This window comes from Gymnoscopelus microlampas, assembly GCF_963454915.1.
Source record: "Gymnoscopelus microlampas genome assembly, chromosome: 12".
Lineage (NCBI taxonomy): Eukaryota > Metazoa > Chordata > Actinopteri > Myctophiformes > Myctophidae > Gymnoscopelus > Gymnoscopelus microlampas.
In genome coordinates this window covers 2,976,651-3,048,739 of record NC_139949.1, presented here as the reverse complement: position 1 = coordinate 3,048,739, position 72,089 = coordinate 2,976,651, and the positions used below count along the sequence as shown (strand labels likewise).

General features: G+C 43.6%; 1 protein-coding gene and 1 long non-coding RNA gene across 2 annotated transcripts; both read right to left on the bottom strand.

Moving 5' to 3' along the window:
- Positions 1-27,985: 27,985 nt before the first annotated feature.
- On the bottom strand, positions 27,986-31,726 carry LOC311056682. Its single transcript, XR_014601904.1, has 2 exons — positions 31,344-31,726; positions 27,986-29,370 (listed from the first exon to the last, which is right to left on the bottom strand). It is a non-coding gene; the product is annotated as an uncharacterized lncRNA (long non-coding RNA).
- Positions 31,727-32,377: 651 nt separating this feature from the next.
- On the bottom strand, positions 32,378-44,959 carry LOC311056781 (protein POF1B-like; the record flags this gene model as incomplete). The annotated part of the gene is made up of 11 exons (XM_084073587.1): positions 32,378-32,993; positions 34,898-35,012; positions 35,585-35,655; positions 36,431-36,565; positions 37,036-37,164; positions 38,032-38,184; positions 38,398-38,511; positions 40,238-40,330; positions 41,522-41,555; positions 43,076-43,326; positions 44,915-44,959. 11 exons carry the CDS (start codon positions 44,957-44,959, stop codon positions 32,973-32,975), a joined length of 1,161 nt encoding a protein of 386 aa, XP_083929713.1. The 3' UTR covers positions 32,378-32,972.
- Between the last annotated feature and the right edge of the window lie 27,130 nt (positions 44,960-72,089).

The following is a 72,089-nucleotide window of genomic DNA, read 5'->3' as shown; positions in this document are numbered from 1 at the left end:
ATTAGGAAGAGACGTAGACAGCTGTGTGAAGCTTGATTTTTGCTTCGCTGCATGACGGTGTTGTTGCGTATCGAAAATAGCAGACTGAAGAAGTACGCGCGACACCATCGTACGACACATAGGCTGATCTATCAGATAACTGCAGGGCATAGCAGTGCAGGCAGGGAATGAAACCACACTGACATTAAGTCTGTCAGATTTAAAGAATTTTCCCATTCGGCCACGTTGGCTGGTGATGTTTATAATTAACGGCCAATTAAACATTTTATCGGTCATTGGCCGGTATCAGCTAGCACAATATGATGCAACATGCACATAGTGGAATTAAAATATTAATAAAAGAACATACAACATGAACCTACTTTGTTTGCAGTGACACAAAACTCCTGCAGCACAACAATGCAAGGAGTGGAGGAGAATTGAAAATTAACTTGAAAATGTGCTCCTCGGAGCACAGGTCTCCGCCAGTACTGTTCCTCATTAATCCTGTCTTACCTCACTTCAAAATATATACATGTAAATGATCTTTTGAAGTGACACACCTATTTATAGGTCTCTATTTCATCATGCTTCTCGCTAGCCAATCAAAGCACACCCTTTCCACATATTGTCACGTGTCACGTGAAGCTTGACCAATGTTAGCTTGGTGGACACACGGAAGGACGAGAACGAAAACATAGTGTCCTGGCGGAGACCAAAAATAAAAAATATATTAAAATACAGAAGGAGACACATACAGCACATAGAATGTATACTGTTTTACCATCATCTCCAGGTCTCCAGCCACAGCAGTTTGGAGGTCATTCATTCATTAATTTGTAAACTGAAACATATAAATAAAACTCATTTGAATAAAATACAAATAAAGCAGTATTTAAAGCTTCCCTATGTAACTTTTTTTTCTCAGTGGGGTCCCTGCTAGGGGCTTGACTGTATTACTATGTATAGGCGAGACAATAAGGCTGACCCGGGTATTAGAGCTCTAGTGTTGGTAGGTAAGAACATCAAACAAGTAAGAGAGGATTGCCTATTTAGTTATTGTTTTGCCTGAGGACCGCCCGGCAATTACTTACTGTGTCACACACTGTTGTGTGCTGCGGGACTCCGCCTTCCTGATGTACATTCTTGTTTGGACAGTGGGCAAATTGGAGTTATTATAGTCTAATGGAAATGTCATGGACCCAGAAATGGTGTTTCCTATTAACCTTTATGATAGAAATGCCATCTATAGGTGGATGCAATTCAACTTGGTTACTAATAGTTGCATGTTGAGCAATTTGCCTTATTAGCATAAATACATACATTAAAAGAGGTTAAAATAAAAGAGACAATTTAGTGTTTAGATTTAGAGAGTCATGTATAGTGTTTAGAACATATAGTCCAGGGGCCAACATTGATATTTTCACAAATTGGTACCACCTAAGGTGACCGTAAAGTTTTTGTATTTTTGTCTTCCTACATGTCTCTAGTTTATATTTTGGTATGATAACCCTTCCAATCTTGTAGCTTAATGGCAGTTATCACTACCTACCGGCTAATGTATCCGGTAGGAGACTCAAAGTAGAATCTTTGTGTCTCCTACCGGAAATACACCCGGGCATCAAATTATTGCGACACAAAACAAAATATATCCATGTATTCAAGGCTTCATGGGTGTGCAATTGATAACTTCTCAGATTTTTGGTCTTTGCAAAAAGACTGCTTTCCATAAGCTTGTAAAAGTTGACCCTCCTTCGGTCTAGGGTGGTCATTGCTGATGGGTAGAGAGTCCCCCTGGGAAACTTAAAGGAGGAGTTCACCCAAAAAATGATTTATTTTCTATCAATTGCACACCCCATGAAGCCTTTAATACATGGATATATTTTGGTTTTTGTCGCAAAAATTTGATGCCCGGGTGTATTTCCGGTAGGAGACTAAAAGATTCTACTTTGTGTCTCCTACCGGATACATTAGCCGGTAGGTAGTGATAACTGCCATTAAGCTACAAGATTGGAAGGGTTATCATACCAAAATATAAACTAGAGACATGTAGGAAGACAAAAATACAAAAACTTTACGGTCACCTTAGGTGGTACCAAAATATGGCTTGGCCCCTGGACTAATACAAGAAAACGTTATCATGCCTTTATTATCATAATTCATTAATAACACCACCATATATAATGGGGGGGGGGGTGAAGATTCAAAATGGTCTAAAATTGGGTCAAGTTGGCTTACTTGAAAGGTGTTTTGTTTTGTTCTTTGTAACACGATTACAACAATTATCATAATTGATGGTATTAGATAATAAATGACTGAAGGAAAGCAGGAAAGCAATAAATCCACTTAAAGTTAACTCAGCCTCACACTCAGTGGCCTTCACCCTTTTCATCATCTCTCTCCTCATTCCCTTCAGTCTCCTCATCTCCTTTGTTTTCATCTCAATGTGGCACACATTGAGTGCCAAAAACGGTCCGGACCGTTTTTCATAATCCAAACGAGGTGTGCCAAAAAAACGGTTATGGCCGTTTTTGGAAAAATATGAAAAAAAAAAACACATTAGGTTACCAGCCCCAAAATCACAATCAGGGTTTCCGCTAGCCAATTTTTGACCGACAGCATTATATTTTTCCGGTCAAAGAATAATCGGCCATATTATAATTAACGTCACATGCGTGTTTGCAGATATGTGCACCCAACTGATAATTACACCTCGTTACGTTAGCACTGCGCGTCTTTCCATGTATAAACAAACTAATACATGCTTTGGACTTTACATCTCATTCAACCTTAATATGCTAAACCTACAGCTTATGTTTTGTTTTGTTAATGTTATGTCATGATGGCGCAAGGAAGGTTGACTACTTGCCTACAATGTGTCACCAACCTTTCGCCACTTTATCCATTGCAGACAGTCACTGTGCTTGCTTATCAACGACCCATAAGAGATCGGGTCCCTGTTTTATTATCGTCAATTGGGTCCGGCTTGGTTCAGATTCTATTACCTCGGGACCCTGGGTCTGTTTATCATGAGCGAACCAAGACCCGTACTCAGCGCTGATTAGGAAGAGACGTAGACAGCTGTGTGAAGCTTGATTTTTGCTTCGCTGCATGACGGTGTTGTTGCGTATCGAAAATAGCAGACTGAAGAAGTAGGACTGATATTTTCAACGCGCGACACCATCGTACGACACATAGGCTGATCTATCAGATAACTGCAGGGCATAGCAGTGCAGGCAGGGAATGAAACCACACTGACATAAAGTCTGTCAGATTTAAAGAATTTTCCCATTCGGCCACGTTGGCTGGTGATGTTTATAATTAACGGCCAATTAAACATTTTATCGGTCATTGGCCGGTATCAGCTAGCACAATATGATGCAACATGCACATAGTGGAATTAAAATATTAATAAAAGAACATACAACATGAACCTACTTTGTTTGCAGTGACACAAAACTCCTGCAGCACAACAATGCAAGGAGTGGAGGAGAATTGAAAATTAACTTGAAAATGTGCTCCTCGGAGCACAGGTCTCCGCCAGTACTGTTCCTCATTAATCCTGTCTTACCTCACTTCAAAATATATACATGTAAATGATCTTTTGAAGTGACACACCTATTTATAGGTCTCTATTTCATCATGCTTCTCGCTAGCCAATCAAAGCACACCCTTTCCACATATTGTCACGTGTCACGTGAAGCTTGACCAATGTTAGCTTGGTGGACACACGGAAGGACGAGAACGAAAACATAGTGTCCTGGCGGAGACCAAAAATAAAAAATATATTAAAATACAGAAGGAGACACATACAGCACATAGAATGTATACTGTTTTACCATCATCTCCAGGTCTCCAGCCACAGCAGTTTGGAGGTCATTCATTCATTAATTTGTAAACTGAAACATATAAATAAAACTCATTTGAATAAAATACAAATAAAGCAGTATTTAAAGCTTCCCTATGTAACTTTTTTTTCTCAGTGGGGTCCCTGCTAGGGGCTTGACTGTATTACTATGTATAGGCGAGACAATAAGGCTTACCCGGGTATTAGAGCTCTAGTGTTGGTAGGTAAGAACATCAAACAAGTAAGAGAGGATTGCCTATTTAGTTATTGTTTTGCCTGAGGACCGCCCGGCAATTACTTACTGTGTCACACACTGTTGTGTGCTGCGGGACTCCGCCTTCCTGATGTACATTCTTGTTTGGACAGTGGGCAAATTGGAGTTATTATAGTCTAATGGAAATGTCATGGACCCAGAAATGGTGTTTCCTATTAACCTTTATGATAGAAATGCCATCTATAGGTGGATGCAATTCAACTTGGTTACTAATAGTTGCATGTTGAGCAATTTGCCTTATTAGCATAAATACATACATTAAAAGAGGTTAAAATAAAAGAGACAATTTAGTGTTTAGATTTAGAGAGTCATGTATAGTGTTTAGAACATATAGTCCAGGGGCCAACATTGATATTTTCACAAATTGGTACCACCTAAGGTGACCGTAAAGTTTTTGTATTTTTGTCTTCCTACATGTCTCTAGTTTATATTTTGGTATGATAACCCTTCCAATCTTGTAGCTTAATGGCAGTTATCACTACCTACCGGCTAATGTATCCGGTAGGAGACTCAAAGTAGAATCTTTGTGTCTCCTACCGGAAATACACCCGGGCATCAAATTATTGCGACACAAAACAAAATATATCCATGTATTCAAGGCTTCATGGGTGTGCAATTGATAACTTCTCAGATTTTTGGTCTTTGCAAAAAGACTGCTTTCCATAAGCTTGTAAAAGTTGACCCTCCTTCGGTCTAGGGTGGTCATTGCTGATGGGTAGAGAGTCCCCCTGGGAAACTTAAAGGAGGAGTTCACCCAAAAAATGATTTATTTTCTATCAATTGCACACCCCATGAAGCCTTTAATACATGGATATATTTTGGTTTTTGTCGCAAAAATTTGATGCCCGGGTGTATTTCCGGTAGGAGACTAAAAGATTCTACTTTGTGTCTCCTACCGGATACATTAGCCGGTAGGTAGTGATAACTGCCATTAAGCTACAAGATTGGAAGGGTTATCATACCAAAATATAAACTAGAGACATGTAGGAAGACAAAAATACAAAAACTTTACGGTCACCTTAGGTGGTACCAAAATATGGCTTGGCCCCTGGACTAATACAAGAAAACGTTATCATGCCTTTATTATCATAATTCATTAATAACACCACCATATATAATGGGGGGGGGGGGTGAAGATTCAAAATGGTCTAAAATTGGGTCAAGTTGGCTTACTTGAAAGGTGTTTTGTTTTGTTCTTTGTAACACGATTACAACAATTATCATAATTGATGGTATTAGATAATAAATGACTGAAGGAAAGCAGGAAAGCAATAAATCCACTTAAAGTTAACTCAGCCTCACACTCAGTGGCCTTCACCCTTTTCATCATCTCTCTCCTCATTCCCTTCAGTCTCCTCATCTCCTTTGTTTTCATCTCAATGTGGCACACATTGAGTGCCAAAAACGGTCCGGACCGTTTTTCATAATCCAAACGAGGTGTGCCAAAAAAAACGGTTATGGCCGTTTTTGGAAAAATATGAAAAAAAAAAACTTTTTTTTTTTTTTCCTTCACAGCCCTAGGAGATATCATTTTACGAAGATTTAGACTCCAATCCACTTCCTGGTTAACTTATGACTTCAAAAGCCTGTATCTCGGCTCCTGTTTACTTTTTGTTTTTACTATATATTTTCGACTATTTTCAACTGGCTGCAACTATGGAACGGATTACCGAATGTTTTTTAATGCTTTTTCCCCCGATTGTACGAGACCTCTATGTGTGTAATGAGGGGATCACCGTGAGGACGGTGAGCACTGAAAATATTTTGTGACTACTTGAAAAAGGTTAAAAAATGGTTAAAATTCCAGGCACTCAACGTACATTTTTTGAAAACACCCCCTGGCACTCAATGTGTTAATGTATAATACTTTATTAATGCCACGGAGGAAAGTTTTCAGCTTCAACCAGCTTATTGCTGCTCAGGTGGTCAGATTGAGCGCAAGGGGTAGTTAGGGGTTAAAGGGATATTACACCCCCAAAATTACTTTTTTTCTATCGATTAGTCACCCCATGGAGACTTAACTCACTGAGTGCCATTAACGTGTTTCACGTGTTTTTCTAAACATGTTCTGTAGCGGTTTGCTGGGGTAACTGCCGGGGTGCCAGTCAGAGTCCCAGTCTGACAAAAAGGGTTAAATAATAATACCACCAACAACCGCACAAGGGATTGACAAAATATTATTTTGTCTGACCATATATTCATCAACCCCTGAAACAAACAATAAACACACAATACCTTAAAAAATCATGAAGAAAATACACACACACACACACACAGAGTACTTGATTTGCCAACAGTGTATTCACTTATTTCCCCACAAACCCCCAGTCAGTGTTCAACACAATATCACAGATCAACAAGGTAATAAATGTTGCGAACGTTCAATAGCGCAACCCTTCAAACGAGTCAAAACAAAACGATCCAAACAAACATTAAAAGTCCACCTCCGCAATAAAAGAAACAAGTCAGTTGTACGTCACGTCACTGTCAGTCACTCACGATCAGGGGAACGCTGTGAATCTCCTTACAGAGTGGTGATGTGGGTCGGTTTCCATATCATATAAACATCTCAGGGAGAATTCACTTTAGCGTTGACGGCGGTCCGTCATAAACCGGCGTTACCTCCCGTAACGAGGACTGGAGCAGAGGACACCACAGCAGCAGCGCTTCGACGGCAGACGATCACCATCCACGATCGCGTCGATCACAGCGCAGCGTGGGCTACAAACAAACGGACTGTATGTTTCACGGGCCAGAGGTAGGCTACTAGTGCGAGAGGATCTCAGGGAATGACACCCCCCGTGTTTGACAGGAGCCGGCTCATAGTGCTCGCGCTCTTTCCTTTGTTTCATTCATAATTTCCTGGAGAGGCGTGGGAACGGGTGACGTACGGAGCAGCGTTAAAGGCGCAGATCGCCACACCCCCCCCCCCCCTTGGAGAAAAGCTGCAAGCGATCCGAGGTTGATTCCCTCCTCTTCCGTCTTTGTCCTCGCTGTCCGAGCTTTCTACTTTGGAACGGATTTTCCCAGAGGCCGTTGGGCTGTTGGGGAAACCCAAAAAGTCCTCTTCATCACTTTCCTCATCAAAGATTGCCTGGACCCGCTCTCTCTCCAACTTATCCAACTCTACTGCCGTGGGATAACAGGGCTTCCGGCGTGCTACATGCACCACCTTCCTGTTCTCCCCCGTGTCCTCCAGGACGACGTCAAAGTTGACAGGGCCAACCTGGGTGACAACGCGGTAGGGCCCTAGCCACTTAGGAGCCAACTTTGCAGCAAAGGACTTCTCTGCTTTAGAAGGTGGATGGGAACGCAGCCATACCCTGTCTCTCTCCTGAAACTGTTGATCCCGGTGCTTTTTATCATAATTGCATTTCTGTCTGATTCTGCTTTTTGTGAGGTTTTCCTGTGCAAAGGTAGTGAGGTCCTGAAGCTTGCTTATGGTTTTGTAGGTTGAGGAGTCAGGGGTGGCATCCCTGGGTTGGAGTAGGGCCTCTGCTGGTCCTCGGAGAGCTCGTCCGAGGTTCAGTTCTGCAGGGGTGACTCCCTTGGCTTCATGTACCGCTGAATTGAGTGCAAACCGGAATTCGGGTAGATGTTTGTCCCAGAGCTTATGATTCTCTCCTACATAGGAGGCGATCATTGTTTTCAAGGTCCGATTTAGTCTCTCTGTCATGTTGGTTTGGGGATGGTAGGCTGAGGTTCGTTTGTGTTTCAGGCTCCATTGGTCACAGGTGGTTTTGAACAGTGAGGAGACGAACTGGCATCCCTGGTCCGAAAGAATGTAATTAGGGACCCCCTATCTGGTGAGGATTTCCTGGGTGAGTATTCGGGATACGGTCTCTGCGGTGGCTTTGCGAAGGGGAAATAACTCAACCCATCGGGTGTAGTAGTCCACAAATACCAACAGATAGACATTGCCCTTGGAACTCCTAGGGAAGGGTCCCATCAAATCCACCCCCAGCATCTCCCAAGGGTGGTTCACGACTGTCTGCTGCAGCTTTCCGGCGACCTTGCGGCTCTCGGGTTTGTACCGCTGACACACTTGACAATTTTGTACGTAGGTCTGGACATCCAAGCTCATTCGAGGCCAATAGACAAGAGCTTGCAACCTCTTGTAGGTTTTGTACCTGCCAAGGTGTCCAGCCAGCGGGTCCTCATGGATCATCTGCAACAGCTGCGGTCGGAGACTCTCAGGTATGAGGACTTGATAAGTGGTCTTATGAGTGGTGGTCTTGTAGCACTCGGTACACCTTGTCCTCCAAGATGGTGTACTTTGCGGTTTCTGATAGGGTGACTTCTCCCTCGTCCATCACTGCCTGATACAACCGCTGGCAGTCTGCATCCACCTGTTGAGCTTTCCATATTTGCTCATCGGAGATGGGCAGATCCTTTCCCCCCTCCGCTTTGAGTGACAGCAGGGTGGCACAAGCCGGTGGAAAGCAGGTGGTTGGGATGAAATCATATGGGGCTCTGGATAAGGCATCCGGTACAATGTTGTACTTGCCTTTCCGGTACTCCACTGTGAAAGTGAACTCCTGCAACCGGAGGGCCCACCGGGTAAGACGTGCATTGGACCTCTGGCTCTTCATCACCCACAGCAACGCTGCATGGTCTATGACCACCATGAAGAACCTTCCATCCAGGTAATACCGCCACCTTTCCAGAGCCCACACCACAGCCAAGCATTCCTTTTCCGTAGCTGAATAGTTGCGCTCTGCGCTGTTAAGGCTCCTGCTGCCGTATGCCAGGACCTCTTCTGTGCCAAGTTGAGCTTAATGTAATTCACACAAAACCTGATTTTCCCATCTTTTTTTGGAATGAGCACCACTGGAGACGCCCAAGCTGAAGAGGAGGGTTCAATGACGTCGGCTGCTAGCATTTCATCGACTAGCTCCTTCATCACCTTCATTTTTGCAGGGGAGACCCGGTAAGACTTCTGTTTGATGGGACATGCATGTCCTGGGTAAGGAAGATTTTGTGTTTGAGCACATTTGTTTGGCCCAGTGTAGAGGTGCACACATCCGCATTGCTCTGTAACACCTCCAACAACCGCTTCCTCCCATTACCATCCAGCTGAGCTTTCTCCACGGCATTCTCCCACAGCTCTGCGTCCCGAGAGGGAGGAGTGACCCGAATGGTACTGCGGGGATCAATAGCCGAGTACCAGGACAGCACGCTCTTCTTCTTGTTTTTTTCACCCGGCACTCGGAGATTGTCCTCTGTAACCGCCGTCTCCTCTGTAAAGCTGTACTTTTCCTCTGCTTTGTTCCTGAACCAGTATGAGCCCTGTCCTACATCCATTTGCAGGCCACTGATGCTCAGAAAGTCCAAACCAAGAACTGCAGGGAATGCCAGACTTTGCGATGAAAGCACTACCACTGGAAGAGCGCAGGTATGATTATGTAAATCCACTACCACATGCTGCCATCCCAAAGGCCATCTTTCTCCTCCATCAGCCAAATAAAGGGGCTTTCCATCCCAGGTTTCCTTGTCCTTCTCTTTAATGGCCCACCACAACTCTTCATTCAAAAGCGTATAGGTTGCACCAGAATCCACTATAGCCCTGACTCTCACAGCACCCAGGGTTATGGGGACTGCCAGTTGGCGAGGGAGAGGTGTGGAGTTGAATGGGAAATTTTCCTTCCCTGGCTGTTGATTTGACACTGCGGTCATTATCTGATGGCTGCTAGTGGATGGCTCAGATGGAGATGGAGATTGATAGTTGGATTTTTGATTTTTTCCTTTATTGGACACATAGTGTGGACAACTATGGGGGGAATGGGAACCTTTACATCGCCAGCAGTATGGTGGAGCCGATCTTTCCGCTGCCGGGGCGCCAGATGTTTGTGGGGTGGGATTAGTTGTCCCTGTAGTTTGAGGCCTGTTGTTGGCAGGGTTGTGTTTCCTGGCTGCCTCTTGGTGCCCCTGCTTCTCCCGGTCCTTCTCCAATTGCTGACCCAACCTTACCAGAGCATCCACTGTCTTGACTCCGCTGCTTCTCAACTGACTTGCCAGAGATGGGTGTATGTTTTTAAATATGAGCTGGATGACCTTTGCCTCCGTAAACTCTGATTTCCACCGACGGCAGAGTGCTCTGTACATATAAGTGAAGTCTCGGATGCCTTCACCCTCACCCTGCACTCTTGTCTGAATGCGTTCCTCCAGCTCATCCATGTAGTCCTCAGAGAGGAATGCTGAAAGGAAGCTGTGTTCAAATTCCCTCCATGTTGACGTCTCCAGCCTGACCACGTCCCACCAGTCTCGGGCTGTACCAAACAGGACGTTCCGTAAGGTGGCCAGCAGCTCCTCATCTGAAAGCGGATTCAAGGCCAGATAATCTCGACACTGTCCCAGGTAGGTCAGAGGGTCCGTCTTATCTCCCATCTTCCCAAAAGATGGAAATTGTAACTTTATTGTACTTTTTTTTACTCTTCCCCCTAAGGCCCCCTGGATAGGAGAGCCCATGTGAGATGGGAATGGCTCGGAACCATGAGCAGCGTGCATGGTGGATTGCAGTCGCATCCGGGCATCATTCTTTGGCCCTGCTGTAGGTAGGGAGGTGGGAGGGGGTAAAGAATGAATAGCGGTACTTTGCCCTGCTGGTGGTGGTATAGAGGGTTGTGGAGCTTGGAGGGTGTGTTCCTTAATGGTGGTAACTTCCTCAATCATACTGTTCAATAAAACATGACATGTTGTTATGTCTTGCTGCAGGTGAGTGACAATGTTAGCCATCAGAGTCATGACCTTGCTGATGTCCTTGAGCATCTCTGTATGATGCTGGTGAAGCCTCCACTTGATGGTGTCCACAAACTGTGTCCTGAGATATTCCGCATATCTTTAATTTGCCTCTGCATTTGTTGCTCTCCTTGTTCCTGTCTCCCAATCAAATCCTCTTTTATAGCCGACAGGTTTTCCTTCATTTTCTGCATCGCTGCTTGTTGCTCATTTTTCACATCATGAAGGGTGTCCATGATTTTGTCTTGCCCCTTTTCCAGATTATTGAACATGTGTTTGAACTGATCACACTGATTTAGTGGTTGTATTGGGGCAGCGAGACGTTCCGTCTCAATTAGATCCATCGCTACATCAGACCAGTTTGTGCTCTCAGCCTGTGGAGACTGCTCGGTTGGTGTTGAATTATTCACCACTTCCTGCTCAACGCCACTAGCTCTCCATGATCTGAGTCCACCCTGTGCTCCTCAGTCTGTTCACTGAGATCCAGAGAACTGAGACATCTTTCCACCATTCCCTTCATCATTTTGAGTGAAATTGTGTCCCGTTTTTTGGGTTGAAATGAGTGTTTTTTTCCTGTGTATCCCAAAGCTTTCCTTTGTTTGTTTGTTTGTTTGTTTCAATCTGAGCCTGAAATACTCAGATTGAGAGCATGTAGAACCCTGAGGGACAGGCACAGTTTCTTTCTTGGATTTGTGAGGAGCTTCTCCTGCTCTCACAGAGGCCTGCACCTTTCTGGACCTTTCTTCTCCAGGCAGGCAGGTCCTGGGATAGGTGTTCCCAGTGTTTCGGGTCAATTTCAAAGCTCTTCAAGGAGGATTTCAGAGTGTCCTTGTAGTTCTTTCTGGGATGACCTTGTGCTTGTTTGTCACTTTTCAGTTCACCAAAGAGTACCAAGAGTACCAATATTGGGTCCAATATTGGGTCCAATAGAACTGAATAGAGCAGGCCATAAAGTTATGAGCAGGTGCACAAACGGTAGATGCACGCGTAGTAGCATTTTAAATGCGGAAGTATCGCATTCTCAGATTTGACCACCAGGCGACGGCCGCTTCACTGTTCTACCGTGGCTCTGGGAGCCTGCTCTATACTGGGAGGAACTAGACTTGTATAACTTCCTGATCATGTGACGGTCAGGTGCAGTGGGTGCACCATTCGCCTTGATTCCTACATTATAAGTCTTCCTCTCACACAATATCATGCAGAGATGGGATACTCTGTACTTAATGTTCTAAATAATAATCTAAATAATCTCTCTCTCTCTCTCTCTCTCTCTCTCTCTCTCTCTCTCTCTCCAGAGTCTGTGAGGTTGGTGAATGGGACTAGTTTGTGTTCAGGCAGAATGGAGGTGAAGGCTAATCAGTCGTGGGTCTCAGTGTATGAAGGTGACTTTGATCAGCAGGAGGCAGAGGTGGTCTGTAGAGAGCTTGGCTGTGGGGGATATTCAGTTATCCAGGGGACGCTCGATGGAGAAGTCAAGGCTCCAATGTGGAACGAAGAGTTCCTGTGTGAAGGTAATGAGTTGGTTCTCCTGGACTGTGGAACCTCAAACTCCACTAGAAACACCAGCTCACCTGACAAGACTGTTGTACTCACCTGCTCAGGTAAAATACAAACTATACTTTTGAATATATATTTAATTATAATAAAAATATTATTACTCTTTAAACATTTGTGAGCGGGTACAGTGCTTTAGGCATCAAGGGGTCATTTTTCATTTTATTACAGATTGTTGAAGTACAGAATATAAGCTTTCATATGATGTATCATTCATTGAAATTGGAACACATTTGAAGAAGATGTGACCATTTTAATCTTGTTATCTATAATAGTCCAAACTGAGATAATCCCTCCTAAAGAATTTCCACTTCTATAGTACCTCTCAGCTCCAGGTAATGGGGGTGAACAATGGGTAATTTATTCAACCTAGCCACTCCTCTAATCACTCCCCCATTGACACCTTTCAGTCAGCTGTCCACCATATAGAAATTTGATGCAACACAATTACATTTTTTTTAAGGTATTTTTACTTTACTGTAGTATTTCCAATACTTTAACTTCTACTCCACTACAGATCAGAGGGAGATATTGTACTTTTACTCCACTACAATCATTTTAAACTTGAGTTACTAGTTACTTTGCAGATATAAATTATTACATTATAAAACATACATTAACCACTTTAGCCCTATTTTATACATCTACAAGCTTACAATGCGCATTGCGACGCGTTGTGAGCTTGTAGATCAGCTATTTTCAAACATTTTAGTACTTATACTTTCGGTACTTTAAGTACATTTTGATACCAAGACTTTAGTACTTTTACTTTGATTGAACTCAAGTAACATTTTGAGCACTTTTACCTGTAACAGAGTATTTTTATATCGTAGTATTGCTACCACCGAGTTCTTCTTCCACCACTAAATTTGAGTGACCCACTGGTAGTCGACTACAGTCGAGGTTTACCTATTTAATAATGAAGACACGACCAGCTAGGTCCTGGATTAACTCCAACCTGGTGTTTGCACTCTCCATTTACAACCCGTACATCTACTGTACATAAACGTTCAGATTTCAAATATAAAGTGCTTACCTCATGGCCACGGATGTTAACATTAACTTCGGGTGGGTCTAAGTACCCGTATCTTCCATATTGTTCAATAAAAAGCATTTTAATCCGATCGGCGGCCATTTTCTCATAGAGTTATAACGTATCAGGAGTGCAATACACCCCAACCATTACGGCCGCGTAGTTGAAAAACAACGGAGACAATGGCCATCAATCGAATCAAAATGCTTTTTATTAAACAATACGGAAGATACGGGTACTTATGAGGGGCCGTACATAATTATAACACCCGTGGCCATGAGATAAGCACTTTATATTATAAATCTGAACGTTTATGTAGATGTACGAGTTGTAAATGGAGAAATGCAAACACCAAGTGTACGTTCAGCCATGACGCGTGACCGCGAGCTAACAATGCTAAGGCCTAGCTCGTTATTCCACCGTTGTTTTGTCCACAAACATCTTCGGTGAAATACTTCCATACGAACGTCGAGCGGCCTGTTGTTTAGCTGGGGCTGCCCTCACAGCTGCTGTGTTCGCTACAATGTTATATTGATTATACAACTAGATTCTGTCCCGAAAAAGACTAACGCAATACTGGCCGCTTCGGCGCTTCTTCCCACAGTGGTGACGTTAGTTTCAGCCTCAGGTTGAATATTCACCCAGTGGATATTACTCCAGTAAAGTAAAAATACCTCAACATTGTACTTAAGTACAATACTTGAGTAAATGTACTTAAGTTACGTTACACCACCACAGAGGAGCGATACTGATGGGCGGGGATTAGGCTTGTAACCGGAGAACAATGGGCCAACAACCAACCAAAACCACTCTCATGTTAATGTTGTCCCTGCAAGTTAAAGCCACTCTCCGCCCCCAAAAGACCGACAGAAACACTGCTGTTTTTGTAATGTAATTTAAACCACTTAATGATTCTAAAACGCCTATCTTTTGGACTATAAACCTTCTTCAACATTCAAACTGTGTTAATATAAAAAAAAAACGAAAATCACAAAAAAAAAAAAAAAGGTAGAAAAGCTATTTTCTACTGTTTGTCAATGGGCGACTTGATGCCCTAAACACCAGACCTGCTCACATTTACTCTCTTGACTATTTACAGTGGTTGATGATGTCAGGTTGATGGGAGGAACCAGTAACTGTACTGGTACACTGGAGATGAAACACCAGGGGGAGTGGAGGCCAGTGGATGGTGGGTTTCACTGGAACCTGCGGTCATCATCTGTAGTGTGTACACAGCTGGACTGTGGCTCTGCTGTTTCAACAGAAAGGAGTTATTGGTTTACGCATGAACCTGTGTGGAGGATTACACCTTACTGTGCTGGTTCTGAGTCTTCTCTGAGCGACTGTGTCGTAATGGAGACTTCTCATATCACACGGAAAGGTTTGATAACAGGCAGACCCACAGTGATCTGTTCAGGTAACTCAACAATGACTTAAACAACAACAATCTTTTCAGTCTAGTCCGTCCGTCCGTCCGTCGACAGACACACAGACAGACACACAGACAGACAGACAGACAGACAGACGTGTGTCTTCCTGTCCATCCGTCAATCTAGCAGTGTGCATGTGTTTTAGGGACTTGTGGAGACTTTTGCTCTGTTGTAAGCTCTTGAGGGAGATATGATGATGATGATGATGATGATAATGATTAGCATTGTTCTCAGTTGGTACTGTTGCTCTTTTCTATTTGATAAACTACCAATCTTTCGCTGTGTGTGTTTAGGGATTCAGTAAAACAACTTGAATCTGTGATCATTTTAGAATTCCAATTGCATCCATAATGCACTCATGTATCTCTCTCTCTCTCTCTCTCTCTCTCTCTCTCTCTCTCTCTCTCTCTCTCTCTCTCTCTCTCTCTCTCTCTCTCTCTCTCTCTCTCTTTCTTCAGAGTCTGTGAGGTTGGTGAATGGGACTAGTTTGTGTTCAGGCAGAGTGGAGGTGAAATCTAATCAGTCGTGGGTCTCAGTGTATGAAGGTGACTTTGATCAGCAGGATGCAGAGGTGGTCTGTAGGGAGCTTGGCTGTGGGGCTCCTTCAGTCCTCCAGGGGGCGCTCTATGGAGAAGTCAAGTGGACCGAACAGTTCCACTGTGCAGGTAATGAGGCTGCTCTCCTGGACTGTGAAACCTCAAACTCTACGAGAAACACCAGCTCACATGACAAGACTGTCGGACTCACCTGCTCAGGTAAAATATAAACTATACCTTTTGGTTTGAATAGTACATGTTTAAATTAAAGTAATGGTCTTTTTATGGTCCCTTACTTGTCCCTGTACAGAGTCTGGTGATGTCAGGTTGGTGGGAGGAAACAGTAACTGTAATGGTATATTGGAGATGAAGCATCAGGGAGACTGGAGACCAGTGGATGGTTGGTCTGACTGGAACCAGAACTCATCATCTGTAGTGTGTAGACAGCTGGACTGTGGCTCTGCTGTTTCAACAGAAAGAAGTTCTGGTTCTACACATAAACCGGCCTGGAGGATTACATCCTGTGTTGGGTCTGAGTCTTCACTGAAGGAGTGTGGAACAAAGATGTCAACTACTTCCTTCTACATACTAGAGGTGATCTGTTCAGGTAACAAATTACTTCAACTACAGTAATATTTACAGTGTCTTACAAAGCCTTGGGAAACACTTCTGCCTGATCGATGAAGCCATTGGAGTCCTGCCTATTATTATATATTTATTTCTTCTCTTACTCGATATATTATTATATCTAGGATTTTGCTAAATGTTTTTGCGCAACAAGTTCCAACAACATTTAGCTGCTTGCACTAGTACGAGTTAGTGAAAAATAGAACCTTGATTCTTTATTCTTGAATATTTTTTTTGTGTAAATAACACGTCTGGTTTATTATTAAGCAACATGATATGTTCTGATGGGGCGCTATGCCCTACTGTTATGTTTAATGTGTAACACATTGTAGCGTGCATCTTGAACAGAGTGCATGATGTCTCTGGTCTTCTTTTTTCCATTTAAATATGTGTTAAATATGTTTTTATGATCAGCCAGTGTCAGACAAGTCTCTCTCTCTCTCTGTCTCTCTCTCGCTCTCTCTCTCTCTCTCTCTCTCTCTCTCTCTCTCTCTCTCTCTCTCTCTCTCTCTCTCTCTCTCTCTCTCTCTCTCTCTCTCTCTCTCTCCCAGAGTCTGTGAGGTTGGTGAATGGTTCTAGTTTGTGTTCAGGCAGAGTGGAGGTGAAGTCTGATCAGTCGTGGGTCTCAGTGTATGAAGGTGACTTTGACCAGCAGGATGCAGATGTGGTCTGTAAGCAGCTTGGCTGTGGGGCTGTTTCAGTCCTTCTGGGAGCGCTCTATGGAGAAGTCAAGGCTCCAATGTGGACCGAACAGTTCCAATGTGCAGGTAATGAGTCTGCTCTTCTGGATTGTGAAACCTCAAACTCAACTAGAAACACCAGCTCAACTGACAAGACTGTTGGACTCACCTGCTCAGGTAAACTAAACTACACATTTCGGTTTGGATTGTTATTTCATACTGAAAGTTTTTATTTTGTACTGGTTATTCTCTTTTCTTTTTTTGTCTCTGTACAGAGTCTGAGGGTGTCAGGTTGGTTGGGGGAACCAGTAAGTGCATTGGTATACTGGAGATGAATCACAAGGGAGAGTGGAGACCAGTGGATGGTTGGTCTGACTGGAACTTGAAGTCTTCATCTGTAGTGTGTAGACAGTTGGACTGTGGCTCTGCTGTTTCAAGAGAAAGGACTTCAGGTTCTACACATGAACGTGTTTGGTGGATTTCATCTTCCTGTGTTGGATCTGAGTCTTCATTGAGTGAGTGTGGAACAAAGGAGTCTGGTAATTCTACTGCCAGACTGGAGGTGATATGTTCAGGTAAAGAAATACTTACATAATGACACATTTACATTCTCTTATCAATCTGTCTGTCCGTCCGTCCGTCTCTCCGTTGTGTTTATCGTTCTGCTATTTAAGCCAATCACCTCCGTCTTGTTACAGATATGCTGTTTAAGCCAATCATCACGTTCGTACCCTCCATAAATGAGGTTTCTGAGGGACAGCAGCAGGGGCTGCAGGTGATGAAAGGTTCCAGCTTTACCATCAGATGCTCCATTCAGCCACAGTACCCAGGAGGCGTCTTCCACCTCACCTTCACTGGATCCAACACAACACACACCTACACCCAGCCAGCTGTCAATCACTCTGACAAATTCCCGTTTCCTGCAGCAAACCTCACTGGATTCAACACAACACACAACCCCACTGGACCCAACACAACCTACAACCCCACTGGATCCAACACAACACACAACCTCACTGAATCCAACACAACACACAACCTCACTGAATCCAACACAACACACAACCCCACTGGATCCAACACAACACACAACCTCACTGAATCCAACACAACACACAACCCCAATGAATCCGAGTCAACACACAACCCCACTGAATCCAACTCAACACACAACCCCACTGAATCCAACACAACACACAACCCCATTGAATCCAACACAACACACAACCCCATTGAATCCAACACAACACACAACCCCATTGAATCCAACACAACACACAACCCCACTGAATCCAACACAACACACAACCTTACTGGATCCAACACAACACAAAACTACACCCAGACAGCTGTCAATCCCTCTGACACCGTCCTGTTTCCTGCAGAAGACCACACCCACCAAGGGAACTACAGCACATCCAACACAACACACAACCACACCCAGTCAGCTGTCAATCACTCTGACAACTTCCTGTTTGCCGACTTCCTGTTTCCTCCAGCAAACCACACCCACAAAGGAAACTACAGCTGTACTTATCACATCAATGTTTATAATCATAACTTCTCCTCTAAGAGCGAGGTCCTCTCTCTCACTGTCACAGGTATGAACTTTTCCAATCAAAATATGAAACTCAATCAATCACAATTCAATCAGAAATGTTGAGCAAATCACTTCAAATACCCATTTTTATTAGAGCTGTTTTTTACATGATTTTGATGTTCTAACATATTTCTCACACAGCTTCTCATCTGACACCCAACATCATCAAATGTACATTCACAGTGCTGGTCCTGTTGATACTGATAATTAGTGGCCTCTATCGTCTCTGGAAGGTAATAATTATACATTTTTATTCAACACAAGACTGGAATGTAAAATTAGTTACACCATTTGTATTTAAGAGAGATACATCTGATCGAGTAAATTAAAGTTGGGTACTGCTGTGTTTCGCTAGGTCACCAGAAGGCGTCGTGCAGGAGCGACGGTGGTTTATTATGATGTAAGACGGGGGAACGTTGAGATAGTTTATTATAACGTTGCTGGTTCTGATGCTGAAGCTGCTGGACCCAGTGAAGAGACAGAATACCACCAGTATGAGGAGGTGGGTGTACAAGGAGGTTCTGAAGCAGCTGGACCCAGTGAAGAGACAGAATACCACCAGTATGAGGACGTGGGTGTACAAGGAGGTTCTGAAGCAGCTGGACCCAGTGAAGAGACAGAATACCACCAGTATGAGGAGGTGGGTGTACAAGGAGGTTCTGAAGCAGCTGGACCCAGTGAAGAGACAGAATACCACCAGTATGAGGACGTGGGTGTACAAGGAGGTGCTGAAGCGGTTGGACCCAGTGAAGAGACAGAATACCACCAGTATGAGGACGTGGGTGTACAAGGAGGTGCTGAAGCGGCTGGACCCAGTGAATGAGGTGGATCTCTAAGGAGTTCATGTCACATCCATCACATAACTGTCCATCACCTCAGGCAAGGTTTGAACATTTACACTGAAAACAATGTACTCCGGTTTCCGGTTTCCAGTTATCCTCTCTTAGGCTGCATGTGGAGATGGGGAGGTGGAGTCACACACCACCTGAGCAGCGTATGTGTCAATGTCAGACTGGTACACAAAACGAACAACACATACTGCTGTGTCCCCTCACACAAGAGGCAGTGGCTCAGGAGGTAGAGCGGCCGCTTGGGAAAACGGTTTGATCCTGGGTTCCCCCAGAGTTAGTGCCGTAGTGTCCTTGAGCAAGACTCTGAACCCCTAACTGCTCCCAGTGAGCAGGTTTGGTGCCTTGTATGGTTTCCTCCGCCGTCTGTGTGGGTGAATGTAATGCACATTGTAAAGCGCACACTATGGGAGTGAAGTATGGACATGAGTTCATTCAGCTCACTCTTTGTGGGCACTAACAGAGGAACACTGACTATATTACAATATGTTACATGCTTGTCTGTCACTTTTGGAGCAACAGAAAGCTCCTATTGTATGAGTCAAGGGATGTTTTTTGTTGTGTATTGCATCTTGTAATGTATTGTACCTTTTTATGTTTTCATTCATGGGTTTGTGATTATTGTTTTCTGGATCAGGGCCCACTTTAAAATCTTGAAAGCGTTCGCGGCCCACCCATCTGACCACTGGGTGGGCCGCGTGCATTTTCAGGGCATGTTTATTTGAATGATCAATCAATCCATTGTGTTCCAGCTTGGCTCAATGGAACTCTTTGTTTCTATTTATCAGTGTCACAATGACATTTTCTTTTAAAGAAAAAATATGAATTTATTTACTGGGACTCCTGCTCCCCAGGCAGGCTCTCTAACCATTCAGCTACGCTGCCCTCAATTACAATGGTCCTGATTTTAAGCAGTTTCAATGTGACACAGAACAAGTATGAAAATAGTGCCTTTTTATAACGACCATTAGTAAGGACACATTACATGAAGTTCAGGTTGAAAGTCGTTGAAGTGCTCCTTTAATAATAATAAGATAGCATTATCATTTTATTGTCAATTACAGTCATAATATTGCCAGACTTTTTTGTTTGGTTCGTATTGTATTAAACAAGCTTGTTATGTGCATTAACCCTTATTGTACATAGTAATGGTATAGATGTGTTACTAGTTTTATATGATTTAATATCTATTTTAATAGTTTGTATTTTTGTCATTTCCATGTTATTACTTATCTCTGTTGTTGTATTAATGTATGTTGACTTTTGTTGATTTGAAGTTGAAGTGAACATTGGTATTGGTCCATTATGGATGACGGTGGAAACAAAAACGAGCACATCACTCAGTCTGTATAATGCAGTTTGCCAGGCGCACGGCTCACAAAGTTTCACAATAAGAAAATAACAGCCAGCACTCTGAAGTCCTTCGGGTACTTTTAATTCATTGATGCACAGACAGCATATATTTCAGCGTCAAGCCTTCCTCAGTGTGTATAAATGAATTGAAAGTACCAGAAGTGTTAGGGATGGTGAGTGTGACCCAAGTGCACAGCAAGGAGGAGGCAAAATGGAGGATTAAAGCCCACCCGGGCGAGTGTATTAACAATAAGCTGAACAACAACGGGGGGAAGAGGGGTGTAGGCTCCGATGGCTGCTCCAACTCAGCTCGGGATCCCGGGAAACTGGAGAGGAGAGGAGAAGCAGGGTCAGATACAAATTCACAATGAAAGTGTGCGCTGCCACTGTGTAAGGTGAACAGGCTAAGAGCTCTACTAAACTGGGAAACTAGTGAGCAAGCTATACTTTACCATACGAGTGGAATGGTTAGGATCTGACGCTGAGCTGCATGCCGGCCAGGCTCTTATAGCCTCTGGGGTGATTGCCAACGCAGGGCAGGTGAGGAGATTGGGGACTGGAGGCAGGTGTGCTGAGAGTGTACTTTTGAGCCCTCTGGGTGGTGCTGATGAGTACAGAGAGGCCACAACAGCAGGATGTGGAGGCGAGGGGGAGCGAGACGTAACAAGAAGTACTTCAGAGTGCTGGCTATTATTATTACTCATTGTCCATTATGGATGAGCCTATAAGATCCATTCAAACCATTATGGATGAGCCTATAGGATCCATTCAAACCTTTATGGATGAGCCTATAGGATCCATTCAAACCATTATGGATGAGCCTATAGGATCCATTCAAACCATTATGGATGAGCCTATAGGATCCATTCAAACCATTATGGATGAGCCTATAGGATCCATTCAAACCATTATGGATGAGCCTATAGGATCCATCCAACCATTCAAAGACCATTGTGTTTTTTTAAAGCACAAGGACCTGAATGTTTCTTAATGACTGTAAAGTTCACCGTTGATTTGTCATCTGACAGCAGAGTTAAACACTTACGTTAATACAATTATGTTATGTTTGATTTTTTTTTAAAACTCAATAAAGATGAAAGTCCTTGAGGAAAATGAAGTGTCCCGTCTGTGTTTTGTGTTGTTATAACCCAATGAACCCTATTTTAAATGTGTTTTGTGTTGTTATAACCCAATGAACCCTATTTTATCCTTCAGCTATTAAAAAAATCACACCCTGTGTGAAGGTAGCGGCGCCTTTGATACATTTTGTCATCGATATATGTTTATAATGTGTTTATAGCCATGTGTCACGTGAAGCTTGACCAATCACTTTGTTGACGGGTCTGACCAATCAGAACGTTGACGGGTCTGACCAATCAGAGCGTTGACGGGTCTGACCAATCAGAGCGTTGACGGGTCTGACCAATCAGAGCGTTGACGGTGAACACGGACAAAGTCAGGTATAGAGCAGGATCCATGACTTTCTTACAGTAGCGCGCGCTAAAAACTTACCTAGAAGGAGACTTTAGCCAAATGAATAATAAAATGAAATTACTAAATATTTCTAGATATTACTCATTGTTTATTTAGTCATTGTTTATATAGACATCTAATTCTATATTCATGACATCATAGTGATGTCATGAATAGTCCCCTTGCCTGACAAATCAGAACCTTGACGGGCCTGACCAATCAGAACCTTGACGGGCCTGACCAATCAGAACCTTGACGGGCCTGACCAATCAGAACGTTGACGGACCTGACCAATCAGAACCTCGACGGGCCTGACCAATCAGAACGTTGACGGACCCGACCAATCAGAACCTCGACGGGCCTGACCAATCAGAACGTTGACGGACCTGACCAATCAGAACCTTGGCGGGCCTGACCAATCAGAACCTTGGCGGGCCTGACCAATCAGAACGTTGACAGACCTGACCAATCAGAACGTTGACGGAAAAGCCAGGTATAGAGCAGGACCGCTCTATACTATGTATAGAGCGGCGCCAGCGCCACTAAAAATCACACCCTGTGTGAAGGTAGCGGTGCCTTTGATACATTTTGTCATCGATATGTGTTTATAATGTGTTTATAGCCATGTGTCACGTGAAGCTTGACCAATCACTTTGTTGACGCACCCGACCAATCAGAACGTTGACGCACACGGACAAAGTCAGGTATAGAGCGGCTAGCGCCGCTAAAAATCACACCCTGTGTGAAGTGAGTGGTGCCTTTGATGAGCCCCGTATTGACCCCCGTATTGATGTTGTCATCAATGTTTTTGGACATACATACATACATACATACATACATACATACGGACACACAGACAAAGCCACGTATAGGAGTGGTTGCCTTCGGCACCACTCAAAAACAGCAGATGTACAATCTTCACAATACAATCCTATATTAATATTGGCTAATGAAAGGGTTAGGCAGACCTCTGATGTCACTCTGACACAGCCAAATATGGAGTGTGTTGTCTAACCTAAATGTGTCGTCATGGCATCAGCCACAAACAAATCAGTCAGCTCTGTATATGGGCACAAAAGGGGCATGCCCATTTATGGGCATAAACTGATGATATCAGAGATCTCCATATATGGACATAAAGGGACAAGGACTGACAGATACTGTGTCCAGAGCCACAGATCCGACCTCTATGCCCACATATGGTCATGTCCATATATGGGACCGACCGACTTCAAACTCAGTGCGCCGATCCTACCAATATACCCATATATGGGCATATACTGATGACATCAGGGATCTCCATATATGGGCATAAAAGGGACAAGGACTGACATATATAGTTATCTCCTTATAGGGACTACAAGGGACACAGACAGATGGGTACAATGGGTACTGTGACAAGGGAGGCATGCGTTAATCCGACAGACCTTTTCTCCGACTATGTGGCATCCGCGTGCGGTTAGGGTTAGGGTGCGGCTTTGGTTCGGGTTTAGTATTGGAAACGTCGGAGCGCTGCGCTGTCGGAGGAATGCGCTGTCGGACTAACGTACTGCACCCCTGTGACAAAGCCCCCAACACTATGACTCAGACATATTGGTCGGATCGGCGGTGCAACGTAAGTGTGAGTAGCTGCCCGTTCGAACTGTAGATGTGCCCAAACCTCTATTACTATGAAAGGGCCTTTAATGTAGTTTAATACTAACATTTCTAAGTATTAAACCCAGTTGGGGGAACAGGGGTAAAGTATCTGTCCATCACCGTGGAGTTTAGGGGTTTGAATACAACGTGGTGCATCCGGCTTGGCTGAGAATCAAGCACTTCCTGTGGTCCCGCCCCTCTTCGTGCCCATTTCGCCGTTGCTTGGTTGGACAAAAATCCTCTCTCTCCATCCACTACCCTTGAAAAAACATGTTTTTCAGTTTCCTCCTGTTGATATTTAATGTATTCAATTATAAATGTTGCCCTTTTTGTTGTTGTTAATTTTTAAACTGGATATTTTTAAAACTCAGCATAAACAACCAAAAGGAGGCGGAACCAGGGCAGAGCAAGGCAGAAGGAGCCTGCTGGTTGGTCGGTCAGGGACCAATCAGAAGGCTGACAATGGGTACTGGGCTGTCAGCTAGGAATGTTGAACAGGAGGAGTAGGTCGGGGGCTCCTCCCTGGCAGGTGAGCCAGTAGGATACAACAGCATGTCAACCCGGTGGGGGTTCCTCACTGGCAGGTGAGGAACCCCGGGAGGATACAACAGTGCTTCCCCCCGGTTGGGGCTCCTCACTGGCAGGTGAGTCAGTAGGATACAACGGCAGTGACAAGCAGAGGGAGGAATTCATTGGCATGAAGTCTCAACGGTATTTATTGGCCGCTATATCCATTCATAATGCCGACTCCACTATTTGCGCCTTGCGTTGTGGCGGTGGCCGTGTTGTTGCATTATCCCCAAAATTGCTATTTTGCCCACACACACGTTTGGGAAAGTGTATAATGGAATCTAAAACCACCCACAATGCCAACTTGGTTTGGTAGAGCGTGCCTGCAATGGATGTCTGTAGACGGCCAGGGCGCACAGCGCGGCACAACATTCAAAGGCTCCCTCTCTCTACTAATTCTCAACAAATCTCTGTGATTCTATTTTCCTATAATCAGCAGAAGGGAGAGTGTCAATTCCTTGTGTCAATTGTGTTTATATAAGATGATAGTCTATTCAGACAATTTGTGCGTCGCGCAATGCAATGCTCTCCAAATTATACACACAGTTTTATTCAGATCCTTAAGAATGTTTTCTGTGTACATGCGCGTAAATGATGTCGTCGTGTCTCTGAAGTTGTGTTGTGCTGCGGTGAACGGAACGTAGTGAATGGAATGTGGCGTCCCTGAGTAGTGGAGAAGTTGGTGTTGCCATGTTTGCCTATTTTTTTTTTCAGTTCTAATTCTCTAAATACTGTTCTTTAGTCACTGTGTTGAACATACCATTTTCAGAATGTGTTATATTACTGGATTTTATGCATCTTAAGGCTGTGATGATTGTCAAGGTTCATAATGTTATTGTGTCTGTTTTTGTTTCGTTTGTCTAGTTGTTTTGTCTACTCCGTGTACATGTAACGATTGTGACATGTATTTATGTTGGGACCTCCTCTAAAACGAGATGGCACATCTCAAGGGGTTTATCCTAATAAAGACACTTGAATCTATTGTAAGCGGTTTAGGGGCAATATTGGTGGTAGTGTGTTTTTGGCGTTGGTTGTGAAAGTGCAGGTGGTTGTGGGGACGCGTTGTGAGCTTGCAGATCGGCTGTTTACCAAGAGGCAATGTTTATGTGTGAAGGTGCTTCATTTGGCGTTGTTTTCATAGACCTTGTTGCTTGTAGGGCTCGCTTCGTGTGGCCTTGTTTTCATAGACCTTGCTGCTTGTATCTCGCGCAAAAGCTGGCAACGCTGCGCAGTTTGATCTCCCATTGTTTGACACATTAACGCTAATAATAAGCTGAGATTTGATGAAATTGAAAAACGGGCTTCGCAGTTGCGTTCAGATGGTAATGGTCAATGGCTGTGTGCAAATTCAGATCAAGTGCTCCAAGCACTGAGGAGAACCAGCACACATTTTTGCTCACATTTTTTGCTCTCGCCAAGGTCGGTCGACCACAGAGGTTTGTCAAATTATAGGAGGATCAATAACATGTAGGTGATACGTATGTCTATCAACTGTGGTTTTATTGAAAGGCAATGTTATTTATATTTATTTATTTAGCTGTCAATGTTATTTCGCCTGCACACACACAAGCATTTGCAACATAATAGCAAGAATAGGAATACCACGATAACGCAATGATTATGAACCAGCAACAGATTCCACATACCCAAAACCGTTGGAGGGTTCTTTTCCCAAGCTGAAATCTGTGCTTAAACTGCAAGGCTGCATGGCTGTATTGTTGAACACATACACAGCTTAACGTCGGGAAAGTTACACAACTCACTCGCCCAGGTAGTGTCAATAATACTACCGTAATCGTAACAAAATTCAGAATCACAGCGCTGCCTGTTTCGGATTCCGCACGTTAAAGTATATTCATTCATTTGTTTGTCTATTTATTAACTGCTACTGTAGTCTTACCCTGCGGTACATGAAAAACTCCTGTTACAGTCATCGATCAATTTCAACCTGGTGTTTGCACTTTCTCCATTTACAGTCCGTACATCTATATAAACGTTCAGATTTCAAATCTAAATTGTTTACCCTATGGCCACGGATGTTAAAATTATGCACGGGACTCTCAAAAGTACCCGTATATTCTGTATTGTTCAATAAAAAGCATTTTAATCCGATCGGTGGCCATTTTATCATAGAGTTATAATGTATCAGAGTGCAACACCTACCAACCGATAGGGTCGCTTAGTTGAAAGCATATGGAGAAAATTGAAATAATGTCATGCACATTTTTCCAGTGCATAGCCTACTGCAGGCCTTGTTGACTAGATTTAGAAGAGATTTTGATGACTACATTTAGAAGAGATTTTTAAGCTATTGCTGCTGAAATGATTGATTGAGAGTTTGCCAGGCCTGGGTGTGACTAACTTGCACCAAACAGAGTGGAGTGGGTGGGGCTTAGCGAAGGGTCCATTAGGGGTTCAGTGTCTTGCTCAAGCTCACAGCCGGTCTACCATTATTTACAAGCAACTTCACAGAAAAACAAGCCCAATGTGGCTTATAATAAGCAGACCTGGCAACGCTGCAGACAGGGACAAAGGAGTGCGCACGATTGCATTGGGGATAATGGCTTGCGCAGCCTTCTCTTAAAAGGCAATGGCATGTGGCACGGTGATTAGTTTTATTAATGTAACGCCCAAACCACACCTATGCATAATGTAACGGGAAGTGCAGGTGTTTTGGGGGTACGGCAGGTGTCCCAAAATTGCAACTTTTGCGGGGAAACGCCCCTTCCGCAGTCCTAAATCCCAAATTAGTGGGTTTAGCCAGTTCGGCCCTTTATTGATAGCCTCGCGTGGCCAGACTATATCATGGATATGAGTCTAAGGGGCGGCATCAAAATAATGGCTCTGGATGCAATTGGTTAGAACTACAACCAACTACCAATTACAGTCTCCCATATTTGAATACTGGGCCCTGATTGGTCACCCCAGACTTCGGGAGCAGGAAATGCATTCACAACGGAGCGGTGCCAGACCGCCGAGGGCAATTTTTTTTGCACTGGCAGATTCATCTGGTCCCAGGCTACTATATTGAGCCCCTCGTCTCTAATGTTCTGGTGGATTTGTCCGACAATTGCTCACTTAAACGCTAGGACAGATCCACCGGACTATAACACACACACACACACACACACACACACACACACACACACACACACACACACACACACACACACACACACACACACACACACACACACAGACAGACAGACAGACAGACAGACAGACAGACAGACAGACAGACAGACACACAGACACACACACACACACACACACAGTATTCTTCTTGTAATTAGTGGAAGGTAAAGGCAGTTCTATCAGAAACTGGATAATAAAACTTATTTTAATTTACTATCCCTTTTCTTTTTTGTTTCCTACATTTAAAAAAATACAAATTATTTCAAAAGCTTTTCAAATTGTTCAAAAACAAACCACAAATTGATATTTCTTCCCCCCCCAAAAAATCAAGAAATTCCATAAAGAAATAGACCTTTAAGTAGTGAAAATAGCACAAGCTCACAACGCGTTGCAATGCGACACGTTGAGCTTGTAGATCTGTTATTTTCACTACTTTAGTGTGACACTCTGTTTAATTACGGCTTTATTTTACGGGGGAAAAAAACTATGGAGATATGAGGTTTCTGCCCGACACGATAGTCGGAATTTACAAAGAGCTTTGTTAATGAAACCCATCTGTAGCAGTGAGATTTGAATCATGTCACACACGCACGCACGTACGTACACACACAGACACACACAATGCACACACACGCGTTCCACCCAAAAACTAACAAAAAAACAATGCAAGCAGATTGAAGAGTTACGTTTAATAACAAAGATATCAAAGATAGAAACAGTTTCAGTGTCCAGTCATCTGTTCATTAACCCCTTCCTGTCTTGGTTTGCAGTTAAATTGGACGTCTAAGACATCTGTCGTCGGCATTGTATCACTACGACTCATTTTACATGATATTTTACTTTACGTTTAACCTTGAACCTGAAAATAACAAATCTATACAAGTTCACAGTGTGTTGAGAGGTGTGAACTTGGCCATGTTGACTGCTCCGTCGCCCCCTAAAACCCCCCTTAAACAATGAATATTTATTCAAATATTAGAAGGACGGAAATGTTTAATAGAGGGGTCTTCAACGTTTTTCAGACCCCTTAGCTAAGAGACAGATGAAGCAGGGACCCCCACTACATATTGTATGAAATTGTGTTGCAGATTAAACTTTTCAATATATTTCTGCATAGACTTAATTGACAGCTCTATCATTGGGTAGCGTTGTGTTCGATTCATGGTAATGTGTATTTTCAGACAGTTAACCACTTAAACCCTCAAAACTTGCACTTGGTCTGCTCTTTTTTCCCTCTACGCCAAACCTCTTTGCCAAAAATAGCCGATTGGCTATTTTCGTCTCAGAATAGGGATGCTGGGTTAATGGGTTAAAGATTTGGCAGCCCCCATGTAGTAAATATGAGGACCCCCTAGGGGTCTTGGACCCCTGTTGAAGACCCCTAGTTTAATAGACTAGGCAACTACAATCACACTTCCCTAGCATCTTTCCTATTTCCTCCCACTTCTCTATAGCTCCACCCACCACCCTCCTCCCAAATATCTGTTATTAAAATTTTAAAAAAAGCCATGCTAAGGGGCCGTGCACCCAGGGAGAGCCTTGCCGCTTTTTGAGCTGACAGCAGCAGTCTTCCTTGTATTTCTAGGTGCGCTCCTCTTCCGAGCGCCGAGCATTGCGCAGATTCACACTTCAGCGATCCCGGTGTTATTTTTTGGGTGCAGTGCCCTGATATCCACAGTGTGGATTCCACACTGTGTGAACACTAAGGACATGATATCGACACTGTGTGTGAGCACTATGGACATGATATCCACACTGTGTGAACGCTATGGACATGATATCGACACTGTGTGTGAGCACTATGGACATGATATCCACACTGTGTGAACGCTATGGACATGATATCCACACTGTGTGTGAGCACTATGGACATGATATCCACACTGTGTGTGAGCACTATGGACATGATATCCACACTGTGTGTGAGCACTATGGACATGATATCCACACTGTGTGAACGCTATGGACATGATATCCACACTGTGTGACCACTATCCATGATATCCACACTATGTGTGAGCGCTATGGACATGATATCCACACTATGTGTGAGCGCTATGGACATGATATCCAAAGAATAATAAAGCATCTATATATGTGACCAAATTTGACTGGGAGACAGTCACCTAGCATTTTTTCATTTTCATTTTTTCATGTCATATGAAAGCAGGGAATCATATAAAAAATAATGATATATTGGTTAATAAGATTGAGTGAATAGTTTTGAAACTACAGCTTATATAACTGAAGTCAAGTTAAAACTCTTCAGTAGAGAAAAGACCAGTTGAATGGATCTCATTCAAAGATTAGCCTGGGCAGCATATCTTTTCGTGTCTATGATCCGGTCGGGAGCGGAAGTAACTCTACGTCACCAGGCGCGCCATCCGCGTCATCAGGTGGCCGGACGGGCAGATCCGGAAAGACGTCACCCAAAACTAGGTCCGTCCTAATAAAATCCTTGATGCGGCATAGTTTAGCTTATTTTTTTAATATAAATGTGCGTGCACTATCCGGAGACTATTTAGCGTCTGTATTATTCCACAGGGAAATTCTATTCCATTTAAATAGGGATTGGGGAACCAAAACAAAGCGGCACCGCAAAACCGGATGGGCAGAATCCGGAAAGAGGATTCTTTTCTTTTTTTTCCAGTAGGCGTGGCCTAGACCGGATCATATGCAAGGGATAATGCATGGGGAGGTAGTCATTATTGAAATTTAAAGCCCTGAAGGGCGATTAACCACCGAGGCGAAGCCGAGGTGGTTAATCGCCCTGAAGGGCTTTAAATTTCAATAATGACTACCTCCCCATGCATTATCCCGCTTATTACACGGCTACTTAATAAATACATAAATACATTTACCCAAAAGTAACAACAAAACGAAGTATTTCCTTGCTTACGGCAATGAAAGTATTCCATAAGTATTGGGCTGGGCGGACAAGTTTGCCTCGCAAAAACAAATGACGAAATGGAAAAAAACTCGCCCCAAAACACACTCGCCCCCCATTCTATTTACTGCCGATTTGCCTGTAATACCGCCGGATTTGCCCCGGGGCGACTATGTTTTGGGGCGAGCGTTTTGGTATTCCCCCGTTGTTGTGCCACGATAAACAAGGAAGTGCAGTGGATCAAATAGAATGACTTTTCGGTTATTGCATCGTCTATTTCTCACTTCAAATGTTTTCAAAAACATTCTTGAGAGCAACGTTTAGTTGTAAATGACATTGGTTGTTTGTTTACATGGCTGTCTATGTTGGATAAAGCATAAAATCAAGCAGCTCAGGTTGATATGAGCAGGTGTTCTGAGTCTCTGATTACACAGTTTCCTCGTCGGTCTCACCGGTCATTATCATCGGTCATTATCCAGAAATAATGACCGATGACTGACCAATCAGAATCGAGCATTCAACCAAGCCGTGTAATAAGGGTCTTTAATAACGCATACCAGGCTTTCCTCCGAGGTGGAAAGACTGGTGACGTGAGGTTATTCAAAGATAGTAAACAGGGCTATCAATCCCATCATGCATAGCGGGATTTGCATATCCTTTGTTTAATGGTTTAGGGTTAGGCTCTCTTTGTCATGTATGCTCTCTGAGACCAAGTGTTTGCCACTGCCCCCTGCTGGAACCGGCTGGTTCCAGTGACCAGGAGGTCTTAACTAAGATACCTTTTCACAACAGTTTTAACAAAATATGATTGTTTATACATCTTTATTTGACATTCTCATTAGACACAAGCCAACAGACTAGTGATACCTTTCAAAACGATCGGGTAGAAATCGCGGATTTTACCGCGATTCCACGATGTTTGGATGGAAACTGAGGATTTTGTTAGCAATGCTAGTACATGCTAGCTCTAACCTTATATTTTAATGCATGTTTATGCATTTATTTCATATTTACATGTCGATTTAAGCTCTGAAATTTCTGACATACTCTGGTATGTGAAGAGTCTAACTGGGCTATAAACTCATTTTGTGTAAAAAATGGGCACAAGCGAGATGACTGTCCTCCAGTCAAAAATGGTCACATATGGACATGATATCCAAAGAATAATAAAGTATCAATCTATGGACATGATATCCAAAGCACTCCTCAGCTCAAAATGTGTTTCTCTGTGGACACGACCCCCTCACCCACACACCTCTGAACATGTAGAAAAATCATAACCCAAAACAAAACATGACATTTACTAGAATAACCCCAAATAAAATAACATGACATTAACTAGAATAAATCATGAAATGACATCAACAGGGACACCTTGGGAGTCCAGCGGTTCCCAAACGTTTTAGCTCGAGACCCAAAATGAGACATGTGATGTCTCCCCCCGGGGACCCAAACTAGTGAAAATAGCAGATCTACAAGCTCACGAAGTGCTGCAACGTGATGCAAGCTTGTAGATCTGCTATTTTCACTAGTTCTTAATTATAATTTTTTATATGGAATTTCTTTGATTGTATTTTTAAATGTAAGAACATTCTTGATTCAATGATTTTTTTTAAATGTAGGGGTAAAGAAATATTATTTTGGACTTTTTTTAAATAAAAAAGATGAAAATAAAATGACTACTACTACTACTACTAATTAAATAAAGAATGGGTCCCGAGCCAGTGTTTGTGGACCACTGCTGTAGACAACCACAAGGTCTCTCTGGTCCATTGATGGTAGCATGCTTCTGTTAAAGGCAGGTGACATGCAGGATATGACATCACATGCTAGTTGGTAGCCATAGTGCCTTAGCTCAGCGGTTCTCAAACCTTTGATGCCACAACCCCCCCCAAAATACAAATATTTGAACTGGGGACCCCCCAAAATAATCATATTTGAACTGGGAACCCCCCACCCTGACTAGCACTTGGAATTGTAGGAGTTGAGGCATTACATGTTGTTCCACAGATACATGTGAAAATAGCTGAGGCATTGTAAGCTTGTAGATCGGCTATTTTCTAAATTGTTACCTCTTTCTTATGTAACATTTGGCCAATGTTTTTATAGTATAGTGTGTTGACTACTTATGATGCAGTAATGGTCTTGTTTTTATTTATTTATTCTTCATTTACAAGGTATTAAAAGACTTTTAAGACCTTTATTAATTGTCACTTTAGAAATGTGCAGATACCCTGTATACACGTATGCTGTATGTTGGTTTGTTTACTGTTGACTGAGGAAACAATGTTGCACATTAAGCTAATCATCTGTGGACCACCTTAGGGGGTCCCGGCCAACAGTTTGAGAACCACTGCCTTAGCTAGCTCTGTACTTTGTCCCACCACTGACCCCCCCCCCCCCCCCCCCCCCAAAAAACCCACACTTTCCACCTCCACACAACAACAACAACAACAATACAACATTAATAACAATAGAGGGGGAAAAAAACTAAACAGATTAGGTCGACAGAGAAGTCGATTTCTCATTGGTTGATAAATTCATGCATCAATATATTAATTTCCAAAAACCCTAAGCAACCAATCAGACACATTTGAGTCTTAAGCGAGGATTTCAAACCACCAATCACCATGTACAGTACAGTACGGACTGAGAGAATTCAACCAATCACCAGCTGACCCCGCCCGCCCCCTATAGGGAGAGGCGGGGTCTAGATCCTCTTGCTGCGGTTGTGATTGGTTCATTCCTGTCGGAGAGAAGAGGTGTTTCTTTAAGGAGTTGTAAACACTTCCTGTTTTGGAACGAAACAGACACACATGTTATTGTTACACAATAAAGGCACGCACGCGCACGCACGCACACACGCACACCCACACACACAGTTAAAACAATAAGACCATTAGGGGGAAAAGGATTTTTTCAAATGCTAGTTTCCAGATGTAACGTATTTTATTGACTGGGGATGAAATGTTCATTATCAATATCACACCAAATACAAACCTTTTCTGGATCAGGGCCCACTTTAGAAACCTGAAAGCGTTCGCGGCCCACCCACCTGACCACGTCTAAACACGTGTCAAGTGGTCAGGTGGGTGGGCCGCGTGCATTTTCAGAGCATGTTTTATGTTAACTCATTTACTGCCAAGAACAACTTTAACGACTTTTTTCCCCATAGGCCCAGACTGCCAAGAACTACTAAAACGACTTTTTGAGAAAACAAAAAAAAAGATAAGATTTGTTTTTCTCACACAGAACCCAAGATATCGTGATCCGAAGATTTGCTGCTCCATTTACTTCTTGGTTAACTTATTACTTAAAAATCCTGTATCTCGGCTCCTGTGTACTTTTTTCTTACTATGTATTTTTGCAGCCAGAAATAAGTTTGGCAGTGAATGAGTTGAAGGGATATTTCACTTTCAAAAAAATGTTGAGACATTTTATCGTCTACTCAGGCTTTTGTGTTTCACCCCAGACGCCCCCTTCCTATACAAACCCTTGTAACTTCAAACTCCATTTTAACCATGTTAGATTAATCGGAAACATCCGTCCTCGGTTCTGGTGACTGATGTTGTCCTTCTAATACGTGAGGAGACCGTGTTTTTTCAATTTCTTTTTTCATTTATTTTGAAGATTTGTTTCGGAAAATGAAAAAATGGATACAATAAAAAAAAAATGAAATAAATGAAAAAAAGTAATCGAAAAAACACGGCCCCTCACGTATTAGGAGGGCAGGATGGGTCACCAGAACCAAGGACGGGTGTTTGTGATGAATCTAACATGTTAAAAATGGAGTTTGAAGTTATAATGGGTTTGTATAGGAAGGGGGTGTGTCTGATAATGAGAATATCAAATATTTAAATACTGAATCAAGCAACTCAAAAACTGTCTGGGGGGTTCTCAAAAGCCTCAAAAGCAGCAGATCTACAAGCTTGAATTTGCGCCGTGTTTCCAGCTTGTAGATCTGCTACTTTTGCTATTCTTGAATTTGAATCCTGACAGAGACGACACGTACGATATGAAGATAATGTTGAAAAGGAGTAAAGCGCTCCTTTAAATGGTGTCGTGCACAAACAGGGACGTGCTGGCCACTGGGAAATTTGGGAAAATTCCAGAACGGCCGCGCCATTTACGGGCCGCCAGACGGCCGGTGGGCCACCCAAGACAACTGCAGCATTTTTTTTTTTTTTTAATTGAAACATTTTAGAAAATCCCAGAACTGAATTTTGGTCCCAGCACGCCCCTGTGCACAAATATAGCAGATCTACTAACTCGGCTGAAAAATCATTCGCAATTTGGCCCAAAACAGTCATGCCAGAATGAAATGTTTCACTGTTGTAGCTTTACTGGACCACAGTTATGATACTCCATTAGTTTATTAAAAGCTATTTGTTTTTTTATAATCTATTAGTTTGATTGACTTCAAGTTTGATTCCACCTCTATTTCAGATTGTTGTTTTATAGGAGTCACGATTCGCCTTATCCAGGATTCAATTCCACTTTTGATCTTAAGGTCACAATTCGATTCAATGTTTAAAACATCCTTTTTTACAGCACTATATCATTATTCATTGTTAGGCTGTTGAGTCTTGATTTGTAAAGAACAACACGTTTCTCTGTCCTGCTATCCTACTATAAAATGAAGAAAGATGTTATATTGTGTATGTGTTATTCTCCAGCAGGTGGGGGTGGCTTCACCTGTTTGATCATTTCTCCGGTCCTCTCGATGACGATGGTTTTCTCGTCCCTGATGGGAGACGTGGCCAGATAGTCGTCACCTAGGAGACCCAGGATGGGATACTGGTTCCTGTACCTACACACATGTACACACACACACACACACACACACACACACACACACACACACACACACACACACACACACACACACACACACACACACACACACACACACACACACACACACACAGCTCATTACCGTTTTCAAAAGGGATTCATATTTTATCTACACTTTTTTTAAAAGAATACAACAGCCCGAAGGCATAGGTGGCGGGTGAGCTCGACAATTGGGAAGGCTGGGGATCGGCCGCGGCTGGGGATCGGCCGCGAAGTTTTTGGTTACTTTATTTCGGTTATAAGGTTAGGGTTAGGGTTAGATTAGGGTTAGGTTTTTTAATTCATATTTCTGCCTGATTTTACTGATTTATTATTAATTCCCAGAATTTCCCAGCATAACATTTCGGAAGGCTTAGCCTACCCTAGCCTTCATTACCCACCGCCTATGGCCGAAGGGCTGACACAGAAAAAAACAAGATAACAAATAACCACTTAAAAACAGATACCTACACAATGACAGTCGATAACACAAAAAAACTAAAGATATAAGTAAAGAAAGAAAAGACAGAGAAATTATGGGATGTTTACCTCTTAGTGATGGTTGTCTTGGTAACACTCTTGGAGCTGTCGGTTCTCTCCTGCTTCAGTCTCTTGATCTCCTAAAGGTCACACAGAGGTCAAACAAGATTTACATGTTTTGATATTATTAGTTTCCATTATAGATTCCATTATAGCATGCTAACTTTCCAGGAATGGAAAGGCTGCAGTTTCTATTAGCTTGGATTCCCCCATCGATGATGTCACTGGTAGCCAGGTTTCTGAACTGTCCACAAACCACCAATGAGACACAGAGTGAGTAGACAGAAATGGTGCCATCTTATAATGAGCAATAGTGAGGACCAATTATATGAAGATAAGGTTGAAGATGGGTGAAGTGCTCCTTTAATTATTGATTAATGGTGAACTAATGTGCGCCGTTTCCTGATAAAGGGACAAGCTCATCTTGTCTGCGCAATCATTCTATTGAATGGGTCACCACTTTTGGTGTGACACACAGCTGACGGTATTACTGGTCTTGTTTTTATTACATTAACTTGTTGCACCTGTGAGACATGGCAGAGATTGAGAGAAGACAGAGAGGTTGCCGTGGAAGTATTCACACTATCTTTGGATGTATTGGTGAAAGGAGGAGAACGTCAATGCAAATTGGCCTTGATGATTGATGAAGCCCAGCACAGCTCACAAGAGTTACTTTTAAAGGAGAATTCTGCCTATGATTTTATGATATCATAGGACGAGTGGTACAGTAGAAACAATTCATAACTCCATCCTGAATCAACCGCAGCTAAAAAACAGTGGGACTCGTGTATTTTATGTTTTTGTCCCAGATGGGCCACTGTAGACTTTGCAAAGTGACGTATATTGATTACTGACCTCCTCCTGGGTGGATATTATGGTCTGTCGTTGCTCCAACATGGACAGAAGTTCAGAGATCTTCAGCTGAAGAGATTTATCTGAAGAAGAACGATCACATGACTTTACCTCCAACTGGAGTCTGGACACCTGAGACTGAGAGAGAGACATAGAGATAGAGAGCGAGAGACAGAGAGATAGAGATAGAGATAGAGATAGAGAGAGAGAGAGAGAGAGAGAGAGAGAGAGAGAGAGAGAGAGAGAGAGAGAGAGAGAAAAATGAAGAACAATGCAACAGCATACAGCCTCTACATAAGCTTTGCATTATGCAGGACAAAATGAATAAGAAGATAACACAGTAAGCATGTCAGATAGAGTCCTTTCTGTAATGAACTGTTGTTACTTCACAGATAATTAAGACTATTGAACGAGTAGAGTGACAATTTTATTTCATTGTAAATCTTCACGGCTACTAAGATCATCTTAAGGTCCGTACACACCGGGAGCGTTTATTTGGTGCAATTAATGTGCGTTAATTCAATGAAGGAGGCATCTCACCAAATGAATAGTTTGATGTGAAACAATGGTGACTCATTTCCGTTTCATTCATCGGCGTCGTGCATTACCTGTAGACGTTGCACTTCAGTGTTTCTGTCCGTCTTGATGCTGTTCAGTTGCTCTTCATACTGTCGCCTCAGAGCTTCAGTTTTCACCAGGAGAGAGTTGCTGCTCGAAGCGCTGGACGCACTGGACAACTACAATGTAGACAATTGAATGAATTTGTGGGATGAGGAGCACAGCTGAGTATGTGGGTTGATGTATTGATGTATTAACGTTTGTGTCTGCATGTGTTAAAGGAGTAGTTCACCGACTTAAAACTTATTTTCTATCACATCCCATGAAGTCTTTTCAAGTCAATTCATGGAGAAGTTCTTGTCGCATTCCTGAGCCAATAATTTGATGACCGGCAGAGTAGGAGACTCAAAGAGTTTCCTACCGAGTCTGCTATTTACCGATGACCCGGTCATCGACTTATTGGCTCAGGAACGCGACGTGTAATTGATAGAAAATAAGTCATTTCTTTAAGGGTAAACTAGTTTAGTTTCAGTTCACTCAACGTCCTGCATGTGTGCCATGCTTGACCAACGACCATTGAGTCGGAATACTGATATATTATTGATTTCAGCTGTCACAATTCCAAACATACAAACATGACCCGCTTTAATTACTTCAGTCTATATTAGTAACTTAATGACTAGTATTAAAATACTATTGTCTTTTTTACGTCCAATGTATTTGTATTTAAGTTCATAAGGTTAACATAAGTATAACTAAATGCATTTGAAATTAAATTAAAATGTTACTTTTCAGGATTCCAATTCCAAAATAGCAAAAAAAAATCTGGATTCCAATTAAAAATAGCAAAAATAAAATATAATTGTAGATAGGCTATTTTTGCTACTTTTGTGTGACAGAGAATGGCATTTTAAAAAGTTTGAATATGGAGATAAGAGGTGTCTGCCTGACAGTATATCCAATGTTGCCCTCTGGAGGGAGTGTGGAAATAATAGTGGCCCTCCCCTGAGTTAGACAGACAGACAGACAGACAGACAAACAGGTACCTTCTGCCTCAGTAGATTGTTGTCTCTCTCCATCGTGCGGACGGTTCCCTCCAGTTCTTTGATCTTAAATTCTCGTCCAGAATCGTTCGATCGGCAGCTCATTAAATCTGTCTCTAACGACCTTAACGACGCACTGCTGTCCTTCAGAGACGTCTGCACACACGCACACACACAATTTCACTTTTATATGTATTAGCATGACAGTATGAATTATGATGCTTTTTACAGTTTAGATCGGACAGTTCGCGCGCGCGCACACACACACACACACACACACACACACACACACACACACACACACACACACACACACACACACACACACACACACACACACACACACACACACACACACACACACGGTACCTGCAGCTGCCTGTTGTTCTCTCGTAGGGCCTCTAGGAGACGATCATACTGCACCGCCTGATCAGACTTAAAACTGAGATCTCTCTCTAGAGACTCCTTGTCACTCTCTAAACGCTGAGACACAGACAGACAGAGAGACAGAGAGCGAGAGAGAGAGAGAGAGACAGACAGACAGACAAAGAGAGAGACAGAGACAGAGAGAGAGTCAATTTTATCTATTAAGCACATTTCAAAACAACCAAAGGCTGACCAAAGTACTGCACAGCAAGACAACAGACAAAGACATTGAAATACAGTGCATACAGTGCCAATAGCTGAGTCTAAAACACATCGGAGTTTAAAAAAAGTGTCCAAACATTTCTCCATAAAGGCAAGAGATTTTTGAAAAGGCCAAAGGGAGAACAGGTGTGTTTTAAGTAATCTTTTTTTTTTAAATAATCCAAAGAAGGTGCAGAAACAAGTCCCCAGGATATTTTGTGTTATCCTTTTAGCGTTCATGTCTGACTATACCTCTTGCTGTTTACATTTCTGACTAATAAAGTATTCAATCATTCGATCAATAAAAAAACCTAACCAAAAGAGTTCCACAATGTTGGAGCAGCGACCGAAAAGGCACGGTAACCTTTCAAATGGGTGCATGGGACTTTGAGGAGCTGCTAATCTGCTGATCTAAGCCTGGTGGTGTTGGGATGGGGCGAAGCAGCTCAAATATATATACGGTGGTACCAGCCCATGTTGGGCTTTAAAAAACAAATAGTGACATTTTCAAATCAATTCTGTTTTTCACAGGAAGCCAGTGAAGGGAAGCCAAACTGGGAGTGACTGGCGCCCCACTGTGGGTCTAGCAGCAGCAAGCAAGGTTTCTCTTTTCAGCCTGTGACCCCCCAAAACTATCCTATTTGAACTGGGGACCCCCCCCCCACCCTGACAAGCACTTGGAGTTGTAGGCATTACATTTAGCTTGACTTGGCTTCACAGATAAATATTGCTCACAGCGCCTCGCAGTGCGAGGCGTTGTGAGCTTGTAGTTCGGCTATTTTCACAATGTTTTTAAACTTGGGGTCCAAGACATAGAAATGCCATTAAATGGGGGTCCATAGCCCTAATGCATGTCAAACTGGGGGTCCTTGAAATTAAAATGGTTGAGATTCACTGCTAGAGCCGTAAAAAAAAAAACGCTCTTATGGGGGTCCCTGGCATATCTTTTCAAATGGGGGTCCGCGGGCTAACAACTGTCAATTTGGGGGTCCTTGACATAAAAACGTTTGCGAACCACTCCACTACACAGTACAAACTCACTTTCGATCCCTGATACTGTCTGTTCTCAGCGCATAAGCCAAACTGCACACGTTGGGTGCTCATATTCCCCTACGGGTATGGTCTAGTAGGGCTAAACAGGTCTTAAGTCCTTAAATTGTAACTTTAGAAATGTGCAGATACCCTGTATACACTTATACTGTATGGTTTGTTTACTGTTGAGTGACAAAACAATGTTGCACATTAAGCTGATCATCTGGGGACCCCCCTGGGGGAAATGAGGGCATGGATGACTTTTTCCAGACAGACAGACAGAGCTGCTGGTTGATAGAAAGGATTCGATTTTGTGGCAACTTGTCGAAAACTTGGACGAAAACTCCTTTGACAACAGCATTGATCTGTTATTGACTCTGCTATTTAAGGGCTTAGTCTAGGAGCACACACACATTTTTGTCATGTGAGGTGGTGGTATTATTTCTCGTTTTATTGTCGTTGAAAAACAGGAGGGAGAGTTTGGATGAGATGGAAATGTAAAACATGTCTTCACAGCATGATGTGATGTGATGTCATGTATGAAGCTCACCTTCAGGTCACCAGTGAGGTGAGACAGTTCTTCTCTCAGGCTGCTGAATGTGGACAACAAGAGGCGCATCGACCTGTCTGCCGTTAGACGAGTCTGAGAGACAGACAGACTTAATTGAAACACATTGTACTGTGATATTAGTTTATTTGACTGATGAGTCAAATTATTCTGCTGCATTCAGGTGTCACGGTCAAATTCTACCAACTAAACTAGGTCAAATAAGGTGAACACGTGTTACTTAGGCTTGTTTTTCATGACCACAATGTTAGATCTCTGTAGATAGCAGCCAGGTTATTTAGACAGATGCTAGGTTCGTTGTTAATAGGTTCAATGTAAAGATGATTATTTTGATAGAATACTGCTCAGGCTGATGCTAGGTCACCAATTCAAGAAGGTTCTGAAATTGCTTCTCTTAACCACCAAATACTTTCCATATGGTCTGCCTAATATAATATAATATTTTCCATAGAAGTTTACTTTGTTGTTTCTTTCTTTGTTATATTGTCGATATTGGTATTTTTTGTTGTGTTTCTTCATCTGTATGACATGTCTATAAATGTTTAATTTGTAATAGATGTGTATATTCCACATTGATGTCATTTTATCCTATGAATGTACAAATATTCCCGGAGAATGCCACTTCTCAAGCCGCTGGAGGGTTTTTAGGCATTCTCCTTCATCATGTTCTTGTAAGTGAAAATAAATAAATAAACAAACAAACACACAAAGGTTCATTGTTACTTTACCTGTGAACCTACTTTACTGAGGCACTACACTGTCTCTCTGCATTCTATGTATGTGTTTACCTTGATTATTGTAAGCCACTCTCATCTCAGAGTGTCTGCTAAATGCCTACATTGTAAATGTTGATGAGAAAGTGTTGGAACAATAGGGCAATATATGTTGAAGGTTTGCCAGTGGAATAACGGCATAACCAACTGGAGAGTCAAAACAGATTCAAGATGATTGATGTGATATTGAAGCTCATGGCAGGGTTTCAAGAAATGCAGCTTAAAATAATCTTTGTACAGACTGTGCATGCTTCTGCATGCTCAGAATAATGTTGACATTAGATGTCATGCTCATAACCTGACATAACATGTTGACATCAGATGTTGACAAAACTCTCTCTTTTCTTGTTGTTGTTGTTGCAGATCCAATTGGAACACACGATTATTATAATATTTGTTTTTACATTCCTCAAAAAGTAACAGTTTTGGACATTTCTGCCTGACAAATGCCTACATTGTAAAATGTGATGTGTATATTGTGTAGCAGTGTTACCTTGAAGTCGACACCGGGGTCCAGCTGGTGCTTCCTGTCAGAGGAAAACACACAATGAACGAGATGGGAGGGACAGGGTGTGTGTGTGTGTGTGTGTGTGTGTGTGTGTGTGTGTGTGTGTGTGTGTGTGTGTGTGTGTGTGTGTGTGTGTGTGTGTGTGTGTGTGTGTGTGTGTGCGTGTGCGTGTGTGTCTTCAGTGCTCATTACGTGTCCATCATTCACATAATGTACTTTAAGAACAGGATTATATTTTTTGTAAAAGGAGTTGTTGTGTCTCTCCACATGGAGTGAGGAGACAGCCATTTGTTTCACCTGGCTGCGTGCTACAGCTACTCTGCTAGAGCTGCAACCAAAATATCCGATCTACAAGCTCACAACACATCACACCCATTGTGAGCTTGTAGATCATGTGTTAATTTTAGCGACTAAAACTGCGATGAAAAATATTCTTTCGATGACTAAAACTATGACTAAATAAATTGTCAATTTCCTCATGTAAAACTAGACTAAAATGTTAGGGAGGGACTATAGTGGAGAAGAGATCCAGTAGAACTAAGACAAGTCATGTTATGCTCGAAATAGACGAATACTCGGACTACCGGTCAACCGCATAGGGTTAAAGTGGTTAAGAAGCAGCAATCTACGAGCTTGTAGATCGTATAGTTTTAGGCATGCAGCTATTTATAAGCCAGGCATTACGACGCCATCACGACGTCGCCAAGATACATATTAGTCGACTAAATCACCTGTAGATGTCCAGCTTGAAGCTGGTCTTATCTTGAAGCGCAAAGTCTGTGAGGAAAACAGCATTGCACCGCGACGACGCCAGACCAAATGGCCGAAATGTATACGGGGTTGAAGTGGTTAATGTATGTTTTGTAATAATAATCAATATCTACAAAGTAGGGGTGTGCCGATATATCGTCCCGCGATATATCGCGATACGTTTTCGTGACGATATGTATCGTTTTGGAAAAAAAAATATCGTTTTGATTTTTTTTTTTACAATCATAATAATCAGGCATGCAAACAGCCCCGAGGTGAAAAGGGTGACAACATGTTGTTGTTTTTTCGGGTGAGGTGTCACACTATTGCCCTATTTGGATTCAAAACGGCTATTGTAGCTGAAAAGCTACAAGTTTGCATGTCTGAATAATGCAAAAACAGAATTATTTGTTTGCATTTGCTTTTTTTCTCCCCCATGTATTTTCATAATAAAAAAAGTGTGTATCGTATCGAAATCGTATCGAAGTTGTGAGCCAAATATCGTATCGTATCGTTTGGTGAAATTAGTGTATAGGCACATCCCTAAAGTAACCAGTAACTAAAGTTTTCAAATCATTGTAGTGGAGTAAAAGTACAATATTAGCCTCTGAGATGTAGTGGAGTAGAAAGTACTGAAAATTGAAAACATTCCAGTAAAGTAAAAAATACCTCAAAATTGTACTTGAGTAAATGTACTTAGCTACTTCACACCACTGTACACATCGCATAAGCCAAAGTATGCAAATCCTTTGAGTCCTCGTTAGCTCTTATTACTATCATCCATCTTACCGTCCTTGTATCTTGCTAACGTGCTCAGAGATGATGGAGTGCAGGTCACAGTTCTTGCGGTAAACCTCGGCCAGCAGCTCCCCGAAGAAGCGCGTGTCCATCTTGTCCAGAGGGGGCGCTATGGCCGCCTCCGCCCGCCGCTCCATCACCCTGTGCAGGACGGCGGGCTTCACCACGCTGACGATCTCCACCTCCTCCACCTCCACCACCTCCTCAGACTCCTGCTCCTCCTGGTGCTCGTCTAGCACCACCTAGTGGAGAGAGAGAGAAGTGTAAACAGGTTTATTTACAGAGCAAGTTCATAGTGGAAATAAAGAATATAAAAAATAAAAGCACACATTGTTTGCCTTGAATAACAATATTTACTAGAAATGTAAATTACAGCACTAGCTTAACGGTGAGATTAATGAATAATTTTGGTTAAAGCAACGGAATTGTTTCTGTACGCACATTTGTTAACCCTTTAAGACCAGGAAAGCATCATTTGTGTCATTTTAAGATTTCTCTGGCTATTCAAAAATAGCAGATCTACAAGATTGTAGCGCGGCACTACGAGCTTGTAGATATGCTATTTTTGAAAAATGTGTTGTTAATATTTTTTTAAGCGAACATTTGTAAAACATTTAGTTCCAGGGACCCCGAGAAGCAAATATTTGAGTTACAAATGTCCACTTAGAAAAACATTATAATATTTGTACACATTTGCTTTGGCTATTCAAAAATAGCAGAGCATAGCGCAGCACTCGGTGCCGTGCTACGAGTTTGTAGATCTGGATTTTTTCTATAGAAACTTAAATGACAGAGATGCTTAAATGACAGAGATGTCTCAACCTCCTCCTGTGTGTTGGCTAGTGAGGAGTGTCCTAGCGAGACCTGACAGAATGGGTTTCATTTGGAGGCAGTATGACGTTTGGAGCCAGTGTGACATTGTCTTTTAAGGGGTCTATAGACAGCTATCACCAAAATCTGAGTACCTCCCAAAAGCTTCAGTACCTCCCAAAACAAACTGATACGACGACTACTTCTCCGCCTAAAGCCCATCACCCCATAGCCTGACACTCAGCCTGAATTTTCATTTCGTTTCACTCCATTATTCAGTCTGAAAGCCCTCTCAGTGCAGACATTTTCTGAGGTGGGGGCATGGCCAAAGTTGGACTCTTTGGCGATTGGTTCATATTGGATTATCCCGATCCCGATTCGTCGTGCAGATTTTCAACCGAGAAACCCCCGCCTTCGACACCGTCACCAGCAGTGTTGTGCCTGAACGCGTTCAATGAACGATCGTTCATGAACTCGTTCATATTTTGGGCGAACGTGAACTGAACGTACTGTATATCCGATAGATGAACGTTATCGTGAACGCGTTCATTCTGGCGTTTGTGAACGGCGTTCTCTCTTCGTTCAACTTCGTTCAAGAGTGTCCCAAATTTCCATGGTTACATCGGTTTGTCATGTTGTATTTCATCCTATTCTGTGTTTCCGAGGCGTCTTGAACGCACCATCAGCCAAAAAAAGAGAAAAGCAAGGCTATGTCTAACATTCATATGCGCAGCGCTGACTAGTCAGAGCAGCACAGACAGTTACGGCCACTCGGCCAGGGCGAAGAGCTGACACCTTATCCGCTCTGCGAAGCTCATTTCCCGGCCACAAGCATTTGGAAGTTGAATTGTGTCTCTTCCAAAGTATCGGTGTTGTTTCCTTGGCTTCACTGCCGACAAAATTAACTTGAAGCTGGGCTGAATTAATAAGTAAACACCGCGGAACGGCGAAATGAGTTTGGGATCATGTCACAACAACAACGTGGCTGATGCGTCGTAGCACCGTAGCCTAACAGCCGACTTTAGGACGGTAGCCCCGGCCCCCGAACCTCTGAATGACCGTCATATTGTAGTCTGGACGTCCGACCCGACTTTATTTTGGCATTAAAAGTGGACTTCTGCACCTGGCTTTTGATGTTAACAGTGTCATACACTCACTTTGACAAGCCCCCAGCCCCCCCCAAGATGAATGAAAATCTTTAGAAAATAGCAGATCTACAAGCTCACTGTGTTGCACCGTGACCTGTTGTGAGCTTGTAGATCGGCTATTTTCCAATAGCCACAACTTAAATAGGGCTGAAGTGATTCATGTATTTGTAAAATCTACAAAGTAACTACTAAAGTTTTGAAATAATTAAAAATAAAGTACAGTACTTGAATAAATGTGCTTAGTTACTTTACACCACTGGAAATAATAAATATAGGGTGCTTTGTGTATGTACACCAGAGAGGATATAATGTATAAGAAAATTAAATAAATAACATTGGTTTTATAATGAATTGGATAAATAATAAAAGTATAGTAATAATAATAAATAATATATTTGGATGCATCCTGCTCCATATACAATACAATGCACTGCTTTTCAGTTCATCATTCAAGTTTGAGCCAATAAAAAATATGCGATTAATATATGATTAATATGCGAATCATCGCACGATTAACTACACAAATCATGCGATTAATCGCGATTCAAAATTTTAATCGCCTGACAGCACTAATACATATTGAAAAAAAAAGAACGAAAAAGAACTGAACTAGTTCATTTTTTGAACCATGAACTTTAGTTCAAAATTTTGAATTATGAACTGAACTTTCAACTAGTTCATTTTAAAATTTGTGAACTGAACTTTGAACTAGTTCATATTTTAAGTGAACTTTCCCAACACTGGTCACCAGACCCTGAATGCGGCGAGGCAATCGATTCAGGGGGTGGAGCCAGGCTACATCACCCATCTAATTCCAACACACGTTGCTAGTGTGAGATGGCTCAGGGTGGAAGACAGGGTGCACCTTAATATCAATGGGATTGGTATAAGACAGTCAGAGGTTGAGAGCCCTTGCCAAACTACTTTTTTTCTGATTGATTGAATACTTTATTAGTCAGAAATGTAAACATCACGTGGTGCAGTAAGACATGAAGGCTATAAAGGATAACATAAAAAAAAGTCCAGGGGACTAATTTCCATTGTGGTCCTAAAGGGAGTCTCTCTCACACACACAGCCACTCCCTTGTAGCTGTCCTAGCGTGTTCAGGTATGGTTTATGATGATAGGTCATTACAGTGAAGTACAGCCAGACACACCCAGACTGACTGAAGTTCAAACACACATGTACGCACGCACGCACGCATACACACACCCCCACCCAGACCGACTGAAGTTTCACACACTTAAGGTCCTTGCAGACTGGTGCGTTTTTTTTGTTGCGTTTTATTAATTCGAAAAATGCAAAAAAAAAAAAACGTCACGCACAACATCCTTGCACACTGAGTCTGATGTTGCAATATTTTCGCAGAACAAAAAAAAAGGTCATGATCTTTTGGTTATGTCACTTGTGAAAAAAATTAAAAGGAAAAGACAATATTGTTGGGTTCATCCTATCATTCCATAAACAAGAAGGAGATTTTCACATGTTGTTGAAGAAGCTGTGGCATTATCCCGACCGTTTCAAAGTTTATTTTAGGATGTCAGTGGCCCAGTTTGATGCTTTGCAAGCAACACTGGAGCCACATATTAAACTTCCACGAACCAATTGATACTGAACAGCTGCCAGTATGTCTACGGTAGAGAGAGAGAGAGAGAGAGAGAAAGAAAGAGAGAGAGAGAGAAGAGACTAAGTGAGGCTTGAACTGGCGACCTTGAGATTGTGAGGCATTCATTTAAGGGAGACGCCATTGGCCCAACAGACAAGTAACTGTGAAAAAGGAGATCACACAGATGATACAGTTTCACGCAAATAGCTGAAAAATCCTGGGTTTAAGTGTTTTTCAAACTGCTCAAAATTGCGGACCATCTAAGGACGGAGCTTAATGGTCAAATCGATACGTGTGTTCCTCATGAGTCAAGGCACATGTGTAAGCAAGTTTCACGACTTTCGGCCAAACAAGGCATGACTTATGCCTGTTTAAAGTCTGCCTTTTCAAAAAATTGCTATAGCGCCCCCTTTTGGCCAATTGGAGTGAGATTGGTTTCAGTGATATTTGGAATGACCCTGTAAATTTCTGCAAAGTTTCAAAGAAATGTGAGTCTGCATGTATGTTTTAGGCACAGATGAATAATTTTCATAAAACTGTAATAGTTAAAATCTATCTCCTCCTGGGATTTTTGAGCAATCTGCACGAAACGTTTAACACTTGAACTTTGGACCACTGCCTACAAAAATTTCCAACGGATTTTCCATAAGTGAAAAAATGCAGAAGTTAGGAGCCAATGACTGTTTTACATATAATTCAAAATGGTGGGCGATCTAAAGGTCAGAGGTCAAAAGTCAGACCACAAAAGTTGTCGGGCATGAAGAGACGCATGTGTGTATCGAAGTTTCATGGTTGTAGGTCAAACAGGGCATGAGTTGTACCTGTTCAAAGTTGGCACTTTCAATTGAGTGCTATAGCGCCACCCTTTGACGAATGAGTGTGAGAATTATTTCTTGGTAGTTTTTCATGAGCATCTACCATATGGCCGAGTTTCGTAAAAAGCATATGCACGGTTAAGCCAGAACTGGCAAAAACAAGTATTTTTCAAACTGCTCAAAATTGCGGAAAATCTAAGGGCGGAGCTTAATGGTCAAATCGATACGTGTGTTCCTCATGAGTCAAGGCACATGTGTAAGCAAGTTTCACGCCTTTCGGCCAAACGAGGCATGACTTATGCCTGTTTAAAGTCTGCCTTTTCAAAAAATTGCTATAGCGCCCCCTTTTGGCCAATTGGAGTAAGATTGGTTTCAGTGATATTTGGAATGACCCTGTACATTTCTGCAAAGTTTCAAAGAAATGTGAGTCTGCATGTATGTTTTAGGCACAGATTAATAATTTTCATAAAACTGTAATAGTTAAAATCTATCTCCTCCTGGGATTTTTGAGCAATCTGCACGAAACGTTTGACACTTGAACTTTGGACCACTGCCTACAAAAATTTCCAACGGATTTTCCATAAGTGAAAAAATGCAGAAGTTAGGAGCCAATGACTGTTTTTCATATAATTCAAAATGGTGGGAGATCTAAAGGTCAGAGGTCAAAAGTCAGATGGTGAAAGTTGTTCAGCATGAGGAGACGCATATGTGTATCCAAGTTTCATGGCTGTAGGTCAAACAGGGCATGAGTTGTACTTGTTCAAAGTTGCCATTTTCAATTGAGTGCTATAGCGCCACCTTTGTACGAAAGATTGTGAGAATTATTTCTTGATCGTTTTTCATGACCATCTACCATATATCCGAGTTTCGTAAAAAGCGACAGCGCGGTTCAGCCAGAACTGCGAAAAGTGGCAGAAGTGACAGAATAAAGCGAATAATAAAACAGGTCCAGAGCTGAGCTCTGGCCCCGTAAATATTTCCAGAAAAAAAATTAAAGTCAAGTTCGAATCATACATTTTTCAAAATCCAAAAGATTTTACAATGAAATGACATTGAGTTTTACACCAACTGCTACATTTATAACCCAAAGATATTTAGTCTACACATTTTGGAAAAGGTTGTGTCATGGCATTTTCAATTACTCATGGTCATACCAACATGCATGTAAAATATGCAAGAATAACAATTCTGTAGCGTATTTCCTAAAATGGTAATACTCTTTTGAAAATGTACCTTTCTTAGTTTTCGCCGGCTGTCTCCCAACATTCACGTTGTGATCCATGACTGCTAGCATGGTACGGGCCAACATGGGAGTCATAAAAGAAGTGGATTCTTTTAGGACTGTATTTCAGCATGGAATTGTGGAATACTTCCAAAAATCCTAGAAGTAAATACAAAATCAAACAAACAAAAATAAATTGACTGATATTACACTTCATCTAGTAGTCTTCATTTGCCTGTTATGTTGAATGAATTTTCACACAGTCTTTGTAGACTTGAGATCACACCAGTATTTACCATGGGACCACAATCATACCTGTGTGTTTGAATTGTGCCATCTGTTTGAGGTCACGCAGGGCATTTGGGTCCACATTGGCCAAGATCTTTGCGCACCAGAGAACACTTGCATATACCCCCGATCCTATAGGTGGCGGCATTCACATAGTTGTTCGCCTGTGGACACAGACGTCATCAACTATGCGACAATGTTTGTGCTGGTCGTGCATAAATATAGGGTTGGGGAGAGAGTCAACGCACTGAGCGCACAGCGCAGTGGGTGCATCCACACATCTCCGTCAAGTTGCCGTACGGACACCGGAGGCCCCATCCACTCCCATGTTAAGTTTAAAACCGGAAGTACCGTTCCGTTTTTTTTTAACATGGGAGTGGACGGGGCTACCGTCACGTAGCGTACCGTTGCACGCTAGCGTACGGGCATGTGTGGATCCGATGTACCCAGTGAGCGCAGAAGTGAAGGCACAGACTGCTGTTTCTCATCTCTCATGTCTAAATAAAGTACATCAATCCAACGTCTTTTTTTTTTTTTACTCTCTTGGTGTGGGGATTATCTGCCACATGTATGTATCTGTTATAGAGAAATTGCATCATGAGTGAAACGGCTATAGTCCTTGGGAAACCATAAACCTACGTAGGCCTACATCTAAATGAGTTACCATATTTACTTACAAATTTCAAATTACAAAGCCTTATATTAAAGCTATATATTTCTAGAATGCATAGTACTCCACAAGATATACTATATATATAGCCTATATATATATATATATATATATATATATATATATATATATATATATTGTTGCTGTCCTTATATGGCCGTGACACGGCCTCTCTTTCTATCTCTCGCGCTTTCATTCTATTTCTGTATGTAATGTTTTATCCACCTGTTTCCGCGGGTAGTTTCCTGATGAGTGGGAAACATCCTGCGGACGGACCGGAAGTAGGAAGTAGCGGCTCAGTGTGTTTACATTTGCCAGCAGAACGTAGCTGCAGCTTCACAGGTCGCATAGCGATTTTGACTCAAGAACGTTTGTTAGTAAGACTCGGCTTTTCTTAACGTCACAATGAGCTCAGGGACAACGTGTGCTGTGCGTGGCTGTCATTACAACCGAACCAAACTAAATTAATGGCTTAAACTAGAGTGCTTCGTGTGGGGCACTCTAGTACACATGCATTAACACATCATGTATGTGTTAATGCATGATGACGTTAAGAAGTGGCCTCGTATCGCTTTGTGGAGTCCATAGTTCTAAGTAGGCTATGTAAATGTACGCATCCATTATTACGACCTGTCCTAAATGTTTTAGATAGCCCCCCCGGGAGCGTACTCAAGTTCCCTCAACCCTATGTTCCCTCCGCCCTATGTTCCCTCAGCCCTATGTTCCCTCATCCCTATGTTCCCTCAGCCCTATGTTCCCTCATCCCAAATTAGATGACCCCGAGAGAAAGGGCTCATAGGCCTGATCTGGGTCCTCAGTGGCATAGACCTCAGTCTGTGTGCTTAGGTCCACCTCGAGGGCAGCTACGGCTCCAGGTGTTTTACATCTGTCAACTTGTAGTTGTACGGTAGGCTTGGGATGACCACCTACCAAGAATCTGGTAGGCGGAGGTGATGTGATGGTGAACCAACTATGGGTGATGACGGAACCAGATTCGGAAATGAAGAGAGGGTTGGATGATGACACGTTTTGAGACTAGCGGGTGGATAAGTGGTTCATATGAGAGGTGAATTCAGCTTGAAGATGTGAATGGTAGTGGATATTCCGAATTAGTCCGTCTTAGTGTGTTTGAGTGTGAATATGAGAATGGAACGCAGCTGGTAGGGGTGTTGATTTGCAAGTTGCCTTCCTTGCGGAGGCAGGCTCTGTCAGAGCTACCGACGCACCCCCGGGTCTGACATCACCTCCGTGCGACGGCTCCGGAGGGGAGGAGGACACCAACAGAGCAGATTTAAATAACTCAGTCTAATCTGAAATAGAGGGAATGGGTGGACCTGACCTTATTGGTGGTGGAGCCGTGGTTGAGGAACGGTGGCGGGTGTGAGGATATGGCCCGGGAGAGCGGACAGAGGGATGGGAGGAGGCTTGTTTGAGAAGCGGGAGTTGACGGTTGTCTGGGTGATGTCCTCGGGCCATGATGGAATTCAATGGGAGTCCGGGCTATGAATGATGGAATGATGGCTGAACGGAGACGGCGGCCGAGGGGTGTCGGCGGGGCGGGTAGAGCCGGGGGGGTTCTCCGGAGGTGAAAAATCCTCGTCGGCCAAGGCCACCAGAATTAATGTATCGTTGTTCATCGTGTCTTCGAAATGTAGGTTAATTCTTTGCAAACGAATGAACGATGCTTCAATGCAGTAGTCCCACACATTTGTGCACAGCGTTTCTCTGCACGAAAGCAGGTGAGCACGGCGAGGTATAAATACAACCCTTGATTGTCTTGGGAGGAGGAGATAAGGGAGGAGTTGTTATCAAAAAGGATTGATATCAAAACAGAAGTGGCTGAAAAGAGGGGACACGCTTCCTTCCAAGCAACATGACACTGTAGGTGTTGACATAGTGAACAAAACAAGGTCCTCTGAGTAGCTAAGCAGTGAGGGAGGTTTGATTGCTAGTGATGCTGCTTCACGGTCTTGGTTCTGTGTTCTGTGAATGCCATCCAGGAGCTACAGCTGGGAATTGAGGCTGTTGGCGCTAGTTCCTTAAGATAGTATCAATGTGACAGTAGGTTCATTTATTGTGTTTGGTCATTTGCAAGATAATCTGTGTCACTGTTTGCAGGACAATAGCAATAATACAATATTGCTGATTAACAGTGCTTCATACTGACCTGGAATGAAAAAACTTAATGTTTTGAGGGCAAAAATAACCGCAAATAACCACCCAAAACTCGGATATATCCGACAGAAACCGCAAAAAAATCGCGCGCGCGCGGGTACTCCACGCACGCACGCGCGCGCTCGCCAACTCCGCACCGGGCCCCGCATTTCTCCCAGACGGCTCTGGATGTGGACCTTCTTGCACACCTGGGGCCAGTTGCACCACCTCACACTAAGTTCAAACTTAGCCTAGTTATAGCTTAAACACATTCAATCCGGGAAAGTATCTCTGTCATTTTAGATTTCTTTGGCTATTCAAAAATAGCAGATATACAAGCTCATAGTGCCGCGCTACGAACTTGTAGATATGCAATTTATTTTTAAATCGTGAAAATGAGTGCAAATCTTTGAATATGTATTTTAAAAATATATATATGCACACATTTTAACATAAAAAACAAAAAATAGCAGATCTACAAGCTCATAGCGCGGAACTCGGTGACGCGCTATGAGCTTGTATATCTGCTATTTTTGAATAGCCAAAGAAATCTAAAAATGACACATACTTTCCCGGCTAAATGAGTTAAATGGCTTTTTTAAAAGCCATTTAAGCTACAACTAGGCTAAGTTTGAAGTTAGTGTGAGGTGGTGCAACTGGCCCCTGTAGTTTGGTAGAATAACACCCCTTTAGTGGTGGTCCCAGTCTCAGTGTACAGGAGCAAACCTGCTCACCCTGAATGCATTTAACATTGCACATTTGTTCCTCCCAGATGGTCAGCATCTTCTCGTAGTCCAAGAGAGGAACACCAAGGAAATCTTTGCCCTTTATCCCGGCCAGCTCGTTCAGAAGGCGTTCAATCAGGATGATGGACTGCTGCTCTCCTCTTCTCCGTCTTCTGCAGTGCATGGCCGGCTCCAGCTTGGTGATCTCCTGGTCCACCATTGTTCCAGTGGTACCAAGGACACCTTCCTGTTTCAGCTGTTCCCTTCCCTACGCACCTCATACTAAAGGAGCGCAAAGGTAAGCTTTTTTTGCGTTATCCTGTTGATTATGGTGGATCAGATGTTACAGATGTATGTACAGTATGTGACGTATTTTATTTCATGATCAATTAAGATATCAATCAATCAATCCTTTGTACACCACAGGGCCAGGTGCCACATAATGTGGCATATGTCGAGCTTGAGGACCAGTTCTGACCAACCACCAAATCTTTGTTTCAGTTTTGTCTTCTCTCTACCCTACATACAGTAGACGTGGCGGAGCCACACCAGCTTCTCTGTAAGTGTGGATGAGGTTAGCCGCTATGTCAAGAGGGGGACCTACCTGACTTGTCAGCACACTGATGAGGATTTGGCACACTTTGTTGCACACAGATGTAAGCCACAAGGCAGTCCCCTTGGCTTGGCCTGATAGCTTCTTGGTGATCTGCAATCATATACATATAGTACATATATAGTACACAGTGACCATGCCTAGGCTAAGCCCACATAAATTGTTTATTTGATGTTATGCTAGTCTACTATCACATGTTTAACCACTTAAAGGTCCAGTGAAATGACATTGTCGGTCATTTTATTTTGAAGTTTATGTCTAAAACAGCCTTGAGCCCTTCAGGCTATGGCACGGTACAACCTCTCTCACGTGGTGCGCTGTGTTATTGTTTGTAGCCTGCAGGCGCACGCTGGCCAAGGGAGAGAGAGACAGCCACTGTGCAGAATGGTTGTTACCAAGTTGCTTATTTCTAACCTTAAATGTTTTCAGATACATATTTTAGTGTGCTGATTAGGTTTGCACCTTTGAAAGTGCAATTTTCATGCCAGACTTCTCTAAAATTCCTCTATGATTGTCTGAATAGTGCTAGCAGGGAGGAGCATTTTGAGTTTGTCCGCGACACCTTTGGATGTCGCGGACAAAAAAAGTAACAGCCTCCTCGAGGGTGTCAACTTCGGGTATTTCATCCGGATCCGGAAAGGGGGTGGAGTCAGCACCTGCTGGTGCTGACTCAGTCAGCATCAGTGGAGTCAGCACCTGCTGGAGTATGTCACATACTTCGCCGCTGAGCTTGATGGTTGACGATGGCTGTGGAGGATTAAACAAAGGCAGTCAGACAACCAGACAGTCAGATGGACACTCGCACGCACGCACGCACACAGATGAATACAGACCTCTCCAAAAAGCTGCTCTGCGGTGGCCTCTGCGGTGGCCTTCCCCGCACCATCGGTGGCCTCTGCGGTGGCCTCTGCGGTGGCCTTCCCCGCACCATCGCTCCCCTCGCGACTCTCCAGAACCCTTTTTGTGGAGATATAACTCTTCAGCTTCCACTGCGTGGAGGGCTTGAGCTCCTCAACCAGGATTTCAAACTCATCAGGTACGGACTGCTTGATGAGTTTCCATTCATTGGAATGGATGATTTGTGTAAAATGTCTTTAGCTAGAGTTCACTGCATGGCTAAGTTATACCCCGACACCAGTATGCCGACAAGAGCAGTAGGACCGGACCAGGAATGAAGGTTGAAAGTGGTTTTATTGCCAGTTGGTACAACACATGTGATGATGATGATGATATGGTGGTGATGATGATTTAACTAAAATAGGAGTGAAAGACAGAAACAATCAGTAACTTAAACAAACAGAAAGCATAAACAGGTCAGCATAAGTGTCTATCAAACAAATTAAACCAAGGAACATAAGTCTAATAACAGAAAACAAACTTACTTATAATGCATCGGAAGTGCTCACATAGCTGTGATTGCTTGCAGTGAATCTCTAGACAGACAAAATGTTTGTCTGCTGGTTCAACCTGAGCTTATATAGGCCCACCCCAGCTGAACCAAACTAAGCTCAGATTGGGCCCCGCCCACCACTAAGTGACATGATCAGTTTGTGAACTCCAATCCACCCACTCTCAACTTGAGAGGGGGTGGATTTTGTACAGCCGCCCCATCAAATACAATTGATTTGATCATTACTAACTTCCGCAAAAGGAATGACAATAATAACAAATAAAAGAAACAAACAGTGTTCAAGAATGACTATTTTTGCCTGCAATGGGATTCAGGGTCGGCCATTGCCGGAAGGGCCACTAGTCTGGCCACAGGTCTAATGTAGGTCTTGCCCTTGATCTCCACTTCTGCTGTACGAACGCGCCCGTCGTTGCTTGGCATGAGGCGAGTCACCCTTCCAATTGGCCACAGTCCTCTGGGCAACTGTGGGTCCACCACCATAACGACGGTGGATGCCTCCAGGTTGGCTGTGTCTTTATGCCATTTCTGGCGGGTTTGAAGGTTTGGTAAGTAGTCTTTGATAAAACGTGACCAGAAGTGGTCGGCTAAGATCTGGCTGTGCTTCCACTTGCGGCGGCCAATGAGCTCGGTGTCGTTGTACACTGCCTGAGGAAGGGAGGCGTCCCGCCGCCCCATGAGGAGAAGGTTTGGGGTCACGGGGTCAGGGTCAGCCAGATCCGATGAAGCGTAACCAAGGGGTTTTGAGTTGAGGATTCCTTCTATTTCTATTAAAACAGTATTAAGCACCTCCTCTGTAACAGTTTGGGCTCCCAGTGTCGATCGCAGTGCTGTCTTGATTGACCTCACCTCTCTTTCCCACACACCTCCGAAGTGGGGGGCATTTGGGGGGTTGAACTTGAATAGGATTTTTCTCTTACCCAGTTGCTCCTTTAATGCTGGGCTCATTGCAGCAAAGGCATTGCTAAGTTCCTTTGCTCCTCCTCTGAAGTTCGTTCCACAGTCGGACAGAATTTCGAAAGGTTGACCTCTGCGTGATGTGAAACGGCGCAGGGACATCAAGAAACTGTCGGTATCGAGGCTGGTTAGGATTTCGATGTGAAGGCAGTGAGTGGTAAGGCATTTGAATAGGATCCCCCATCTTTTATCGGTTTTGCGACCAACCTTTATGAGTAGTGGGCCAAAACAGTCCATCCCTGTGGACCAGAACGCAGTGCAATACGTTAGTCCGACAGCGCATTCCTCCGACAGCGCAGTGCTCCGACATTAAACAGTAAACCCGAACCAAACCCGCACCCTAACCCTAACCGCACGCGGATGCCACATAGTCGGAGAAAAGGTCTGTCGGATTAACGCATGCCTCCCGACCAGAACGGGGGCTGTGTTAAGCGGACCCTGGAAGAGGGTAGATCAGCCATCTTGGGTACAGTAGGTTTTGCCCTCCACTTCCTGCATTCCACACAGTTCCACTGATGCTGCTTAATGGCCTGACGTCCGCGAAGGATCCAGTATGAACGTCTAAGCTCAGCAAACACCCTCTCTGGGCCAGGATGTAAGAGGCGAGTGTCATAGTCCTTTATTATCAGCTGGGTGGCTGCATGTTTGGGGTCAAGCACAATAGGATGCATTGCTCCTGGTTCTAACTCTGCTGCCAACCGAAGTCTGCCTCCAACTCTGATAAGGTTAAGCTTGGGCTCAAACTGTGGAGAAAGGGGAATGAGGCGACTATGGGTTGGGGGGTCTTTACCCGACTTAAGTGCCTTGAGGTCATCTGGAAAGCTTACTGCTTGAGCTTGAGAAAGAATGAGAGCTTCGGCATCGACCCGATTGAATGCTAAGGAACCAGAGGGGGGGGTGTTTAGCAGGGTCCTGAAAGTGTTGGTAGGTGGCCTCTACAAGGTCTGGCCAGGTGGTAAATTGGCTAGGGTCAGGGAGGTCAGGTGGTATGTTACTCTGTGTGAGACCACAAAACAGGGGTTTGCGTAAATCAGGGATTGGATCGGGGGTGTGAGGTGGTAAGGCAGGCCATTGATCTGAAGATAAAGCTAGGAATGCTGGACCTCTGTTCCATCGGTTGGGTCCGGTCAGCTCATCGAGTCGTTTGCCCCGAGTAATATCGTCAGCAGGATTGTTACCTGAATCAACATAGTGCCACTGGTCGGGGGAGGTGAGCTCTAGGATCTCAGTGATGCGATTGGCAACAAAGACTTTGTATCTGCATGACACTGACTGTAGCCAGGTCAGGACTACAGTGGAATCTGACCAGAGCACTGTTTTGTCAATAGGGATTGTTAGCTCTCTCTGGAGGAGCTGAGCCATCTGAGCTCCAGTGAGGGCCGCAGACAGTTCAAGGCGAGGAATGGTGATCTGTTGTTTGGGAGCTACTCGAGATCTGGCCATAACGAATGAAACATGAACCCCCCCTTTCTCGTCCTCCATCCTCAAATAGGCTACAGAACCATACGCCCTTTCCGAGGCATCACAGAAAATATGTAGTTGTCTTAACTTCACAGGATAAGGGGCATTAAATTCATACCATCTCGGGTAGTGTAGATTGGCCAGGTTATGGAGCTCGTTCTCCCACTCAACCCATGCTTGCTGAATTTCTCCAGGGGATATCGGGTCGTCCCATTCTCTCCTTTTCATCCAGAGCTGTTGGAGGAGGACTTTGGCTCGAGCGGTGAAAGGTGATATAAATCCAAGGGGATCGTACTGTGTGGCAAGTACTTTGTATACGTTCCTCATTGTCAAAGTGTCATACAGCACTGGTCTATGCTTGTAGCTTAAAGTGTCTGAGATAAAGTGCCAGCTTAAGCCGAGAGTGCCCTCTGTAGGGTCGGTTCGGTCCTGGCTCAGCCAACACTCAGTACTGTCAGCCCTAGCCTCTGGGGGTAGGTGGTCTACAACAGATTGGGTATTGCTGGCCCACTGCCTGAGGTCAAAGCCTCCAGTGCATAGCACCTCTCGCAACTTCGTGATCAGTTCTTTGGCTTCTAGGGGGCAAGGGAGTGAATGTAGGCAATTGTCTACATAGAAAGATTCCAGGACTGTAGCTGCAATGTCATTGTTAGGCTCTTGGTGGGATTGAGCATGTCTCTGAACAGCGTGGATTGCGCAGCATGGGCTGCATGTTGTACCAAAAGGTAGGACTTGCCACTCGTATACGTCGGGGGGACTCTCTCTTCTGAGGTCACGCCACAGGAATCTTAAGAGTGGTCTATCTTCAGGTAGAAGTCTAATCTGATGGAACATTGACTTAATATCACCGCTGATGGCCACTTTGTGCTGTCGAAAACGGAGCAATACACCCAGCATTGAAGGACCCAACACTGGGCCGGGGAGGAGTTGTTCGTTCAGGACTTGGCCTTGATAGGGGAATGAACAGTTAAAGACTATGCGGTGTTTACCATTATGCTCCACAATGTGGTGGGGGATGTACCAGGACTCTAGGGATTTAGAGATTTGCTCAGTGGTCAGTTTCTTTACATAGCCTGCCTGTACCAGCTTATCTATTTCTTGACGGTAGATTTGGGCCAATTCTGGTTTTCGGGCAAGGCGGCGTTCGGTCTGGCGCAAGAGGGGCATGACGGAGTCTTGGGGGGATTGCAGCTTCGGAGCATTGGGGATACGGATAAGGGGTGTTGCATAGCGTTTAAGCCCATCAACTTCCGCTCTGATGGTTTTGGTTTCCAGCAAATCCATGGCCTCTTTGTCCTGTTTTGATCTTGTAATTAGTTTCTCGTTCTTAAAGGGGAGAACATCCAACTGCCATAATTTCTCGACATGGCGACTGAGTTCTGCGTAGGGGGCCCCAGTTGAGGTAAAGAGGGCTTGGGCCGCATCTGAATGCTCCTGGAAGAAGGTTCGCCCTTGGAGGGTCCAGCCTAGCTGGGTATGGAGGGCTATGGGTGTCCCTGGTGGCCCTAGGCAGACTTTCTTGGTTGGGGTTATTAGGTGAGAATTGTCTGCTCCAATCAGGAGAAGGGGCTGCACATTGGAAAAGGGCTGGAGAGGAAGGCCCTGTAGATGGCGGTAGCGTGTTTTGAGTTTATCTACTGGGTAGCTCTGCTCCACCAGTGACAACTTGGCTGAGGTGAATGCGTTCGTAATTGGGAACGTCTTCTGGGGATTAAAGGAAGATGAGATCTCAAAACTAACTGAAGCCCCATCTAATGCCTCAGTTTGTTGTCTGATGGTACGTACGAGCAGCCGTTCAAAGTCTCCTTGAAGCCTAAGTTGCTTACGTGCTGCTGGTAGGAGCATTGTACGCTGGGAACCGTCGTCAAGGATAGCGTAAGTATCCAAGGTGTGATGTTGATTACGTAATGTCACCTTAACCACCTTTAGAAGGACTTGGGGGGAGCTGGGCTGGGGATTTACGTATAGGACCTTGGATTCTGTCCCCCTGTTATTAACATGGTGCAGGGTACCTAGATGTTTCCTGTTACACAGGGGGCATGGTGTTCTCAGGTTACAGCTCTTAGCCATGTGAGGTCCTGCACATCTCCAGCACCTCCTTTCCTGTTTTATCCATATGGTTGCGTCTTCCGTCGTCAGCTCCTTAAACTCTTTACAATTGATTATTGAATGGTCAGGGGAGTTGCAGTACTGGCATGCTCTAGATTTTCTCTGTTTACTTGTAGAGGGTAATGGGGGGGTGTCAGGGCTGGTACCGTGCAATATGGTTGCTGTAAAGGGGGCAGGCCTCGGTGCTGATCTCCCGGGTGGCACAGGGGCATCAGTAGTCAGATTCTGGACTTGAACGGCTACTGACTGACATTCGGCCTCACATTGGAGCCACACGGCAAAGTCAACCAGTGTGTAATGGGCTCCTGGCCGAGTTGAACGGGTGTGGCGAATGAAGTTAGCTACAAAGTCGGCTGGGAGCTTACTCAGAAGGTGCTGCACGTGGGATGAACAGGCGAGCTCGGCGGCGCCCTCGCTCTGCCCCATGGCCTGCAGCATTCCTACCAAGGACTGGACCCTAACCGCAAAGGCGTGGAAGGCTTTGGAATCACCGGGTTGAACCTTTGGGAGACTAGTTATAGCTGTAATTTCTCTCAAAGCCAGGTGGTGAGGCTGGCCGTACTGTTGGTCTAGAGCTGCTAGGGCCTTGGTATAAGGCTGGGGGTCATGAGCATAAGCCAATGCTATATGGAGTGCTGAGGGTAGTTTGAGGTGATCTAGCAGGATATGATACTTGTATGTTTCGGTTTCCCAGGGGGACAGTAGGTTTGACAGGGCCATCTTAAGCATTGTGTATTCATGAGGGTCTTCTTTATTGAAGTTCGGGAATGTGGGTCCCTCGACCCTAGAGGACTTGTGCCCGAATTGTAGGCCTGCGTACATTTGTGGGTTATGCATTGGGGTGGGGGGCCATTGCGTGGGGGGAGGTACTGAATAAGTCCACTGCTGTGGTGGAAAGGCAGTGGGAGGTACCTGGTAGGGGGTGCTCACTGGGGGCTGCTGGGGTGGTGCGGGGGGCCACGGCTGCGGCTGAGGAGGGGCGGGGTGGGCTCAGGCAGGGGGCGCTGGAGGAGGTGCTGCAGGCCACAACTGTGGCTGAGGAGGGGCTGGGTGGGCCCAAGCAGGGTGCGCTGGAGTAGGTGCTGGAGGCCGCAGTTGTGGTTGAGGAGGGGCTGGGTGGGTCCAGGCAGGGGGCGCAGGGTTAGGTGCTGGGGGCCACGACTGTGGCTGGGGGTGGGCTGGGTGGGCCCAGGCGGGGGGCGCTGGAGTAGGTGCTGGGGGGCACGACTGTGGCTGAGGAGGGGCTGGGTAGGCCCAGGCGGGGGGCGCTGGAGTAGGTGCTGGTGGCCACGACTGTGGCTGAGGAGGGGCTGGGTGGGCCCAGGCGGGGGGCGCTGGGGTCGGTGCTGGGGGCCGTGGCTGTGGCTGAGGAGGGGGTGGGTGGGCCCAGGCGGGGTGCGCTGGGGTAGGTGCTGGGGGCCACGGCTGTGGTGGGCCTGGGTGGGCCTGGACAGGGGGCTCTGGGGGGGGTGCTGTGGGCCACGGCTGTGGCTGTGGGGGGACTGGGTGGGCCCAGGCAGGGGGCGCTGGAGTAAGTGCTGGGGGCCACGGCTGTGGTGGGGCTGGGTGGGCCCAGGTAGGGGGCTCTGGGGGAGGTGCTGGGGGCCATGGCTGTGGCTGAGGGGCTGGGTGAGCACAGGCAGGGGGCGCTGGGGAGGGTGCTGGGGGCCACGGCTGTGGCTGAGGGGGAGCTGGGTGAGCACAGGCAGCGGGCGCTGGAGTAGGTGCTGGGGCCCATGGCCGCTGCTGAGGAGGGGGTGGGTGGGCCTGGGCATCCGACGCTTGGGGCAGTGCATAGTGCATCTGAGCGTGGGGCGTTGAGTCCGGTGCAAGGTGCATCTGAGCATGGGGCGCTGGGGGTGGCGCATGCTGGGGGGGAGGCCCAAGTGGTAGCATCGGCTGGAAAGGGGGTCCGGGTGGTGGCACCGACTGGGGATGGGGCCCAGGTGGTGGTGTCGGCTGCGGGTGAGGGCCGGGTGATGGCGTCGACTGGAGGGGAGGCCCGGGTGGTAGCGTCGGCTGGGAAGGAAGGCCAGGTGTTGACACCGACTGGGGAAGAGGGCCAGGTGATGGTGCCGGCTGGGGAGGAGGCCCGGGTGTTGACACCAACTGGGGAGGAGGGCCGGGTGGTGACGCCAACTGGGGAAGAGGGCCGGGTGTTGACACCGACTGGGGAGGAGGGCCGGGTGGTAGCGCCTGCTGGCTCTGGGCAGGCGATGAGTGGAACGTGGGTTGGGACTGTAGAGGGGGCGCAGGGGACTGATGGATTGAGACTGACTCTAGTTCGAACACACCGCTCCCATACGCAGCGCTCGCGCTCATGGGTGAGATGGACTTGTCGTGTGTTGAGGTAGGGGGCAGGCGGTGGCTTGGTAGTGTTCGTAGTCCCCCAGGTATGTTGGCGCTATCTTCTGCCTCCCTCCTTTGCGGGGTGCCTCATCGTTCTCCTTCTGGCGGGTCTGGTCCATATCTGGTGGCGGGGTGGCCGGTTCGTAGGACCATGTAAAATGTCTTTAGCTAGAGTTCACTGCATGGCTAAGTTATACCCCGACACCAGTATGCCGACAAGAGCAGTAGGACCGGACCAGGAATGAAGGTTGAAAGTGGTTTTATTGCCAGTTGGTACAACACATGTGATGATGATGATGATATGGTGGTGATGATGATTTAACTAAAATAGGAGTGAAAGACAGAAACAATCAGTAACTTAAACAAACAGAAAGCATAAACAGGTCAGCATAAGTGTCTATCAAACAAATTAAACCAAGGAACATAAGTCTAATAACAGAAAACAAACTTACTTATAATGCATCGGAAGTGCTCACATAGCTGTGATTGCTTGCAGTGAATCTCTAGACATGTTTGTCTGCTGGTTCAACCTGAGCTTATATAGGCCCACCCCAGCTGAACCAAACTAAGCTCAGATTGGGCCCCGCCCACCACTAAGTGACATGATCAGTTTGTGAACTCCAATCCACCCACTCTCAACTTGAGAGGGGGTGGATTTTGTACAATTTGTATCACTTTATTGTGGTGAAAAATAGACAGAGCAGACCACTTCAGAGTGAAATGAGCTATGATTATATTTTTGAGTAATGAATTAATGGTACTAATGAGTTGAATGCCTCTTTTTCGAGTGACACAGTGTATAGGCCTACTACGGTATTTTTTAAAAAATGTTTTAAAAAATGTTTATGCAGTTTTCTATAAATGTGTAAATCTTGACTGAAATCTGAGTCTGTCTTTATAAAGGAGTACTGAGGGACTCGCACAGACAAAGGTTTAAAACTGGTGCCTTACTGCTAAAAAAAATGATCTATGTAATTTTCTTCTTCTTTTTTTTTTTTTTTTTTGTGTGAGTATATGCATTTACTATTTAATGGTGACCTAGCTTGTTAAAAAGTGTTACAAAGTTTTGTTAAAAAATGACTGTCCTATGTGTTGTTACCCGGACCGCTCTGTGCGTGGCACCAAGGTCCCCTTTATAAATGACACAGAAACAGGATGTTGTCACTATACGCTGAGGAAGGCCTCTGGGCCGAAACGTCCGGTTTGACGCTGCTTGCTGGGGAGCTATGACCTAAATAAATAAGAGCCTAAAAGGACTTAAGTGAGTGCTGGTTTTCCTTTCTATGATTTGTATCACTTGGCACATCTTTTCGGCGGGGACCTTGAGGATGTCGTTCCCGAGCTGTACCAACTCCTCCATAGACATGGGTTTACACACCTTCACCTCCTCCTTTCTGCAGAGCCAGGACACAATACTGTCGGTCATCTTCCCATTAAAGGAGCAATAAGCCATGTTGACACAGGAACTTTCTAAAGTATATTTTGTTATGATTCTTGTAATTCAACCGGAGAGTAAGGAATCTATGACATGGTCTGATACACACAAAAAAAAATAGGGCAGAAACTCACAGAACTAGAAAAGGCTAATTCTGGATTACATCATCTAGAGGGAGGTTTGAGGTTTTGAATGGTAAAAATTGGGTTTAAAGGGATATCACTCTACTCAGGCTTTTGTGAGCCCCCCAGACCGTTTTTAAGTTGCTGATAAGTTGTTCTTATCATATAATGAATCAAGCAACTTAACACTTTAAGACCTGAGGTGATTCAGTTTGTTGGAAAAAAAATCTAAAAAGAATTGTTCAAGATTTTTCAAAAATAGCAGATCTACAAGCTCATAGCGTGGCACTCAGCTAGCCAAAGAAATCTAAATTGACACAGATGCGTGGGGGGCTCACAAAAGCATGAGTAGACGATACAAAGACCCAAAGTTTTTTTGAAAGTGAAATATCCCTTTAAGGCCAGGAAAGACCAACCAAACATTTCCAAACAAACAGACACATACAAACATTGTAACACCACCAGTGAGCCCTACAATGTTTGAGGTTGTCTTTAGAATCTGAAAAGTAGAGGGAAAGTGATGCAACCATTTCCCATCCTCTTTAAGTAGTCCTTTGTATTGGCCTGAGTCTTGGGGGTTTAGCGAGGTGGGGTGTTAGTGACCTACCTAGACTTCTTGGGGAACAGATCCTTGCTGTGTTTGGTCCTTTTGGAGAGCTGAACAGCTGACAACGGCTCCTGGATCTGTGGCTGAGAAGGGACGTCCAGCTCCTTGTGCACGGCCTTCAGCTGGGAAGGGAGGGAACAAGGGAGACCAAAGATTAGATCACGACACTCAAAAGATCAAAAAAATAGCAGATGTACATGCTCACAGTGTGGCACTAAAGGGACGCGCTGTGAGCTTGTATATCTGCTATTTTTGAATAGCCAAAATATAACATCTGGATAAAGTGGTTAAAATGATTGTGATGTTGTATTAACCCTCCTGGAACCCTAAATCACTTGAACCCTAGCATCCCTATTCCAGGGGGAACAGTCGCCAAAACTAGCAGATCTACAAGTTCACAACGCATCTCGCTGTGGCGCGTTGTGAGCTTGTAGATCTATGTTGGTGTAGAGAGGAAAGAAGAGCACACAGTCCAGACAGAGCCAAAGGTCAAATATTAAGGGTTAAATATCTGAAAATACACATTAACATGAATCCAACATATTAAAGGGATAGTTTTTGTCGCATTCCTAAGCCAATAATTTGATGACCGGCAGCGGTTCGTTGGTCATCAAATTATTGGCTTAGGAATGCGACAAAAACGAAAAAATATCCTTGAATTCAAGTCTCCATGGGGTGATAAGTGGTAATCGATAGAAAAATCCCTTTAATAGTCAATGTTCTAAACACACTCAAACTAAATCAAATAAAAACATGATTTGGCACAACGCTGATGATAGTGATGTCAAGTCTATGAAAAAGTTGAATCTGCAACACAGTTTATTACAATAGTGGGGTTCATCTCTCTCTCTCAGGTAGGGGGTCCTTGAATACCCCTTTAGGCTAGCGGATGAGATGATTGTATCCCACACGGGAGACCGGGGTTCAAATCCCGGGCGTTACACACGTACCTTTTGAAATGTAAGCGGTGAGATTTGATTGGTTGATGTACACTATGATGTATTTTACTGAGGGTTCAGTAGGTCAGTGGAGGCTGATGGAGAAAGGATGTGAGTAGAGTAGAAACATGAGGAGGATGCCGTGATGTGCTCTAGTTTGTTGCTGAGGGGAAACTGTGATTATTCCCTCACTTCAGTTCAGTGCTTCTCACACATTTTAGTCTCAGGATCACCCCTGTAAATAACTCTTTGATCCACAGAATGATATTCTTACTTTATAGCATCATTTTTGTCATATTACAGTACATAAATATGTAAATCATTACAGTATGTCATGAGGAAAACTTGGGAGAATGTACGTTTCCACTAGGACAGATTGAAAATAACTTGACATATAACTACTTGCACTCCAGCATCCCTATTCTGGGGGGAACATTCACCAAAAATAGCAGATTTAAAAGCTCACAAAGCGTCATATCTTTTTTTTCCTGTAGCGCACATTTTTAACTCTGTTACGACTTCTGGGGGTCCCTAGGAAAAAATATTTTGAGATGGGGGTCCGCGGCCAAAATTCGTATCATTTTGGGGGTCCTTGGCATGAAAAAAGTTTGAGTCACTGATTATAGCAGTGTGTGTGTGTGTGTGTGTGTGTGTGTGTGTGTGTGTGTGTGTGTGTGTGTGTGTGTGTGTGTTCATGCTACAGCCCTCACAGCTCTCTATGTAGGGCAGGATGAGCTTCAGCTTCCTGTCAACAAGAAACCACATGATGAAGAGATAAGATGAGCTGATGTGTCACCAGTGGTGTAGTGTATTTATGACTGGCCTCAGTGCAGGGTCTTTAGGATGACCCCCCTCCCTCCACAGAGTGCATTATTATGTAGCACACATAGATCCTGCATGGGGAATTCACAAAATATAAATAAAACACACAAACACAAAACCCACACACAAATATCTCATTACTCAGCTATTTAAAAACAGTATGTTTTAAAACCAACATTAAATGTAAGATGTTGCCTTCCATAGATAACTACACAATGGCAAATAATCAGTTTACAGGCACTATGTGTGGGATGTATACGGCTCATAAATGTGTGCTGTGCACTGGCAGACATCCATGCATGTCAATACATCCTCCATGTTGTTACGTGCAAAGTTCAGTTGCCTCTGGTTTCTATTTACTGCTCAGTGCTCAGATCCGGTCTAGAGCCCGCCTACTGGCTCTGTCATTTGCACACATTAAGCACACAGACCGGATCTGCAACCTGCAACGCCCCTTTTACCTCGTCTTTTTTAGTTCTCATTGGTCTCTGAACTGTCAATCTAAATGTATTCATCTCATTCGCTGTGGGAAGGGTGGGAGTGTCTACTAGTGACTGCAGCCTTTGGTCTGAGAAGCGCGAGCCAAGGAGAGAAAAAAAGTCTGGTACATGGTCGGTCTAATGTTCTTAATTTAGATGACAGACAGGAAGAAATAAAATAACCCACTTTACAGCCAGCCAGTCAGCCAGCCAGCCAGGCAGGCAGGCAGACCATAGATATAGAAACCTAGATACCTCATTGGCCTCTGCAGTACGTTGGAGCAACTGGTATCGCGGTCGCCATTTTAGAGTAGGCAAGCTACCATTCAAAGTGACTACTGGCCAATCACAACGCGTCTAACTGACTTTTGCTGCGCGGCTGCCTCTTACGAAAGACCCGCCCCCACCTGCCTCTGATTGGCCTACCGAACGCCCCCTTCTGTGACACACGCGGAAGCTTGCCTACTCTAAAATGGCGCCCGAGATACCAATGCCTCAGAGCCGAAGGAGGCGTCTACCTTTTCTATGAGGCAGACAGCCAGGCAAGGAAACCCTGTTGACAAAGCATTGCATCATGGTCTACCGTTCATGGTTGACTAAATTACACTCAATCAATAATAATAAAAAAGTTACATGAACACGTTCTTAACCCATTGACCAGGAAATAATCTGTGTCTTTTTTAGATTTTTAGCAAACATTTTAGCAAATATTTCAATATATTTATTTTCAAAGCAAACATTTTAAACTTAAATCTTTGCTTCTGGGGGGATTCTACAAATGTAACTCTAAATCCTAAATCCTAGTTGTTGTTTTTTTGAGATTTTTCTTTTTGCTATAATCAGTGACTCAAACTTTTTTCATGTCAAGGACCCCCAAAATGATACGAATTTTGGCCGCAGACCCCCATCTCAAAATATTTTTTTCCAGGGACCCCCAGAAGTCGTAACAGAGTTAAAAATGTCCGCTACAGGAAAAAAAAGATATTCAAAGATGTGCACACATTTTCACGATTTTTCACAAAAATATCAGATCTACAAGCTCATAGTGCGGCACTCGGTGCCGCGCTATGAGCTTGTAGATCTGATATTTTTGAATAGCCCAAAGAAATCTTAAAATGACAGATGCGTTCTCGGCCTGAAAGGGTTAAACTTCAAACACTGACCTCTACCTCAAAATTGCATTTTTATTTGGGCTCTATTTCTTTCTTGATATCTTTAGGCCTATGTATTTATGTATTTACTCATTTATTCATTTAGGTTCGACCAAATTTGTATTTATTATACTTTTGTGCGTGCGTGCATGTGTGTCACAGTGTGAGTGTCACCTCCGGCACTGCTTGACCTACAGTATCAGTATGAAACTTTGAACACACACTCCCTGTAGGACAAATAGGAAGCTCTACAGCATATTCAAATTGGTCTTATGGTGGCGCTATAACAGGACGCTTCAGGAGACCAGTGGTTGGTCACTTTTAGACGCCCACTCCTGCCACAGCGAATGACATTCATTCATTTTTTCAGATTGACAGTTAAAGGTAGGGTAAGTGATATTTTTTGGTTGAAATAAAAAGTATTTTGTTAAAATGTTAAAACACTATATTCCGATAGTAATCATTGCTATAGAGTGTTTTTTCAGTAACAGATGTCTCCCTGTCTCTCCAGCTCTTTAATGAACAGAAAATACATTTTCCGGTAGGTGTCAAATTCTCAGCCAATCAGGAGAAAGTACCCATTTGTAAGCTTAATTTGTATAGTGTTCCAGTTCCAATTTTGTCAGCTCATTTCTTAGTGTCATCACTTCCAATTTCACTTGTTTAATCTGTATCCTGATTGAGTTCTCTCTCCTGGTTGGATAAAATTGGAAATGAGACTGAAACGAAAATGCATTTTCTGTTTAATAAAGAGGTGGAGAGACAAGGAGACTCCTATTACTGAACAAACACTCTATAGCAATGAGTACTATCAGAATATAGAGCTATTTAACACTTATTTTAACCAAAGCAAATCACTTACCCTACCTTTAAGCGACGAATGAGAACAAAAAAAAAGGTTTTGAAAAAAAGGCATTGCAGGTTGCAGATCCAGTCTGTGTGAGCCTCATGTGTGCAAACCGAAACAGTAGGCGGGCTCTAGACCGGATCTGAGCAATGAGAAGTGAATAGGAACCGTTTTCCCGCAAATCCACCATTTGATCGCCTGGTCAGCTTTTGTGGGAGATTTATGGTCGCTCGCGAGTGTCCGGGAGCAGACGCTAATTCCCGGGAGACTCCCGGAACTTCCGGGAGAGGTGGGATGTCTTAATCTGCATGCCTTGACCTATGTGTGTGTGTGTGTGTGTGTGTGTGTGTGTGTGTGTGTGTGTGTGTGTGTGTGTGTGTGTGTGTGTGTGTGTGTGTGTGTGTGTGTGTGTGTGTGTGTGTGTGTGTGTGTGTGTGTGTCTCTTCATGCTGCAGTCCCTCAGAGCTCACACTCACTAGCTTTAGCTTCCTGTCAACGAGAAAGGTGTGAATTCACATGAAACCACGTGATGAAGAGATACGATGAGCTGACGTGTCACTAATAAACACACAGACGACAGCGAGTGTTGATCACAGTCACAATCAGAACCAGTCGGTGAAGATCGGTGAAGTTCCAGTTGAGAATCCAGTGTGAGTGAATCCAGACATGGGTCAAACAGGGATAGTGTTGTTCCTTCTGCTCTTCAGCTCAGGTAAACACTTTGAATGACACTTGTTGGTTGATGTGGATGTGAAAGACAACATGACGCTTAAACAACACCAGTACTGCTGCCTGCGTCATTGCATGTTAACACACACTGTGTGTGTGTCTGTGTGTGTGTGTGTGTGTGTGTGTGTGTGTGTGTGTGGGTGTGGGTGTGGGTGTGTGTGTGTGTGTGTGTGTGTGTGTGTGTGTGTGTGTGTGTGTGTGTGTGTGTGTGTGTGTGTGTGCGTGCCGTGAAGTGTATTTTTTTTCCTTGAGTCTGTAAGCATGCATTATGAATAAATTAGGTTGATTAGAGTTTTGCCGTGGCATATTCATAATGTTAAGTTAAAATGTATGACCTATTCATGATGTTAACCCTTTAAGACCTGGAACGCATCTGTGTCATTTTAGATTTCTTTAGCTATTGAAAAACAGCAGATATACAAGCTCATGGTGCGGCACCGAGTGCCGCGCTATGCGCTTGTAAATCTGCAATTTATTTTTTAAAGCTTGATTTGTTTTTGCAAATCTTTGAATACATATTTTTTATTGCGAACATTTGTAAAATATTTTGTTCCAGGGACCCCCAGAAGCAAAGATTTGAGTTACAAATGTCCGCTTTAAAAATATATATATATACAGATTTTTTTTTTTTAAATCACAATTTAAAAAAAATAGCAGATCTACAATCTCGTAGCGCGGCATTCGGTGCCGCGCTATGAGCTTGAAGATCTGGGTTAAGTTAAAAGCTTGAAGATCTGGGTTAAAACATATATGGCATATTCATAATGTTACGTTGAAATGTATGGTGTATTCATAATGTTAAGTTAAAATGTATTGTCTATTCATAATGTTACATTTAAATGTATGGTCTATTCATATGGGTCTTTTTCTGCTTTATTCTATTCTTTATTGATAGTCCACAGTGTAGAGATAGTAAGCAGGGACTGAGAGTCAGGGAGTGACATGCAGCAAAGCTCCACCAGGCTCTGGAATCAAAGTTTACGTGGTACACACCTTAGCCACTCAGCTATCCATGGCCCCTAAATGTGTAAAGTCAATTCACATTATTCAACACAGACACACAGACTGTCTTCAGCAGTTATTTTTTTTATGAGTGTGCAGGCTTCATTACACATTTAATGTATTGTTTTTTAAATATTTACATTGTATCATCAGTAAATTATCTGTGAATTATGCTCAGTGTAACAGCTACAGTACGTATGTACAGTGCATATTGTCATCATCATGAACACCATGGAAGATGTTTGTTTTGACGTTTTGTTTTGTTTAGTTTTGTTGTGATGCTCATGGTTGAAACTAGGGGTCCTACAGTATCTTGCACACCGCCTTACCCCTTATCTATTATTTTGAAAAACATTTCAAAATAGTTTTTAAAAAAATGTACAAGCTCACAACGTGTCAATGTAGATCGGCTTTTGAACTATTGATTGAACTATTTAAAAATGTTTTTCAAAATAGCAAAATATGGCTTATAAGTTTAGGCATAAGGGGTAAGATAGGGCCATTGGTCTCTTCAATGTGAATTTACATTACAGCACTGGTTCTCAAACTTTTGTATTTCAAGGACCCCCATAACTCTGAGATAATATTACGGGTCCAATTCCCGTCCGATTATGCTAAGGAGTACATTGTCAACTACGGGAATTCCCGTCTGATTTTTTTTTTTATTGTTTCATAAAAGATTGCGCTGTTCTCCAACCACAACCACAACCTGTTACACTGAAGCTCATTTAGTTTTTATGTCTCTCATCAGCTCTCCAGACTGAACCAACACAAAACACAAAAGGTAAGTCTGCCTGTCCGCCTGTCCGCCTGCCTGCCCGCCTGCCCGTCTGTATGTCTGTCTGTCTGTCTGTCTTCTGTCTGTCTGTCTGTCTGTCTGTCTGTCATTCCGTCCGTCCGTCCGTCTGTCCGCCCTTGCCTGCTTGTCTGTAAGTCTTTCTGTAAGTCTGCCTGCCCACCCACCTGTCTCTCTGTCTGCCTATCTGTCTGTCTGCCTTTCAGTCTGTCTGCCTTTCAGTCTGTCTGCCTTTCAGTCTGTCTCTGCCTGGGATCAATACCTTTTTCGGGTTTATGGTCAAAGGCATTGTAATAGGACCTACCTAATAAATACTTGATGCAGCATAGTTTAGCTTATTTTTAAAATACAAAATAAATATAAATGTGAGTGTACTTTCCGGGAGACTATTTAGCGTCTGTCATACGTTTGTCATCCCACAGGGATCCCACAACAAAATCCTCCCACTATATTCCACATATTTAAAGTGAATAAAAAGGTCAGTCAGTAAATACAGCAGCTTCACAACATCCAAAGATGGTGATTAATAAATCTATATTTATAATGTTATTTATGTACCTAGATGTTACACGTAGATAGATAGATAGATAGATAGATAGATAGATAGATAGATAGATAGATAGATAGATAGATAGATAGATAGATAGATAGATTCATTGATTTGCAAGGTGTGTGAATTTTTAAATGTAAACCGACTCAAATGTAATGTCTCACGTTCTTTAGAGGTGGAGCCCTTCCTCATCGTAGCCGACATCAACAAACTGATGAAGATCAACTTGGACGGCTCCAGCTCCACAGAGCTCAAACAGGTGAAAACCATTAGACATAACAATACAGCCTATGTAATGGTGGGAAGTAACTAAGTACATTTACTTAAGTACTGTACGTAGGTAAACAAAATATGATTTTCTTTTTACTTGACTTGATTATTTCCAATGTTCAATACTTTTACTTCTACACCACTACATTATAAAGGCACACATTGTACTTATGATTCCACGACAATTATTTGAAAATGTTAATTACTATTTACTTTACATATTACTTTATTACAAAACATACATTAACCAGTTATGACCTATTTTATACATAGGCTATTCAGAAATATACGCAAAATGATTTAAAAGAATGGAAAAAAGTACTTTTATTTTTGCTAAGTATAATTTGTAATACTTTTGTACTTTTGAATACAGGACTTATATCCTACTTGCAACAGAGTATTTCTGCATTGTGGTATTGATACTTATTATATGATACTTAGTAATCTGAGTACTTTTTCCACCACTGGTAATCCTACACTATATTCTACACACACTGCTTTTGACATGCTGGAATGTATTCCTGTCTGAGACTAACACAACTGCTGTGGTGTGACAGGTCTTGGGGGGAGCAGGGGCTCTGGACTTTGACTATCAGCAGCAGATGATCTACTGGACAGAAGACTACCTCTACAGGATCAGTCGCATGCACATCAGTGGCAGTGACGTCCAGGTCAGTGTGACAATGACAACGATGAGGATGAATGACAGGGAAGGGAAACCAAATGAACAATACTAAGTATTTGTAATGTAAATACTTTGTAATATCAGTGTTAAATATCAAACAAGAGAACAGGGTGCCTGGTGGCTCAGTCACTTAGTAGTAGTGTTTCCCAAACAGTGGAATGGGACCCGTTTTGGGGTCATGGACCCATATTCAAATGTAACAAATGAACTTTTTATTTTTAAACCCTTTTTATTTT